The sequence below is a fragment of the Oncorhynchus masou genome, chromosome 27 (assembly GCF_036934945.1).
Source record: "Oncorhynchus masou masou isolate Uvic2021 chromosome 27, UVic_Omas_1.1, whole genome shotgun sequence".
Taxonomy (NCBI): Eukaryota; Metazoa; Chordata; class Actinopteri; order Salmoniformes; family Salmonidae; genus Oncorhynchus; species Oncorhynchus masou.
This window is the reverse complement of record NC_088238.1, coordinates 40,760,802-40,832,290: the sequence shown is the minus strand read 5'-3', so window position 1 is coordinate 40,832,290 and position 71,489 is coordinate 40,760,802. Positions and strand designations below refer to the sequence as shown.

At 42.9% G+C, this 71,489-nt stretch overlaps 4 protein-coding genes across 4 annotated transcripts; all 4 read left to right on the top strand.

Moving 5' to 3' along the window:
* The first annotated feature begins 4,827 nt into the window (after positions 1-4,827).
* Positions 4,828-19,608, top strand: LOC135516159 (E3 ubiquitin-protein ligase TRIM39-like). Its single transcript, XM_064940243.1, has 9 exons — positions 4,828-4,885; positions 6,394-7,265; positions 10,667-10,762; positions 14,467-14,588; positions 14,710-14,821; positions 15,556-15,703; positions 15,852-15,878; positions 16,198-16,373; positions 16,509-19,608. The coding sequence occupies exons 2-9, from the start codon at positions 6,396-6,398 to the stop codon at positions 16,887-16,889; spliced, it is 1,932 nt and encodes a 643-aa protein (XP_064796315.1). The 5' UTR covers positions 4,828-4,885; positions 6,394-6,395; the 3' UTR covers positions 16,890-19,608.
* An 8,244-nt stretch (positions 19,609-27,852) lies between these two features.
* Positions 27,853-29,813, top strand: LOC135516161 (uncharacterized). The gene is made up of 2 exons (XM_064940245.1): positions 27,853-28,339; positions 29,008-29,813. Exons 1-2 carry the CDS (start codon positions 28,044-28,046, stop codon positions 29,750-29,752), a joined length of 1,041 nt encoding a protein of 346 aa, XP_064796317.1. The 5' UTR covers positions 27,853-28,043; the 3' UTR covers positions 29,753-29,813.
* A 4,985-nt stretch (positions 29,814-34,798) lies between these two features.
* Positions 34,799-43,323, top strand: LOC135516162 (E3 ubiquitin-protein ligase TRIM47-like). The gene is made up of 6 exons (XM_064940247.1): positions 34,799-35,161; positions 35,433-35,547; positions 36,489-36,648; positions 36,851-37,223; positions 41,762-42,001; positions 42,126-43,323. Exons 3-6 carry the CDS (start codon positions 36,491-36,493, stop codon positions 42,246-42,248), a joined length of 894 nt encoding a protein of 297 aa, XP_064796319.1. The 5' UTR covers positions 34,799-35,161; positions 35,433-35,547; positions 36,489-36,490; the 3' UTR covers positions 42,249-43,323.
* On the top strand, positions 43,054-51,551 carry LOC135516160 (E3 ubiquitin-protein ligase TRIM39-like). Its single transcript, XM_064940244.1, has 9 exons — positions 43,054-43,140; positions 44,764-44,991; positions 46,565-46,776; positions 46,941-47,100; positions 47,241-47,336; positions 47,880-48,113; positions 48,629-48,776; positions 50,245-50,271; positions 50,475-51,551. The coding sequence occupies exons 2-9, from the start codon at positions 44,782-44,784 to the stop codon at positions 51,011-51,013; spliced, it is 1,626 nt and encodes a 541-aa protein (XP_064796316.1). The 5' UTR covers positions 43,054-43,140; positions 44,764-44,781; the 3' UTR covers positions 51,014-51,551.
* Positions 51,552-71,489: the final 19,938 nt, after the last annotated feature.

The window sequence follows — 71,489 nt, the reverse complement described above, 5'->3', positions numbered from 1 at the left end:
ACCATCCTGCAGGGGACCAGCTACCACCGGCCTGAAGAGAGACACATGAAACGAGGGTTCAATACGATAATACGAAGGAAGTAGTAATCAATAACAAACCTCGTTTATCCTCCTCAGAACTTTGAATGGCCCCACACACTGCGGACACAGCTTCCGGCAGGGCAGGCGGAGGGTCAGGTTTCGGGTCGAGAGCCAGGCCCTGTTCCCCGGTCAGCGCTCCTCTTCTGCCGTCCACTCGCCTGTCTTAGTGATTCCTGGGTGGCCCTCCAGGTCTCCTGAGAGCGCTTCACCCACTCCTCCACCGCAGGAGCCTCGGTCTGGCTTTGATGCCACGGTGCCAGGAACGGCTGGTAGTCCAACACGCACTGAAACGGTGACATGTTGGTAGAGGAGTGGCGGAGAGAGTTCTGGGCCATTTCAACCCATGGGACGTATCTCGGCCACTCCCCTGGCCGGTCATGGCAATACGACCGCAGAAACCTACCCACCTCCTGGTTCACTCTCTCCACCTGCCCATTACTCTCTGGGTGATACCCCGAGGTCAGGCTGACCGAGACCCCCAAACGTTCCATAAATGCCTTCCACACTCGGGATGTGAACTGGGGACCCCGATCAGAAATGATGTCCTCGGGCACCCCGTAGTGCCGGAAGACGTGGGTGAACAGAGCCTCCGCAGTCTGTAGGGCCGTAGGGAGACCGGGCAACGGGATAAGACGGCAGGACTTAGAGAACCGATTCACAACGACCAGGATCGTCATGTTTCCCTGAGACGGGGGAAGATCAGTGAGGAAGTCCACCGATAGATGGGACCACGGCCATTGTGGAACGGGGAGGGGTTGTAACTTCCCTCTTGGCAAGTGCCTAGGAGCTTTGCTCTGGGCACACACCGAACAGGAGGAGACATAGAACCGCACGTCCTTAACTAAGGTGGGCCACCAGTACTTCCCCCTAAGACCCCGCACTGTCCACGAAATCCCCGGGCGACCTGACGAGGGTAGACTATGAGCCCACCGAATCAATTGATCATGGACAGCAAGCGGCACGTACCTACGACCCTCCGGGCACTGTGGAGGCGCAGGTTCCCCCCTTAGCGCCCGCTCTATGTCCGCGTCCACCTCCCATACTACCGGTGCCACCAGCCTAGCCGCCGGAATGATGGGAGTAGGATCAATGGACCGATCCTCTGTGTCGTAGAAACGGGACAGCGAGTCTGCCTTAGTGTTAAAGGAACCTGGTCTATACGAAATCGTGAATCTGAATCTGGTGAAAAACATGGCCCACCTTGCCTGACGAGGATTCAGTCTCCTAGCAGCTTGGATATACTCCAGGTTACGGTCGTCAGTCCAGATGAGGAAAGGGTGCTTAGCCCCTTCGAGCCAGTGTCTCCACACCTTCAGGGCTTTAACCACAGCCCTGTCCTCCACATCATAGTTTTGCTCCGCTGGCCCGAGCTTCTTCGAAAAAAAAAAAGCACAGGGGCGGAGCTTCGGTGATGTACCCGAACACTGTGAGAGCACGGCTCCAACCACGGCCTCTGATGTGTCCACCTCCACTATGAACACCAAAGAGGGATCTGGATGCACCCACACTGGAGAGTCGGTGAACAGCGCCTTCGAACGGAGGAAAGCTCTGTCCGCCTCTGCCGACCAGTGCAACCGCACCTCCCCCCCCTTCAGCAGTGAGGTAATGGGAGCCGCCACCTGACCAAAACCCCGGATAAACCTTCGGTAGTAATTGGCAAACCCGAAGAACCGCTGCACCTCCTTTACCGTGGTCGGAGTCGGCCAATTGCGCATGGCCTTGACGTGGTCACACTCCATCACCACCCCCGAGGTGGAAATGCGATAACCCAGGAAGGAAACGGCTTGTTTGGAAAACTCACATTTCTCCGCCTTAACGTACAGGTCATGCTCCAGCAGTCGCCCAAGAACCTTGCGCACCAGAGACACATGCGTGGCGCGTGTGGCGGAGTAGATCAAGATATCATCAATATACACCACCACACCCTGTCTGTGCAGGTCCCTGAGAATCTCGTCGACAAAGGATTGAAAGATGGTTGGAGCATTCCTTAACCCAGACGGCATGGCGAGGTACTTGTAATGGCCAGATTTGGTACTAAACACGGTTTTCCACTCATCTCCCCCCTGAATACGCACCAGATTATACACTCTCCTGAGGTCCAGTTTTGTGAAGAACCGCTCTCCGTGAAATGATTCCACCGCCGTAGCGATGAGAGGTAGTGGGTAACTAAAACCCACCGTAATGGAATTGAGACCTCAGTCAATGCACGGACGCAAACCTCCCTCCTTTTTCTTCACAAAAAAGAAACTCGAGGAGATGGGTGACATGGAGGGCTGAATATAACCCTGTCCCAGAGCTTCCGTGACATATGTCTCCACAGCCAACGTCTCCTCCCGGGACAATGGGTACAGGTGACTCCTGGGCAGTGCAGCGTTTACCTGGAGGTTTATCACGCAATCCCCCTGTCGATGGGGTGGTAATTGGGTCGCCTTCTTTTTACAGAAGGCGATAGCCAAATCGGCATACTCAGCGGGAATGTGCACGTGGAAACCAGGTCTGGACTCTCCACCGTCGTTGCACTGATGGAAACTCCTACACACCTGCCTGAACACTCCTCAGACCACCCCTGGTGAGCTCCATGTCTCCACGAAATCCTAGGATTGTGACTAGCCAGCCAGGGAACCCCCACGCAGGTGAATCGATAAGGAACAGACTAATCCGCTCCTTATGATCCCCCAGCGTAATCATCTCCAGTGGAACCGTGGCCTTCCTGACCAGCCCTGACCCTAATGGTCGACTATCTAAGGAGTGCACGGGGAAGGGGGGATCTGTCTGTACTAACGGAATCCTCAACCTCTGGGCGAGTCCGCAATCTATAAAGTTCCCAGCTGCGCCTTAATCGACTAGCTCCTTATGCTGGAGAGAAGGAGAAAACTTGGGGAAACAAATTAATAAAAACATGTGACCAACAGGAAGCTCTGGGTGAATGTGGTGCTGACTCACATGGGGTGACCGAGAAGTGTTCTGCCTGCCCTCTCGACTCCCAGATGGACTCCTCCAGCACCGACCGGAAGTGTGCCCTCTCCGGCTACAACTGGTGCAGGAGGAGCCTCCTCCTCCGGTCTCCCTAGTTGCATCCCCCCCTAGCTCCATAAGTATGGGAGCGGGAGGTCCAGGAGGTGGAACAGACAGGACCCTTTCAGAACGTCCGCGAGCAGCCAGCAGATTGTCTAGCCGGATCGACATGTCTATGTCTATGAGCTCGTCCAGGGTGAGCGTAGTGTCCCGACAAGCCAGCTCCTTGCGGACGTCCTCTCTCAGGCTACACCTGTAATGTTCGATTAGGGCCCTGTCGTTCCACCCCGCCCCAGCAGCCATGGTCCGGTACTCCAGCGCGAAGTCCTGCGCGCTCCTCATCCCCTGCCTGAGATGGAACAATCTCTCACCCGCTGCTCGGCCCTCCGGAGGGTGATCGAACACTGCCCGGAAGCGGCAGGTGAACTCCGGGTAGTGGCCCCTCACCGAGTCGTGCCCGTTCCAGACGGCATTGGCCCACTCCAGGGCTCTACCCGTCAAGCAAGAGACGAGGACACTCACGCTCTCCTCGTGCAAGGGAGCCGGACGAACGGTGGCCAGGTAAAGCTCGAGCTGGAGCAGGAATCCCTGGCACCCCGCCGCCGCTCCATCGTACTCCCTTGGAGACGCAATACGCAGGGCGCTGGTACCGGATACCGCTGGAGGAGGTTGTAGCATTGCGGGGGGGGAGGGGGGGGGAGTAGGGAGACCACTCCTCTCCATTCAGTCCATCTCCATCATCTGATCCATCACTGATCCGATGTGATGGAGGATGGACGTGTGATGAAGGACACGCTCTTCCATTGTGGGGAGAGGGGTGGTCGCTGCTCCTGCTGACTCCATCGTAGATGGGTGCGGGCTTCTGTAACACTTGAAGAGTGATGGGTGTGGAGTCAGGCTCAGAGAGCAGAGGATTCAGGAAACCTCTTTATTCTCCGTACAGTAACAGAAGGCAAACAAGTGACGCTGAACACAGTCGTAAAACACTCCAACAATGTACTAACTGGTACATACACTGTACAGCGGTAATCCCAACAAAAAACAGGAACACTCCTTGACAAAACAGCAAACTAGCCCTTACGAACACAGGCGGGCTAATTGAGCTTAAATAACCTCAACCCAAAAAAACCAACAAGGAACAGGTGAAACCAATGAGACTAACCAAAACAAAACATGGAAAAAGGGATCGGTAGCAGCTAGTAGACCAAGCGCCACCCGAACTGGAAGGGGAGCCACCTTCGGTGATATTCGTGACACGGTACTTCTATAAATTCACCGATAATACATTATTCTTACTTTTGTACCTCAATCAGCAACTTCTAAATAAAGATGTTCTATCAATAAATAAATGACCCCTGACATGATATCCATCTGAAGTTCTAGGAACTGAAATAACTAAAGCAAATTCAGAGTAGACTTGGAGGTATGTAACTTACACCTAAAGTGAGAGACCTAGTTATACGACATTGTGGGTATTGTCTGGGTTTGTTCATTATGGTGTTGAGTGTGTGAAAAATATACACAAACATTAATAAGATCTAGGGTTATAAGCAAAGACAGAACAACGACCCCAGGGTCAGATTTAGGGATAATGCTGTTCTCCTTCGAGCAGAGCGGTCCATGCCGTGAAAGTGTAAATTGGTAACTGGGATAAGGAGGGGAGGGAGAGGGAGAGGGGCATATTTTAGGGCCGAGTAGCTGGGGGCTAGTGGCAGCAGTGTCATGTGTCAGTGTTCGGCCAGAGCGGTCACTCTGCACAGTGGCTTTCTGCAACAGCTGCTTCTCTCTGGTGAGTGTCCGCATTTCTTCTCTCTCTCTTTGCATGTTTTCTCTCTACCTTTTAACTGCGTCGGTAAAAATACACGCAAGGTATGCTTTATGCAATAATCGTTTTTCGATATGAAAGAGATGAATAACATTTACATTGTGAGGCTTCAACAAAAGCTTGATCTGAACGTTCTCTTTTTTTGTTCTAAGTTGTTGAAATATCTTGATTTCGTACTGCAGGCGGGATAGAGGAAGAATATAAAAACAAATTATTTGGAAATGGAATTATGTGAGGATTGAATGGATTGAGAAGATACAGAACGTCCGTTCTTGGTTATGTCCCAATAATCTCTCCTTTCTCCTGAAGTGTGCACTTGTTCACTATTTTGGGGTGCTCCTGAGTGGCACAGAGGTCTAAGGCACTGCATCTCAGTGCTAGAGGCGTCACTACAGAAAATCCCGGTTCGAATCCAGGCTGTATCACAACGGCCGTGATTAGGAGTCCCATAGGGCAGCGGACAATTGGCGCAGTGTCGTCTGGGTTTGGCCAGTGTTGGCCGTCATTGTAAATAAGATTTTGTTCTTAACTGACTTGCCTAGTTAAATAAAAAATAAATCAAATGTAAACTCATTGTATTGATATACCCACCTTTTTCTTTCAAATCCATGAAGGGAAGTGAACAAGTGCACACTTCAGGAGAGATTATTGGGACACTTGTTGTTTATGAGAAAGAAAGCAGAGCAGGAGAGCGACTAGACCGATATTTTTGGAAAGATGCTAATCTTTTACATCTATGAATAGCCAACCTTCTGTCGGTGGCCACGGTGGGTGTCCCAAATGGTAGCCTATTCCCTACATGGTGCACTACCTTTGACCAGGACCATAGGGGACCTGCTCAAAAGTAGTGCACTCCATAGGGCAAAGGGTTCAATTTGGAAAGCAGCCCATGTGTTCATAAATGCTCACTGCTCAAAAAGCTATGTGCACGCGCGGCCCGCGGGTGCACATAGCTTTAACTTGCTGACAGCCCGCTTTCTAAACCAAACACTTCTTGCTTAGTATATTTAGCATAGGGGATAATTTAAGCAAAGAATGCCCACATGCTTTTCAATAGCTCTCACTTGGCTCGTGATCGAAGTGGCCAGGACTTCAACTGGATGTGTTTAGGGTTGTAATATGACCCTTGAGAAGCAATAGAGGCTAATATCTAAGTTTGAATCTGCTGTTAGGGATCCAGAAATACATTTTGGAGGCCATACAAGTCAACATCCAATTAACATCCAAAGAGAAGCAGGAACATTATAACACATCCACATCCACATTACAACACATCCACACTAAAATAAACCTGATCTGATATAATGCTTTATGGCCTGGATCTCACAGGTCCGATATGACAGGTCAGACAACGATCCCAATGTGAAGTGCTACCGAACACTGTAATATAAGGTGTTTCCGAAACACTGCAATGTAAAGTGTTACAGAACACTGTAATGTTAAGTATGACCGTGCACGGTCTTCTCTGCCAGTAATGGCTTACCTTGCAGGAAATCATGGAAATCTGACAGAGGAGCAGGTCCACTGCTCCATCTGTCTGGACGTGTTCACCAACCCTGTCTCCATCCCCTGTGGACACAACTTCTGCCGCTGCTGCATCCTAGACTACTGGAAGACCACCGCCCTGTTCCAATGCCCCATGTGCAAGAAGACCTTCTTCAAGCGGCCCGACATTAGCATCAACACCGTCCTGAGGGAGATCGCTGAGCAATTTAAGGACATCAGGGTGAGCAACGCCGAGCGTCTCCAACGGCAGGAACTGAAAGAGGAACGAGATTTGCAGAAGAAGATGGAAGAGCAGAAACAGAAGGAGGAGGAGCAGAAAAAGACGGAGCGGGAAACGAAGAAGAAAGAGCAACAGGAACTGGTTCAAAAGCAGCAGAAGCTTCTCCAGGAGCTGAGACTGAAGCAGGAGATGCAAAAGCTACAGCTGCCACAGCTGCAACGAACGATGAGCCAGGAACCAGAGAAACCAATAGAAGAGAAGCCAGAGGGAGAGCCAGAGGAACCTCCAGCCGATGCTCCTCCTTCCCCACCCCACAGCCTATGGGGCGAGGTGTCTTGTGATGTCTGCATGGGCGACCGGATGAAGGCCGTCAAGTCCTGCCTGGTGTGTCTGACCTCATACTGCGAGGAACACATCAAGAACCACAACACACGCTTCACCAAACACAAGCTGATCGAACCCGTGACTAACCTGGAAGAGAGGATGTGTCCCAAGCACGAGAGGCTTCTGGAGCTGTTCTGTAAGAAAGACCATATCTGTGTGTGTGTGCTGTGTACGGAGACGGACCACAGAGCTCACTTTACTGTACCTGTAGAGAGGGAGTGGACTGATAAGAAGGTGAGAATAATTTGTAGAGGCTATTACAGTATAAAGGCTACAGTGTATGTTACATTTATATATATGTCATTCATCCAGGTTGGTTTTGATGCGATTAATCAAGTGTAAAGTACACTACCATTCAAACATTTTAGAACACCTACTCATTCAAGGGTTTTTATTTTTACAATGTTCTACATTGCAGAATAATAGTGAAGACATCAAAACTATGAAATAACACATATGGAATCCTGTTGTTACCAAAGAAGTGTTAAACAAATCAACATATATTTTATATTTGAGATTCTTAAAATAGCCACCCTTTGCCTTGATGACAGCTTTTCACACTCTTGGAATTCTCTCAACCAGCTTCATGAAGTAGTCACCTGGAATGCATTTCACTTAACAGGTTTTCCTTCTTAAAAGTTAATTTGTGGAAGTGTTTCAGCCAACCAGTTGTGTTGTGACATGGTAGGGGGGTATAAAGAAGATATCCATATTTGGTAAAAGACCAAGTCCATAGTATGGCAAGAACAGCTCAAATAAGCAATGAGAAATGACAGTCTATCATTACTTTAAGACATGAAGGTCAGTCAATACGGAACATTTCAAGAACTTTGAAAGTTTCTTCAAGTACAGTCGCAAAATCCATCAAGCGCTATGATGAAACTGGTTCTCATGAGGACCGCCACAGGAATAGAACACCCAGAGTTACCTCTGCTGCCAAGGATAAGTTCATTAGAGTTACCAGCCTCAGAAATTGCAGCCCAAGTAACAGACACATCTCAACATCAACTGTTCAGAGGAGACTGTGTGAATCAGTCCTTCATTGTAAAATTGCTGCAAAGAAACCACTACTAAAGGAGAGCATTTTGAAGAAGAGACTTTCTTGGGCCAAGAAACATGAGCAATGGACATTAGACCGAGGGAAATTTGTCCTTTGGTCTAATGAGTCCAAATTTGAGATTTTTGGTTCCAACTGCCATGTCTTTGTGAGACGCGGTGTGGGTGAACGGATGAACTTGGCATGTATATTTCCCACCGTAAAGCATGGAGGAGGAGGTGTTATGGTGTGGGGGTGCTTTGCTGGTGACACTGTCTGTGATTTATTTAGAATTCAAGGCACACTTCACCAGCATGGCTACCACAGCATTCTGCAGCGATACGCCATCGCACCTGGTTTGCGCTTAGTGGGACTATCATTTGTTTTTCAACAGGACAATGGCCCAACACACCTCCAAGCTGTGTAAGGGCTATTTTACCAAGAAGGAGAGTGATGGAGTGCTGCCTCAGATGACCTGGCCTCCACAATCCCCCGACCTCAACCCAAATGAGATGGTTTGGGATGAGTCGGACCGCAGAGTGAAGGAAAAGCAGCCAACAAGTGCTCAGTATATGTGGGAATTCCTTCAAGACTGTTGGAAAAGCATTCCAGGTGAAGCTGGTGGAGAGAGTGCCAAGAATGTGCAAAGCTGTCATCAAGGCAAATGGTGGCTATTTGAAGAATCTCAAATATAAAATATATGTTGATTTGTTTAACACTTTTTTGGTTACTACATGATTCCATATGTGTTATTTCATAGTTGTGATGTCTTCACTATTATTCTACAATGTAGAAAATAGTAAAAATAAAGAAAACCCCTTGGATGAGTAGGTGTTCTAAAACTTCTGACCGGTAGTGTATATTTCGAGAATCCATTGTCAATTGGTTTATCATTTTCAAAGACATACAGTAACTATTGTGCTGTTCAGGCTTGATGCAGCGATCAGAAGCTAAATGCAGCTATATAAAAATCCTAGTCACATTTTGGCCACACGATTTGGAGACATTTATGGTCAGCTCCTAATAAAACTGACACAATGATTGCCATTGAAGCTGTAAAAGTACATTTTAGAAGAGGTCAACTGTATTTGGTACACAAATCCACCAATAACACACTACAGTTTGTGAGGCCCAGCTCTAGATGTTGTTGAAAGTAGGCTGCCTAGCCTGAATTTCGGCCTGTTTCCTTGTCAGTCATTGTCAACATGTTGTATAAACAAATCTGGGACCAGGCTATAGACTGCCAAATGTAAGATTAATTATCTCTCACCCACAGTGCATACAGAGTATTCACACCCTTTGTCTTCTTCCACAATTTGTTGTGTTACAGCCTGAATTCAATAGATTTTTTTTCTCACCCATTGACACACAATACCCCATAATGATGAAGGGAAAACATGTATTTTGACAGTTTTGCAAATGTATTAAAAACGAAATACGGAAACAGCTAATTTACATAAGTATTCAACCTTTAAGTTAATAAATGTTAGAATCACCTCTAGCAGCAATTACAGCTGAGTCTTTCTGGGTAAGTCTTAAATATTTTTAAAGTCTTGCCATACACTTTCAAGATTATTTAAGTCAAAACTGTAACTAGGCCACTCAAGAACATTCAATGTTGTCTTGGTAAGCAACTCAAGTGTAGATTAGACCTTGTGTTTTAGGTTATTGTCCTGCTGAAAGTTGAATTTGTCTCAGTGTCTGTTGGAAAGCAGACTGAAATAGGTTAACCACTAGGATTTTGCCTGTGCTTAGCTCTATTCCATTTCTTTTTATCCTAAAAAACTCCCTAGTCCTTGCCGATGACAAGCATACCCATAGCATGATGCAGCCACCACCGTGCTTGAAAATGTGATGTGATTTGTTGGATTTTCCACTTTTATTGCAATTTCTCTGTTTTCTCCTATCCCAGTCATTAAACTCTGTCACTGTTTTAAAGTCACCATTGGCCTCATGGTGAAATCCCTGAGTGGTTTCCTTCCTTTCTGGCAACTGAGTTAGAAAGGACGCCTGTATCTTTGTATTGACTGGGTGTATTGATACACCATCCAACGTATAATTAATAAATTCAACATGCTCGAATTGATATTTAATATCTCCTTTTTTAAATTTGTGCCCATCTACCAATAGGTCCCCTTCTTTGCAAGTCATTGGAAAACCTCTACGGTCTTTGTGGTTTAATCTCTCTTTGAAATTCACTGCTCAACTGTGGGACCTTACAGATAATTGTATGTGTGGGGTACAGAGATGTGGTAGTCATTCAAAAATCATGTTAAACACTATTATTGTACAGAGTGAGTCCGTGCAACTTATTATGTGACTTGGTAAGCACATTTTTACTCCTGAATTTATTTAGGCTTGCCATAACAAAGGGGTTGAATACTTATTGACTCAAAACATTTCAGCTTTTCATTTTGTATTCATTTAGTAAAACATAATACAATCATAATTCCACTCAGACATTATGGGGGTATTGTGTGTAAGCCAATGACACAACATCTCAATTGAATCCATTTTAAATTCAGGTTGTAACAAACAAAAAGGTGGGGAAAGTAAAGGGGTGTGAATACCTCCTGAAGGCACTGAATGCTCTCCACAGGCTCAGCTGAAGAAGACAGAGATAGATGTACAGCAGATGATCCAGGAAAGACTGAAGAAGGTGGAGGAGATCAAGCACTCAGCGGAGCTGAATAAGGTGAGCTATTGAATGCTTCCGAAATGGTGCCCTATTCCCTACATAGTTCACTACATCGGGAATAGGGTGCCATTCCGGATGCAATATTTATTTGTCCCAGTGGTAAAATACATGCTAATTTGTCATGTTGACAGTTGGGACTTACACTGCGCAACACTTTTGATCATATAGTCAACATCTGATGGAACTGACAAAATAAACTGCTGGATTCTAGAAAATAATTTTGCTTTGAACATTAACCCAATGTGGGGGACCAGAATACATGGCTTCTGGATGGATTTGATCTTTGCTGGATATATTTGATCTTTGCTTCGAAGCACTTGCAAACTTTATTGAGATGTAGGAAAACAAAATCTGAACGGTTTCTAGTCAGGCAACCTAATTGTTGCCTTGTGGGAGGAGTTATGGGTCTTCCATGGGTCTTATTAGCCATAAAAGGCAAAAGAGTGTGCATCCTAAATGGCATATTATTCCCTATGTAGTGCACTACTTTTGACCAGGTTGCATAGGGCTCTGATTAGGGCTGTTGTGGTGACCATATTACCGCCACACCGGCAGTCATGAGTCATGACCTCAGTAAATATACACTTGACCGTTGTCACGGGATAATCTACTCTTATGCACTCTGGCCATGCTTTGATAGTACCCAACTTGTTAACTTCTTGCGTTGAGCAATCCCGGATCCGGGATCCTATTTATAGCCTCAAGCTCATTAGCATAACGCAACGTTAACTATTCATGAAAATCGCAAATGAAATGAAATAAATATATTTGCTCTCAAGCTTAGACTTTTGTTAACAACACTGTCATCTCAGATTTTCAAAATATGCTTTTCAACCATAGCTAAACAAGCATTTGTGTAAGAGTATTGATAGCTAGCATAGCTATATAAGCCTAGAATTCAGCCAGCAACATTTTCACAAAAACAAGAAAACCATTCAAATAAAATAATATACCTTTGAAGAACTTCAGATGTTTTCAATGAGGAGACTCTCAGTTAGATAGCAATGTTCAGTTTTTCAAAAAATATTATTTGTGTAGGACAAATCGCTCCATTTTGTTCACGTTTGGCTATGAAAAAAACCTGTATCCAGTTATAGCCTCAAGCTCATTAGCATAACGTAACGTTAACTATTTATGAAAATCGCAAATGAAATGAAATGAATGTGCTAGCTCTCAAGCTTAGCCTTTTCTTAACACTGTCATCTCAGATTTTCAAAATATGCTTTTGAACCATAGCAAAACAAGCATTTGTGAGTATTGATAGCTAGCGTAGCATTTAGCGTCACATTTAGCGTAGCATTTAGCGGGCAACATTTGCACAAAAACAAGAAAAGGATTAAAATAAAATCATTTACCTTTGAAGAACTTCGGATGTTTTCAATGAGGAGACTCTCAGTTACATAGCAAATGTTCAGTTTTTCCTGAAAGATTCTTTGTGTAGGAGAAATCGCTCCATTTTGTACATCACGTTTGGGTACCAAATAAAACGAAAATTCAGTCTTCAAAACGGCGAACTGTTTTGCAAATTAACTCCATAATATCGACTGAAACACGGCAAACGCTGTTTAGAATCAATCCTCAAGGTGTTTTTCACATATCTCTTCATTGATATATCGTTCGTGGATGTCTACTTTCTCCTCTGAATCGCTTGGAAAAAGACGAGCAGCTGAAGATGACGCAACAATTTCGACGGAGGACACCAGGCGGACACCTGGCAAATGTAGTCTCTTATGGTCAATCTTCCAATGATATGCCTACAAATACGTCACAATGCTGCAGACACCTTGGGGAAACGATAGATCGGGTAGGCTCATTCCTTGCGCGTCCACAGCCATATAAGGAGACAATGAAAAACAGAGCCTCAAAAATCCTGCTCATTTCCTGTTTGAAGTTTCATCTTGGTTTCGCCTGTAGCATCAGTTCTGGGGCACTCACAGACAATATCTTTGCAGTTTTGGAAACATCCGAGTGTTTTCTTTCCAAAGCTGTCAATTATATGCATAGTCGAGCATCTTTTTGTGACAAAATATTGAACTTAAAACTGGCACGTTTTTTTATCCAATAATGAAATAGCGCCCCCATAGATGTAAGAGGTTAACGACCATCAGGTTGCTAATGGCTTGGTACTCAGGGCTCTATAATCCCTTTAACCACTCTGAAATTCACATCAAACACTTATCATCAAACTAGTAGGTCTATCATACTTTTAAAACTCATCTTACTGTGATGATCCATTTGAGGAAAGTAGTTCAACAGCAGGTTGAAACAGTAAAACATGTTTGTTGTGAATTACTTGTTACTTTTATTTTGTGCTTTTTACTTATCTATTTTTTTACTTATCACTTATTTTTTTAAACTGCATTGTTGGTTAAGGGCTTGTAAGTAGGCATTTCACTGTAAGGTCTACACCTGATTGTATTCGGCGCATGTGACAAATAACATTTGATTTGTTGTTTCAAAGCCTGACACGATGAAATTGACAGGGCTTTCTAAGGATGTCGATTAATTCAAAACACGCATATGAATAGGCTTATGAGCCCAAGCCCCCCCCCCCCCCGCAAAACAAAAAAATATTTAAAAAACCTGAATTGAAATTATTACGCATGGCAGAAAAGCCGAAAACAAAACTATCCTTTCTATTTTATTAAGCTAAAGTTCAATTATATTCTTCTTACGATAAAATCCTATAAAATAAAATAACGTAGTTCAGTTGGCAGAGCATGTAAGTGACAGGGTTTTGGGTTTGATTCCCACGAGGGACCAGTACGAAAAAAGTATTACAATGTATGCACTCACTACCTATAAGTCGCTCTGGATAAGAGCATCTGCTGAATGACTCAAATGTAAATGTAAACAAGGAGCCTAGACAGATAACGTAGGCCAATTCATACTGTGTTCTTCTGAAATGCATTTTCTCCATATCATAATGTTTGTTCAGGCCTGACTCAATTAAATCACGTATCTATTGTGATGGTGTGTATTCAATTCATTTATTAGCCATATTTAACGGTAGATATTCCAAAGGCGTGCATCCGCTGCTTGCGTGCGTGAAGGCCTGGGGATGCGTGCTTAAGTTAATTAACGGTCAATTATCGTGAGACCAGTAGTTTGTTGCGTGCCAATAACCCGCCTTCATGACCGCCATAGCCCCAGGCCTCTGATCAAAAGTAGTGCTCTGTATAGGGAATAGGGTTCCATTTGGGACGCGATTTGGACCTCTTGGCAGTGTTATTGCTCATGTGTCTACCACAGTACATTAGACAGAATATTGTCGTATACAGCTGCTGCTCAATAAATTATATAATCTTCTACCCTCTAGGGGTGTGTCCCAATACAGTATAATAATAACATTGATGATACCCAGTTACCAACAAGTAAGAAATATGCCAAAATGTGTAATTACACTGTACTAAAATGGTTATTAGCATATTATTCAATGTGACCATCTCCTGTACTATGAATTCTGGAAAATGTCCAGGGAAAATGACACCCAAAAAGGTAATACTATTGTTTTTGTTTTGTTGACAAGCAGAGGTGAGGAGCATTACATATGCTGTTGTTCTATCGTGCGTGCAGCGATGTCCGAGAGAGAGAGAAAAAAAATGTTTTTGTCGTTTGCTGTTGTAATATCGCAAACGGACGTGTCAGTTTCACCATTAAAGACACCAGCTTTAAGTCATGACGATCTCTTTCCCTTTTAGTCCAGTGCCCAGAGGGAGATCGAGGACAGCATGCAGGTGTTCCAGGAGCTGATTCGGTCCATCCAGAGGACCCAGGCTGAGCTGGTGCTGGCTATAGAGGAAAAGCAGAGAGAGACAGAGAGGTGTGTAGAGGAAGTACTACAGTACCCATCATGCTCTGTGCCTTGTATCCGGTTTTATCTTACAAAAAAGGTTCCTGGAGCTAACATTATGGTGTCTGACCTCTGTGTTAATGCGTACAAGGTGGTCCCAGGGCCTGATAGGGGAGCTGGAACAGGAGATCAATAAACTACAGAGGAGGAATACAGACCTGGAGCACCTCTCACGCACAGAGGACCACATCCACTTCCTACAGGTGGGAGGGGTTGCCGATTTCATTAATAATACATAGCAGAATATGCACACATTGTAGTCGAGAAATATAGATCACAAATTTGGTTCGGTCTTGTCATAATTTTCTTTGTCCCAAATTTTTATCACAAAATAAGAAATATTGCACACATATGCTCTGATAGTAGAAAACATTAGCAACACCTGCTCTTTCCATGACATAGACTGACCAGGTGAATCCAAGTGAAAGCTATGGACCCTTATTGATGTCACTTGTGAAATTCACTTCGATCAGTGTAGATGAAGGGTAGAAGACAGGTTAAAGAAGGATTTTTAAGCGTTGAGGAAATTGAGACAAGGATTGTGTACGCGTGCCTTTCAGAGGGTGAATGGGAAAGACAAAATACTTAAGTGCCTTTGAACGGGATATGGTAGCAGGTGCCAGGTGCACCGGTTTTTGTCAAGAACTGCAACGCTGCTGGGTTTTTCACACCCAACAGTTTTCCGTGTGTATCAAGAATGGTCCACCACCAAAAGGACATCCAGCCAACTTGACACAACTGTGGGAAGCATTGGCGTCAACATGGCCCAGAATCCCAATGGAACATTTTCAACGTCCATGCCCTGCACTGAGGCTGTTCTGAGGGTAAAAGGGGGTGCAACTCAATATTATAAGGTGCTCTTAATGTTTTGTACACTCAGTGTACATCGTATAGATTGACTAAATTGACCCATTGTTTTTCCTATCTCTCGCTGTAGAGTTTCCCAGCCCTGTGTACCCCTCCAGCCACTAAGGACTGGTCTGGGACCAGTGTACACACTGAGGTGTGTGTTGGGATCATCAGGAGAGCTGTGTCCAAATTGGAAGAGACGCTGAGTGAGGAAATTGACAAACTGGTGGACTCTGGTAGGTTCTTCAATAAAGGACCGATGTGTGTGATTTCTTTCACTTATTACCCTATTTCCAAACCTCTTGTTCTCTGCAAATTGTTGAGCAAGAAGTGATGTGTTTTGTTTTTAAATCATTGAATTGTGATTTGTGTCCATTTTCACAGAGCTGAAGAAGATTCTTAAGTACACAGGTCGGCATTCAAATCAAAATCAAATCAAATCACAGTTTATTGGTCCCGTACACAGCTTAGCAGATGTTAATGCTTGTGTTACTAGCTCCTAACAGTGCAGTAAAAATGTCAAACAAGTACACAAACAATAATCAAAACTAGAAACAAGAAATCCCAAATGTCAGGATGAAGTCAGTTAACAACCCAATTAACACTATATCAGTAATCCAAAATCAATCTATGTTTATATACACCAAAAAGATATGCTAACAATGATATGTACAGCAGTAGATATATTACATGTTCACATCCTCCATAATTTCACACTCGCTGTTTCCAGTGGACCTGACCCTCGACCCAGACTCAGCCAACCCGTGGCTCCAGCTCTCGGAAGACCGCCGTCAAGTTAGGCACCTGGGAACTTGGCAGGACCTCCCGGACATCCCAGAGCGTTTTGACACTGTGGTCATTGTCCTGGGTCGCGAGGGCTTCACGGCGGGACGCCACTACTGGGAGGTTTGTTGATTATGATTATGTTTTTTTTTGTTGTCTCTTTGCCTAGCTTTCAAAAACAAAACAACATACAAAGCAAGGTCTATCGCTCCGTCTGTCCATTTATCCACCTTTCCATCCATCCATCCATCTATCTAGGTCCAGGTGGGGGACAAGGATGACTGGTACCTAGGTGTGGCCAAGGCATCAGTCAACAGGAAGGGGCGTATCGCCGTCAGCTCCTCCCAGGGCTACTGGGCGCTGGCCATGAAGAAAGACCAGGGATATAGGGCCTCCACGACCCCGCCGTTACCTCTAACCCTTGACCCCAAGCCGAAGAGGGTTGGGGTGTATGTGGATTGCGAAGAGGGCCAGGTTTCGTTTTACGACGTGAAGGAGAGGAGTCATATCTATACATTCATGGAGGACAGCTTTAAGGATAAGTTGTTTCCGTTCTTTTATCTGTACTGTTGTGATAAACAGTCGGATGCCATGGTGATCTGTCCGATCAATGAAAAGAGTCTGATCAAGCAATGCTGAGAAATACTCTGACAACAACTCTGAAAGACTACAATTCTGTCTGCAGAAAATACTGTGACATATGATCTTGGTAGGGAAACTGTAAAACAATTATACATTGACACTTAGTGGTGGCTTAAAGTACCTTGGGGGTGAGTGCCCGACGTCAATATTCTTGACCGTATTGATATTTGTTATGGTGATAACAAGCGGATTTATTTTGTTGTCCAGCCCCCCTAGTCCCCTGGTCAGTTGAACCCTGTTGAGAAAGATTGCAACTCTGGCAACAACTCTGAAAGACTACAATTCTGTATGCAGAAAATAGGGGAGAGTGGTGTATGTTTAACCATTGTTTACATTCAGCATTACTACGCCAAGGGAAATATAGTATTCTTTCTAACAAAGATGTCTACATATATTTCACAATGTGGTTTATCCCTGAAAATAATTAGAATTAATGTAAACATAACGGTTTTGAAAACATAGCCTTTCCAAATAAAAAAAGTGGTTTACTCAACTTACCCTGGGTATGGGGTAAGTTGAGCATAGGGACAGGGTAAGTCGAGCATAGGGACAGGGTAAGTCGAGCATAGGGACAGGGTAAGTTGAGCATAGGGACAGGGTAAGTCGAGCATAGGGACAGGGTAAGTCGAGCATAGGGACAGGGTAAGTCGAGCATAGGGACAGGGTAAGTCGAGCATAGGGACAGGGTAAGTCGAGCATAGGGACAGGGTAAGTCGAGCATAGGGACAGGGTAAGTCGAGCATAGGGACAGGGTAAGTTGAGCATAGGGACAGGGTAAGTTGAGCATAGGGACAGGGTAAGTCGAGCATAGGGACAGGGTAAGTTGAGCATAGGGACAGGGTAAGTCGAGCATAGGGACAGGGTAAGTTGAGCATAGGGACAGGGTAAGTTGAGCATAGGGACAGGGTAAGTCAAGCATAGGGACAGGGTAAGTTGAGCATAGGGACAGGGTAAGTTGAGCATAGGGACAGGGTAAGTCGAGCAGCCTTGGGGTAAGTGGGTGTTGGTGTCCTGTGACAGTGGTTGATGGTGCTGTTAGGTCAAAGTTTAATTCATGGAATGGGTATACTGTATATGTTAAATATATGTCTACATTCAGATATAGAACACTCTGTTCAATATCCCATACCCTTCTATTTCTTGACCAGTTGTCTGGGACAGGGATGTAGTTTTGATGTGCCAATTTGTCGGCTAGTTCTCTGCATTTGAGGCTACAAAGCCCATGAAACTGGTCCAAAAGATTATTGATAAGTTTAGCAAAGCTCAAACTCTATGTCATCAGATAAGACCATACAGAATGTGCATCTGCTACTCCTATCATAGCCTCTCTTTCACACAGCTACATGTTCATTTTGTTTTTCGGTCATTGTCTATTTTTTCATCCCTTGCTGCTGCTTGAGATGGACTTCTTCCCTTCTCTCACTTCCTTGGCTGCTCGCTCAAGAACCTCTTTGTGGCTGGAACCCTGCTTGTTTTACGTTTGTGTACACGGGACATGATGTCTGCTCTGTAACAATAGAAATGCACTCTTGAGTTCATATTTTCAGACACATTGCAAAAATACTATGCATGCTATGCATTAAACTGACAAAATGTAATCATTTGTATGGGGTATGGTGACCATTGGCTCCACTAACCCCAAGGCAAACAAGAATGCACATTTGTGAAAGGTTTAGGACCTCATATTCATCAGATCCCAACTGATGTGTAAAACAATCATAAAACTATCTACTTTGCTTTAGATACAAGCGTCATGAAACTTATAAACAAAAAATGCATTTGCTTTGTGAAAAGCCGTTATTTGGACCCAACTTGCTTGCCACTTTTTTCATGTGGTTTCTTCCTTCACAGACTCCATGAAATGATGACCTCTTCCTAAATATTTGGTCACTGGATTAATTTGATGCCTGCTTTCCTAGAAACAAGGGGTGGCTCAACAAACCTTTTTACTCAACTTTCCCCACTCTCCCCTACCTCAAAGCTGCAATATGTAACCTTTTGAAATTGGAATTTCAAATTCACATAGAAATGTGAGTTATAGATCTGTCTCTCATTGAAAGAAAGTCTAAAAAGCAGTAGATCTGTTCTGCGTGTGCCTTTTCTATGCTTCCCATTCTTACGTTTAGTTTTTGCATCTTTTACTTTCGGTTTTGCAGACCAGCTTCAAACAGCTGAAAATGCAATATTTTCAGTTATTATATGGTACAATGATTCACTACACTATACATTAATTGTTTTGTTACATAAACTGAAATCAGGTGAACTATTCGAAATTCTAGCATATTGCACCTTTAACATATAATCCTAATAGACTGGTAGGTAGGATGATAGTGTTGTTTTTTGTTTGTGTTTTTTTTTAATGGCATATATCCTGTTGATTAAAGTCTAGATTAAACATCAAAATGAATATGAATATAACAGACATGGGTTTAAAATACTTGAAAATAATTTCAAATTCTTTATCTGTGCCTATTTCAGCTTGCCTGACTTAAAAAACCAATAGATAAGTCTCAAAACTGCAAATCCTGTCCATCTGGCACCCCTGGCAGATTCAAGCAAACGCTCAAAGTATTTGAACCCAGGTCTAAAATGTAACATGCCTTAATTAATTGTATCTATGTTGAGGACAGTATTGTTTACTGACTTGCACTTTAGCATTGCATGCCTATTCACATATTCAATGTACACTGTAAAAATAGGACAAGGATTTTCAACAATAAATGTGTTTGTCTTTGGTCCATGTCTTTGTGAGATTTAGAAAGGTTTAAAAACACTAAACCTGAAAAACATAGGTTTCACCTGTGAATGCATTGTGTGAGAGTTTTAAGTTTCACCATCAGCGAAATGATGACACTTCCCATAGGAAAGCCACATTCACGATGAGATCTCCTTTAGATCTTATGTCAATCTCCTAGACAAAAAAAAAAGAGCACTGGTCAATACAACAGTGAGATGTTGTGCGTTTTCTCATACCTCTCAATTGTCACTCGTGAGAAGTAGACATGGATCTGTCTCACGGTGATCACTGTAAGAGTTCTCTGAACTCTCTCACAAGTATCTCTTCTCTCAGTCTCAGCTACTGGATAAAGGAGAGTAGTTCAAGATCTTAAATGAGTCTCAACGTGATACTAACAATTAGATGCTCAAACATGTCTTACATTTATCCCATACAGATCTCAGTGGTATTTATACATTGTCATCTTGGACCTATCTCACTACGAACTATATAACGAGAATAATTATTAACAGGTCTGATCAAATCATCGCAAATGTCATCTCCGACATATCTCTACATGACCTCAAAGCCGTGCTGAAGTGTAAAATAATCTTAAAAGTGGAGCAGATATGATTGATTTCCATTAATTCATCACTCAATGTACAATGTATACTGTTCCAACACAAGTCATTTGTTGAGTATACCAAGTCCTTCTCAAGTGTGTTTGGGAAATGAGCTGCAAGCACAATACCGGACACAGATGTAATGTCAGGGAAAACAATTCAACATGCTCAAGGGCAATTACAACTGTGTTGACAGGGGTTTCCAATAGCGGCACAACATGAAAGCAGGTACCATGTGTTACGGTGTCTTGCAGCAAAGAAAGACCTGCACTTCCAAATCCGCTAATAAGTGCCCATTTGTAAGCTGATTCCTCAGAGGTCAAGAAGAATTCAATCTGTCCATACCTTATTTGTGCTACTTTAGAAGGGAAAAAAACGGTCAAATTGTTAGTTCTTTTTCCTTTCCCATAATGCCTTGATGTGAGACGAGTTCTCTTATTAACTTGTGCCCTGTGAAATGCTCTCACTGAATGCGATGAATTAATATGGCGACCAGCATGTTTTTCTTATTGTGGAGAGGTGCCTTGCCTCCAGTTGAAGTTCACTTGATGCTCCAATTATGTTTGTTCTCGACTTATCGCTGTTTTCGTCACAAAGAATATGGTCTTCCGTGCGTGAAAGTCAGATATGGCATTAGCTGGCTGTATGATTTGCGAAATAGCAGGGATAGACTGCACAGACCATTTGCATGGGTATATTTTGAGTACCATGTATGAGCCTTAAAAAAATGTCATTTTTGTCTTCAGAATGGAAATATGAATGAGTCCATAATGGGCCAAGGGCTCTGACGGTGTCTGCCAGGTGCACAAGAAGGTGAATATTTTCCGTTTGTTAACGCTTACCATAGAGATGACTAATTTGAGGTCAAAAGTTCCATAGCATTTTCCCATGTGATGGTTGCAGGGACGAGGTGACAAGGGAAGGATGGAGGAAGTCATTCTGAGAATAGGTAAGTAATTCATATCATGTCACCTATCAAACTTTATTTTGTGAAGTTCAATTGTAATTCATTTTGAAAAACTTCTCCAACCCCATTTCCGTTGTGGTTTTTTGTTGTTGACATTTGGAAGAGTGATTGGGCCTTGAACACATAATAATGAATGACCTGTATGTGCTATTGTCTCCTCTCAGACCCAGACCAGATCCGAGAGCTGCACGCTCTCATTGACATCGTTGGAAAGAAACACTGTGAGCAACAAAGAAACACTGTGAGCTACAAAGAAACCCTGTGAACTACAAAGAAACACTGTGAGCTACAAAGAAACACTGTGAAGTACAAAGAAACACTGTGAGCTACAAAGAAACACTGTGAGCTACAAAGAAACACTGTGAGCTACAAAGAAACACTGTGAGCTACAAAGAAACACTGTGAGCTACAGGAGAGAAGGCCATCGGTGCCGTCCGGCGAGCAAGAGTTGTCCCCTGACAGTGGCATGTTCCTCTCACCGTTCCGCCTTGCTGCCATCCATCAGGCATCTAGGCAACATTGCTTGCAATCGTTTGATTTGCTTTTTGAACAATTTTTTCCTCAGTGGAAGAATGTTAATTCAATTGCCTTTGGACGCCATGGCAAAGAGTCCTCGACCGGAAGGTCAGCGGAATTCCAAGTAAGAATTTTCTGAGTAAGTATTTTCTCAAAGCTAGGTTACTTAAAAACTGCCTACCTCAAATTAGGATTGATTCTTGATGAAAAGGATTTACGTATGTTATTTGCTCATTCATCACTGCTGTTACGGATACCAGTATCCTGTGTGTGTATCCTGTGTGTGTCTTCTCTCCTTCTCCCCTCACAGGTGAAAATCATCACTCCCCAATCAGTCAACAATCAATCATCAATCAGAAGACACACCTCCTCCTGTTTCCTACCCTATCACAGTTCCTTTCCCTTGTTTTAAAAACCCTGTCAGTTGTTTGCTCTAGAGCTCAATCTCTCTTGTAAATTCATTGTCTGTAGGTCTGTGTGTCACTCTCTCGGTGTGTATTAACCTGTCTTTTGTTTGAGCACCTCCATAGCACTTTTGTCATCACCTGTGAGTATTGTTTTGGTTATGGTGTTTGTTTGATTGCTGGTGGGAAAAGGGGAAACCAAGACAAGTTGCCCATGGGCATACACTACCCGTAGGTAGACTTTGTTAAATACACTAGTTAGAACTGGGCGGACCACCCACTGTATTTTTGGTTAGTTAGTTAGCTGTTGTTAAAGTAGGCTAGTCTAGCTTAGGGGTGTTTTTGAATACTTAATGTTTCTTTCCTTGGGTCCAGCTCAGCCCCTTTTCCTGCTCCCCCATTACTGTGTGTTTTTCAAATAAACCTTGAGTTTGACGGTAGATTTCAGTTGTCCTGGTTATTTCGTTCTCACTTTTACTTTGTCACAATTATAATTTGCATGAGTTATGTTACGGGTCTCAATACCATCCCCCTAGACTGTCGGGCCAAAAGGGATTCGTAACAACTGTAATCAAGTCAACTCGAGTTTCTGAAAACAGTTTCTTAAATACCTCTAAAACAAACCAAAATCCCCGATTTTTTTTTTTTGTTTGTTTTTTTTTTTTTTTGTTCTTTTGAGACGTTTGTGTTTCGCATACTGTGAGTCCTTGAGTAGAATTGTAATGTGATATTTGTCATTTGTCAAAATATTCATAAAATGTTTTATATAACTTATTCCAGCCTACGTCTTGCTACCTTGGATGGTTGGACCGGAATCAAAGAAAGGCCTTCATCAACAAGTGCAGGACAGAGTAGTGACTCAAATATTTTTGTTTGTGTAAAGTTCATATTTGCTGTTTTTTATTTTACCTTTATTTAACTAGGCAAGTCAGTTAAGAACAAATTCTTATTTTCAATGACGGTGGGTTAACTACCTGTTCAGGGGCAGAACAACAGATTTGTACCTTGTCAGCTCAGGGATGTGAACTTGCAACCTTCCGGTTACAAGTCCAATGCTCTAACCACTAGGCTACCCTGCCGCCCCGCCATAAGGTTCATTTAAGAACCTACTGCTATGTGCTTGGCGTTACATGAAGGTTAGACTTTTTGTTGACTACATCTGGTGGGTGACAACTGCCTATTTTTGGGTTTTAATGCTTCAAATCAGGTACAAGAGCATATGCTGTATATTTACATTCTTACTTCTACTGGAACCCAATTTGTGCTGGGAATGAAAAGTTAGATTTTTTTTTAAATAAGCACTTGAATACTGTACATTTGAACTACATCAGTTTTCCTTGTTTTTAACAGCTAATCATAATTAATACTGCAAATTAATGCTAACAAATTCAATCCTCAATTGTCTCATCTCATTAATCAAGCTCATGTACAGCTTCTATAGTGAATTTAAGAGAAATAAATGAGACAGAGGAGACGTTGCACATACAATGTCGATCTCCTTTATGGCTCATACTTAGATATTTCTGAAAAGATACCACAGACAAATCCTTAGCCTAATAAATGCCTCAAACTTGTCTCAGGAACTCATCATTATTGCTCCAACAAAATAACAGGGGCAAGAAGGAGCTCAACGGTATACAATGACGAGACCTCCCCTGCTGATCATACTTCCCCAACACCGCTAAATGTGTCCTATACCTGTCTCATAGTCTCTAACTTCATCTCAGTATTTCTCCTAAGGGGCCTTTAGGAGCAATAGCCCAGACACAGTCACAGAATGACTCAAAATTGAGCCAAATACATTTAAACTTAGTTTTTCACAATTCCTGATATTTAAACATTGTGAAAATTCCCTTAGGTCAGTTAAGATCACTTTATTTTACGAATGTGAAATAATGGTAGAGAGAATTATTTCAGGTTTTATTTCTTTCATCACATTCCCAGTGGGTCAGACGTTCACATACTGAAACGGCTTTCATTATGTGAAGGAGAGTCGGACCAGAATGCGGCGTGGCTATTGAGATTCATGTTTAATAAAACAAAGAAAACACGAATCAATACAAAAACAAGCGTACCGTGAAAACCGAAACAGCCTAAACTGGTGCAAACTAACACAGGAACAATCACCCACAAAACCCAACGCCAAACAGGCTACCTAAATATGGTTCCCAATCAGAGACAATGACTCACACCTGCCTCTGATTGAGAACCATATCAGGCCAAACATAGAACTAGACATGAAACAGAATGCCCACTCATATCACACCCTGACCAAACAAAACATAGAAACATACAAAGCAAACTATGGTCAGGGTGTGACACATACACTCAATTAGTGTTTTGGGTAGCCTTCCACAACCTTCCCACAATATGGTGGGTGAATTTTGGCCCATTCCTCCTGATAGAGCTGGTGTAATCGAGTCAGGTTTGTAGGTCTCCTTGCTCGCACACGCTTTTTCAGTTCTGCCCACAATTGTTCTATGGGATTGAGGTCAGGGTGTTGTGATGGCCACTCCAATACCTTGACTTTGTTGTCCTTAAGCCACTTTACCACAACTTTGGAAGTATGCTTGGGGTCATTGTCAATTTGGAAGACCCATTTGCGACCAAGCTTTAACTTCCTGACTGATGTGTTAAGATGTTGCTTCAATATATCCACATCATTTTCGTACCTCATGATGCCATCTATTTTTTGAAGTGCACCAGTCCCTCCTGCAGCAAAGCACCCCCACAACATGATGATGCCAACCCCATGCTTCACGGTTGGGATGGTGTTCTTCGGCATGCAAGCATCCCGCTTTATCCTCCAAACATAACGATGATCATTATGGCCAAACAGTTCTATTTTTGTTTTATCAGACCAGAGGACATTTTACCAAAAACTACAATCTTTATCACCATGTGCAGTTGCAAACCGTAGTCTGGCTTTTTAATGGCGTTTTGGAGCAGTAGCTTCTTCCTTGCTGAGCGGCCTTTCAGGCAATGTCGAGATAGGACACGTTTTACTGTGGATATGGATACTTCTGTACCTGTTTCCTCCAGCATCTTCACAAGGTCCTTTGCTATTGTTTTGGGATTGATTTGCACTTTTCGCACCAAAGTACGTTCATCTCTAGGAGACAGAACGCATCTCCTTCCTGAGCGGTAGGACAGCTGCGTGGTCCCATGGTGTTTATACTTGCATACTATTGTTTGTACAGATGAACGTGGTACCTTCAGGCATTTGGAAATTGCTCCCAAGGATGAACCAGACTTGTGGAGGTCTACAATTTTATTATGAGGTCTTGGCTGATTTCTTTTGATTTTCCCATGATGTCAAGCAAAGAGGCAGTGAGTTTGAAGGTAGGCCTTGAAATACATCCACAGGTACACCTTCAATTGACTCAAATTATGTCAATTAGACTATCAGAAGCTTCTAAAGCCATGACATCATTTTCTGGAATTTTCCAAATTGTTTAAAGGCACATTCAATTTAGCATATGTAAACTTCTGACTCACAGTGAAATAATCTGTCTGTAACCAACCTAAGTGTACGTAAACTTCTGACTTCAACTGTATGTTCTGGTGATGATTTCCATCTGAATTAAAAAATGTGAGCCCAGACAATTCTTGCTAATGAAAACATAAAACACAGGTATACCTACATTTTTCAGCTTACTTTTTACTTGTTTTCTGTTGTATGTTGCTTTGATAAAGTTGAAGAAATGGATGTTTTTATGTTGAGGTTTCGGTTAATTGGTTAGAGGTGTTGGGTTAAACTCATACAGTAAGTCATTATCAAAAGGGTGGAGACCAGTCGTATTATTGATGATACAGGGACAAGTCTTTGCTTGCCGTCTAGTTCAACTTTACCTACTTAAAATGTTATACATATGTTTTTACATATTTGACATGGGTATTTTACACTATTTGGGTTGTAGTAATTTCTTATCAACCTCATCAATACTGTGCTAAAGGTATATGGATGATTCAAGATCCAAAATAATGTAATAATAGCATAATCCCCCCCCCCCCATAGAGATTTCATCATTGAATGTTGACAGATGCCTTCTGCCAGAAGAGCAGTTCCAGTGCTATATCTGCCTGAATGTATTCACTGATCCAGTTACCAGTCCTTATGGCCACACCTTCTGCAAAGCCTTTATTGGTGGACACTGGAGTGACAGTGAAATATGCCAATGTCCAAAATGTAAGAAACAGTTCTATGTGAAACCTGAGGTCTCCACAAACACTGTTAAATGGCTGGTCATGTTTGTACTACAAGGAAGCTCAAGGCCCCTAAGTCCTGCCTGGCGTGTCTGCCCTCTTACAGTGAGATTCACCTGGAGCCTCATCAGAGAGTGGTGACTCTGAAGAGACACAAGCTGGTGGACCCTGTGGAGAAGCTGGAGGACAGGATGTGTAAGAAGCATCAGAGACTCCTGGAGCTGTTCTGTAGGAGTGACCAGAACTGTGTGTATGTTTTGTGTACTGAGACAGGCCACAAGTGTCACAATACTGTGCCCATTGAGGAGGGAGTCAAACAAAAAGGTAAGAAATGTATTAGATTTATTCAATCATTATTTTCTAGATCTCTCCTTAATTAAAGAAAAACTGAAGGCAATAAACAACTTATCTGGTAGAAAACGGCATACGTAGCATCGATATTCATCAAACATTCTAGTATTAAAATTGACTACAAAGTGTAAATAGGATGATTTTGGTAACAAAGTCAATCTCATCCAAAACGGAGATTTGTAAAATGATTAGGAATAAATGATATGTCACAGAATGAAGGGGACCATAAGTTTTCCTTAGGTTGAGTTTATTTCAATCCTGCCCACAGCTGGGAGCACCGCTGCACCCGACCTGATCAAAATAAATAAATGCCAATAGCTCCAAAATGTCAATTACTTAAAAACCCGACAACAAAAAGATATCAAAATATTGTCCCATTTACATTGTGTAATTTATTGTCCGTTTCTAACTAGCCCCAGAGACAGGCTATCCATAGTCAAACCAACTTTGCCATGGTTGCACAGCGGCCGGCAGAAACGAAAAAAGTTGGCTAGCTAGTCTAGCCTACTTCCAGATACAAAACATGGTTAGACTTGTTCAAGTTATTTAGAAGGATGAGTGACTGTAACTGTGTAGTGTATTGGTAGAGTGAAAGTACAAGTGCTTCCCACATCGAAGAATGCCTCCAAGACACAAATCTCGTTCTCATTCGCATTTCCTAATGAGAATTTAAACTAAGGATAAAGCAAGCAATTCAGCCTTCCTTTAACAGTTGTCTTCGTGCAATATTTACATGCATTTCCCACAGGCTGCGCATAGGTCCACGAAGGCAGAGGCGCAAAAGATTATCCAGGAAAGACACGAATAAAGTAAAGCAAAATATCCCAGACTGTGTCTGACAACCCAAAAAGTTTTGACTACAACTCAGCGGTCTTGGGAGAGAAGGGCTTCCACTCTCGACGCCGTTGCTGGGAGGTGGGAAGTTGGAGTTTCCAAGAAGAGTTGGAGTTTACAAAAAGACTGTCAACAGGAAGAAGGCGGTCAAAAATACTTACGCTTTGAACACACCGACTGTGATTTGCGTTTCGATACACCAGAAGTACATTCATTTCCAATGGAACGCTGCATTTGCCTTGCAGCGTTGCAGAGGCAGTTGCAGTGTGTTCTGTGTCAAATTGTATGCGTAGACTTGACAGAAAGTAGAAAAATATGAATGTTGATTTTTTTTGAACACATATTCAGTAAAAATGTGGGATTACATAAAACAGTTTGATTGCATCATTTCTTTATTTTTTTTAAATTGATTTATTTGCCAAGTATACTATTTATTCGATGACATCCACAAATTAATTGTGAGAGCCTATAATATAATTTCCCTCCAAAATGCAATTATAAATAGTCAATATAGCAGAGTAGGCTCTTTCAACAATGAGACCAACGTTGAGGAAGGTGGTCTTGATCGCGCTGTTGGGCCGGGACCAGCCCCGCCGAAAGCGCAGGTCTGTGTGGGTCCAGAGATGGTTAAAGTCCCGAAAGCAAGCAGGGGAGTTCCACCGTCTAATTCAAGAGCTTCGACTGTTTGTAGAGGAATTCCGAAGTTACTTTCGTCTGGACGGAAGCCAGTTCGATCACCTGCTCCAGATGGTTGGAGCCAGGATCACCCGGATGGATACCAACTACCGGGAGTCCATCAGCCCAGTTGAACGCCTGGCGATTTGTCTCCGGTAAGCTACATCTTTAAAGCCTTTGATACCAAAATTGATTGATATTTGATACATTGTTTTTATGTGCTAGCTAAAGGGCTCTAGTTAATAGTCCATATTTGACATCAGATGTACTTTTACAGAATGTTCATTGGGACTATAACTTTTCCCTAAATTGGTTTATAATCCTTTTTAATTATGCAATGTTACCAAATGAAAAGAACGTTGGCTTCTGCCCTGATGAAGGTAGGCTAGTCTTCTCCAGGACCCATACATTCTTATTGTACTCATACACTCTTAAGAGAAAAAGGTTCCAAGTGTCCTTCTGCTTTCCCCATAGGATAACCATTTTTGGTTCCAGGTATACTACATGGAACCCAATAGGGTTCTACTTGGAACCAAAAGGAGTACTACCTGGATCCTAAAAGGGATCTCCTATGGGGACAGCCAGAGAAAGTAGACAGTACCATTCTTTCTAAGAGTAGAGTTGGCCTGGAATACAGTTTATTGATATAGTCATAGACTGAATTGTACTGTTTCAAGGCATTGTTAATGATGGTTGATGAGTATTACAATATAATTAGTAAAGCATAATAAACAGTAATGAGGTAGCAATATGAGTAGATATAATATGTGGGTGGAATTCAAGTTATACACAATATTGATCATTATTTTCAATTATATTTTAGATTCTTGGCGACAGGGGACTCCTACAGGACCATAGGATTCAGCTTCCGAGTTGGACGGTCCACGGTGGCAGGCATTGTCCCCTCTGTGGCACAAGCCATTTGGGACTGTCTGGTTGGTGAAAACATGCCTGTCCCCAAGGAGGAAGACTGGAGGACCATCACTGCCGAGAACCTGGAGAGGTGGAATTTCCCCAACTGTCTTGGCTCCATTGACAGGAAACATGTAGTAATCCAGGCTCCACTGTGCTCAGGTTCACAATTCTGCAACTACAAGGGTATATATTCAGTTGTACTCTTGGCTGTAGTAGATGCCATCTACTGCTTCCGTGTTGTCGATGTTGGTGCTTACGGCAAGGGAAGTGATGGCGGGACCCTCCGGGACTCTGCCTTCAGCCAGGCACTTCAGGATGGCACCCTGGATATTCCACCACCTGCATCACTCCCTGGGGCTGAAGACCTGGGACCTGTTCACCACGTCTTCGTCGGCGATGAGGCCTTCCCTTTAAGACCCAACCTCATGAGGCCCTACGCTGGACGCCAGCTGCCATTGCCAAAGCCTGTAAGGATCTTTAACAAACGACTGTCCAGGGCAAGGTTAGTTGTTGAATGCGCCTTTGGGATTCTGGCAGCCCTGATGGAGAATGTATCGGAGAGTGCTTGGCCTCAGCCCCTCAAATGTCGATGTCTGCGTGAAGGCCACATATTCTCCACAACTACCTGCGGAGGTAATTTAAGAGCCCCTTAACACAAAGGTTATTTTAAGAACCATCCACCGTTGTCCATAAAATTGCATTTTTTCCCCCAGATTACTTTATGTATCATTGTCTTTCTTCATTTGGAAGTTATATTTAAGTGAAATTTGGGAGTAAAGACCACACCTTAACCCCTTCCCTCTCCCATTAACGTCAGTATTATACACACCTGGCATGGTACACCAGGTGAGCGGGAGCACTAATTAAGGTTATACGACATACAGTTAATATGATAACAAAGGGAAAGGGTAACCTAGGGTCCATACAAATAGTACAGTTTTTTACCACCATGTTCACTGGCCTGACAAAATACAGGTGGGGAAAAAACTAATTAGGAAGAGAATGTGCTTTTACTTTCATCTTGTCTTAGACCAGCAAAGGTGTAGGGAAGAAATAAGCAGATTAAGTCTAAACTAGATATTAATAAACAATTGAAACAACTGACTATGAAAACATTATAATTGAATAAGTATTCAAGTACAGGAAAGAACATGACAGGTATGTGTGTTGTAAAAATGTTTAAAAAAGTACAACTATTGAAAGAGGTGTGTGTGCGTGTAAAAAATAAAAAATAAATGAATGTGTAATCTGTTTTTATTTTTATTTTTTTATTTCACCTTTATTTAACCAGGTAGGCTAGTTGAGAACAAGTTCTCATTTACAACTGCGACCTGGCCAAGATAAAGCATAGCAGTGTGAACAGACAAAACAGAGTTACACATGAAGTAAACAATTAACAAGTCAATAACACAGTAGAGAAAAAAAGGGGAGTCTATATACAATGTGTGCAAAAGGCATGAGGAGGTAGGCGAATAATTACAATATTGCAGATTAACACTGGATTGATAAATGGTCATGTACAGGTAGAGATATTGGTGTGCAAAAGAGCAGAAAAGTAAATAAATAAAAACTGTGGGGATGAGGTAGGTGAAAATGGGTGGGCTATTTACCAATAGATTATGTACAGCTGCAGCGATCGGTTAGCTGCTCAGATAGCTGATGTTTGAAGTTGGTGAGGGAGATAAAGGTCTCCAACTTCAGCGATTTTTGCAATTTGTTCCAGTCACAGGCAGCAGAGTACTGGAACGAAAGGCGGCCGAATGAGGTGTTGGCTTTAGGGATGATCAGTGAGATACACCTGCTGGAGTGCGTGCTACGGATGGGTGTTGCCATCGTGACCAGTGAACTGAGATAAGGCGGAGCTTTACCTAGCATGGCCTTGTAGACGACCTGGAGCCAGTGGGTCTTGCGACGAATATGTAGCGAGGGCCAGCCGACTAGAGCATACAAGTCGCAGTGGTGGGTAGTATAAGGTGCTTTAGTGACAAAACGGATGGCACTGTGATAAACTGCATCCAGTTTGCTGAGAAGAGTGTTGGAAGCAATTTTGTAGATGACATCGCCAAAGTCGAGGATCGGTAGGATAGTCAGTTTTACTAGGGTAAGCTTGGCAGCGTGAGTGAAGGAGGCTTTGTTACGGAATAGAAAGCCGACTCTTGATTTGATTTTCGATTGGAGATGTTTGATATGGGTCTGGAAGGAGAGTTTGCAGTCTAGCCAGACACCTAGGTACTTATAGGTGTCCACATATTCAAGGTCGGAACCATCCAGTGTGGTGATGCTAGTCGGGCAAGCGGGTGCAGGCAGCGATCGGTTGAAAAGCATGCATTTGGTTTTACTAGCGTTTAAGAGCAGTTGGAGGCCACGGAAGGAGTGTTGTATGGCATTGAAGCTCGTTTGGAGGTTAGATAGCAGAGTGTCCAATGACGGGCCGAAAGTATATAGAATGGTGTCGTCTGCGTAGAGGTGGATCAGGGAATCGCCCGCAGCAAGAGCAACATCATTGATATATACAGAGAAAAGAGTCGGCCCGAGAATTGAACCCTGTGGCACCCCCATAGAGACTGCCAGAGGACCGGACAGCATGCCCTCCGATTTGACACACTGAACTCTGTCTGCAAAGTAATTGGTGAACCAGGCAAGGCAGTCATCCGAAAAACTGAGGCTACTGAGTCTGCCGATAAGAGAACAGCAAGAGCATGTATTTTTGGCACAACTGCAGACCGATACAGGGACTACTCATAAAGCCTAGAAGTAGTAGGGAAACTTCAGACATGGCCACAAAGACAGAGAGGGCAGGGTACTGGAGATCTGAGGTACGAACAGGTGTGTTTGTGTATCTGTCTATGAAATAAGGAAATAATATGTAGCCATAACACAGCTAAACAAATGGCCCCTGGACGTCACGGACCAGTCGATGGAACATAACTTCACAAAAGGTTTCAACACACATTTACATTAGTTCATTTAAGCTATCCATTTAGAAACAAATTACTTTATGAATTGACTGAATTTAAACAGAACTGACGTGTGTGAAAAGGGAGGTACTCCTCTCCTCTTCCTGTCCTTCCTGTCCAGAGACTCCATTTCTGAAAGGGAAGAGAAAAACAACACATACAACTTAACATAATATGACACAATAAAAGGTGAGAATTCACCTTGTATAGTGTAGGTTCATGATTTACATCCAGTGGAACAGCCATCCTTTACAATAGTGCATCTAAATCATTTAAGGGGGGGAGAAGGATTACTTATCCTATCCTAGGTATTCCTTGAAGAGGTGGGGTTTCAGGTGTCTCCGGAAGGTGGTGATTGACTCTGCTGTCCTGGCGTCGTGAGGGAGTTTGTTCCACCATTGGGGGCCAGAGCAGCGAACAGTTTTGACTGGGCTGAGCGGGAACTGTACTTCCTCAGTGGTAGGGAGGCGAGCAGGCCAGAGGTGGATGAACGCAGTGCCCTTGTTTGGGTGTAGGGCCTGATCAGAGCCTGGAGGTACTGCAGTGCCGTTCCCCTCACAGCTCCGTAGGCAAGCACCATGGTCTTGTAGCGGATGCGAGCTTCAACTGGAAGCCAGTGGAGAGAGCGGAGGAGCGGGGTGACGTGAGAGAACTTGGGAAGGTTGAACACCACTGGTTTGGATGAGTTGTGGTTTTAATGGCACAAAATAAGCCCATTGACAGCTTTAGTCTCGTAATCCAGACGGGAGATGACAAGTGCCTGGAAGGACCTGCGCCGCTTCCTGTGTGATGAGGTCAGAAATCTGCGGATGCAGAGCATGAAACAGGAACGGGCCATCCTGATGTTGGTTGAGAACAAAGGGTGTTGTCCAGGATCACGCCAAGGTTTAAACTGGGAGGAGAACAATGGAGTTGTCAACCGTGATGGGAGATCAAAACAAGCAGTCCTTCCCCGGGAGGAAGACAGCTCCTCTCCGATGTTCAGCTGGTGGTGATCCGTCATCCCATTTCTGACAAAGATGGAACCTGGAGAAAAAAAGAACATACAAGCTTAACATAAATGACACAAGAGACCATGTGAGATTTATGACAGAGCCAAGTGACTTGGTGTATAGTGTAGGTAGTGGACACCATAGATATAGGAACAGTGTGTTAAAGTTGGTAATACTTGCTGTTTACTCATGGAATTTGTATTTCAGATCAATATGACAGGCAGATATTTTGACAGCAAACTGTTTTAGGAGATTTTCTTACCCAGAAACAACAGCTATACATTTGCCTCATATTAATACTTTGATCTGAAATACCAATTAACCTACATGACTATACTGTAAAAATGACCTACTTTACTTCACTGTCGCACACTTATGACACTACCTGTGATGTGGAGAAAAATGTACCATTGAACTCAGCTTCGAAAAGCAGCTGATACATTTTAACCTTGACTGCTGCTTTTTTACTGAGGCAGCCTCTTCAGTGTTGGCACAAGGCTCATGGCAAAGAGGGTCTCTCCATTCTCCTTCCTGTGAGCATCAGGTTGGGCTGCATCCCTCTCGACGGCTTGGTGGAGAGCCTCTGCTGAAATGAGTTGAGTGGATCTGGGGGCTGGTACCTCCGATGACGCCTGGTGTGACGTTGTTCCTCTTCGTTTCGCTCTCTGTTTCTCTCCACGGCCACATCCTGTTCAACGAGGTCCTCAGTGGTCACTTCCGTGAGGTTCATAACAATCTCAGGTGGTCCTAGAACCAGAGGTGCTTCCTCCATTTCATCGTCTTCCATGGCTGCACCGGTGGTGGTCATACTCGTGGATGATGTTGTAGAGGGTCTCACTCCACCGGTGGAGGTCACATTTGTAGGTGACGTTGAGGGTCTTGATGCACCGGTGGCAACGACACTTGTGGATGACGTAGTAGAGGGTCTGGCTGTAAAATTGCCACTCGTTGCCATAGGCACAATAAATGGATCCAGAAAAGAAAGAATGTGGCAGAAGCACCAAGGCTGCTGACCTAGACCTCTTCTTCTCTTTCTCTGCCCTTCTCTCTCTCGGATACCTGTCCCTGTGTCCTCTCCACTTCCTCCTACAGTCTTCTTCTACATAGACATGAACATGATAAGCCAAACCATTACCTAGCATAACTATAGTTATTAGATAGCTATCATGGACATGTCACCTACTGTACACATAGACACACACCAGGTTATCTGACCAAATTATCAGGGGTACAGTAGTAGCTACCATTTTTATTACTATTTATACAGCATACACACTCATACTCTTTCAAATATGATTATTTGGTAAAGTTATCAGGGATAGTAACTAGCATAATTTATTTGACTACTTCTTTCACACATACACCTCATTGGCTTGGTTAGATAGCTAACGCTAACTAGCCACATCTAGCACCAGCTCACTACTAAACTGACCTGGCAATCCTACTATCGTGGACACTTGTCTCCAATCAGCATTTTTTTTTGTGTTTATGTCCCTGTAGCTGTCGGCAGTTGTGTCAAAAAATACATGGTTTTGAGGATACTGCGAAAATGACTCTCTCCTCCATGTGTCCAATCGCATGCGACCATTTGCAAAAGGTACCCGCATCCGTATAGTTGCGTAGGGGCGCAAAATGTTATGCAGCAGTGATGCAATGACGTAGACGGGGGGTGTTCGAAGCGTCCGAGAAGAGTCGGTGTGTGTGTGTGGATTACGAGAAAGGACAGGTGTCTTTTTTTATGACGTGCTGGTAAAGTCACACATCTACTTATTCTTTGGCTTTTTCTCCGCCGGGAATCTTTACCCTTATGTTTAACTCTCCAGCATGAAAAATAAGTCTGAGTCGTTGGTCATTTTCATATATTGGATAAAGAAGTACAAATACAGGTTGAGAGCTCTATCCAGTAGCGCGAAGTGAAGATACAGACACCGCGAAAGGTGTTAACACAAAATTAAAGGACGTGGCACACTTTACTATTTTCCTCTGATGTATTGAAATCCGGAGGTGTATGTAGATTCTGTTACCTCATAACCTAACGTCGCAGACGTAAAAGAAACGCATGAAACTACATCCCGTACAAAAAGCCCGGAAAATGTAGTTGTTGGTGACAGAGGTTCGTTTCCTGATGACAAGCAATGATAAAAGTTAGAAAGGAATTACAAGTTGTCACTGCTGAGATCACGTGTGTGTGAAATTATGCCTTATTTTAAAAATATATATTTTTTTTATGTTGTGTATGTAAGATTTGCAAGAGTGTAAAGTACAACTGATTAGAGTGAACGAGGAAGGAACAACTCCACTTTAGGGAATGTTTATAAGAATATGTTTCTAAGGATGCTGCAATACAGCTCGTTCAGAGTCCACATGGATTTCCCCTTTACCAGCAGTGACAAGGCGTATCCTCCCCTTGTGAGAGTACTAGTTCATAGCACATACACATTTGTGCCACTATAAGCCTAGGACCTGACTTGACAATTCGTCATCCTTGGCACAGAGCTGGTAAGTAAAATGAGTTTTGGATCATTTATATTATTAGATGAACATCACTAGTATTAATAAATGAAAGTACTTTTCATTTGATGTTTTTCTACACTGTGGTGCCATGCTGTATGTGCCTGTAGAAGGAGTTAGAGCCAGAGGTGGGGGAACAGTTGCTAAAAGTAAGCTGTCATCTAACATGTGTATGTGGTCATTTGCTTCTGTTGTGGTTGATGGATGCTGTGCCTTTTTTGAAGCCTAGTTCAGGACTAAAATACACATTCTGTGGAGATTCTCCATTAAAAGTGCTTCTTAGTCCAGGACTAGTTTTAATCTGTGTTTGGGGAAACCTGCCCAATAAGTGTTCCTATTAAAGTAATCCAAAGAGCCTCAGCGGTTCTGTGGTATGTTTTGTTTGTATGAATGGCTATGGACAGTTTCCTGTCCAATGGCCTCTAGTCACTAATGGGTTAACTATCTCTGTTCCAAGTCACAGAGGAAGCAGCATTATCACTAATGTTCAGATTACACTGAGGATTTATAAAGTGTTACACAACGCACAGTTCCGGGAAGACTTTTTCTTTATATGGGGTTGCATGCATCCTAAACGGCACCCTATTCCCTTTATTGTGCACTACATTTGAACAGGGCCCATAGGGAATAGGGTGACATTTGGGACTCAGCCATGGCGTTTTATAACCATGACTATGATGACATTGTGATCTTGCATTCCTGTGTATGAGTGTGTCAATTCCCAGATGCCGCCTTCCTTTAGTTATCTGTACAATAACTATAACAAATGTAGCCAATATCCTACAACTGATATGCTTCCAAACAACGCTCATTTTTTCAGGATGTTTCTTCTTCTCTATACCCATGTACCAAACCATTTCCTGATTTCACTCCAAAAAACCCAAGTTCCTCCACGGGAAGATTTTCAATTTACTCTGTTCTATTCTCAGGGATGTCTGCACTGCCTCAATGCTGCATCTGTCTCGATGACTTCACCAATCCAGTCTCTATCCCCTGTGGCCATCGCTTCTGCCTGGGCTGTATCGGGGAGTACTGGAGACTCCATGGTGCCTGCCAGTGTCCTCTCTGTATGACATGTTTCCCCATAAGGTAAAAAGCCACGCATTGACACACACACAAAACAGTAGGAGAGGCGCTGACTGAATAGTACATTAAATACACTATATAATAAAAAGAAAGTTGCGCACTTAATATAATGCTCAACTCCAAATAGTTGAATGTGTATAAAATGGGTACATAGCTATAGAGTGTGTGCAACTTTTACACACTTTTATACCACTTCCCCTATCAGGCCACAGCTAAAAACGAAGCCAACCCTACATAATGTTGCACCGCGGGAGGAAAACCAAGCCGCACTCAGAGCAGGTGAGGTGCCCTGCGATATCTGTCCAGAAAAGCAGTGTAGAGCAGTGAAGTCATGTCTGGTGTGCCTGGCCTCGTACTGTGAGATGCACCTGGAGCCTCACTACAGGGACTCGGCTCTAGGGCGCCATCCACTGGTCACTGTGTGGAAGAACCTGGATGAGCCTGTCTGTAGACTCCACGGGAGGCAGTTGGCCAGGTTTTGTCGGAGCGATCAGACCTGCATCTGTGCTGTGTGTGTCCAGACTGATCACAGGGGTCATCGGGTGGTCACCATCGCCATGGAAGCAACAAAAAGGAAGGCAAGACAAATACATTAATATGTTGTTTTTTGTGTGGAAAATTATAGTTAGCATGTTGAGATTTCACATTGCATTCATTCAACAGTTTATGTACCAAGTCTGTTGCGTAGAGTAGGCCAGAAGGCTCAACTGAAAAACCTTAACTCAAACTTAAGCCTATATTAAACTTAAACTCTACCATATAAAACGCTGGCGGAGCTGTAAAAGCACTTCTGTGCAAGTGTGCTTGTTTACATAGTGATTCTGAAAGAAAACCGTACTGCCACAAACAAGTATACATTATGGGGACAGCTAACCAGTGCTCAATGAACAGCTTAATGAGAAAGGCCCCCCCCCCCTTGAACTGAAAGAGAGGCTCATTTTGTAGGGGAAGCCCCTCCCATCAGAACACACCGAACTCATGAATTCATTAAAGCCATGACAAACATCAAAGCCTACATTTTCCACTCAGCTAAACATATCAAGAAATATTGTCATTGAACCTTTGGAATTGGTTTATCATAATACAATATAATCACAACATAACACATTTACATAACCCTATAGCTACTGACATGGTATCTTTCAATACACCCATTCACATGAACCGGAGCTGGGCACTACAAACCCAGCCTGATTGCCGTAGTTCGGGTCTTGGGAGTCATTTTTACTGGGTCTTAGTTATTGTGATAGTACTACAATGGAAGGCTCAAAGCCTGTTGGCTAATGGGCAGGAGTTCAAGCAGTTCATTGTAGACATGCCTGCTAAGCCTGATGTGATTTGTGTGCAGGAAACATGGCTCAAACCGACTGTGGAGTTTATCGTACAGGGATATGTAGTGGTTCGTAGGGGAGGGGCACCTTCATAGAGCAAGGACTCCCTTACAGGATGCTAGGCAAAGGTATTGAACAGGAATATGTGGTGGTTGAGATGAGGGGTGCTAATGGTAGTGAACTACTATAAGATTTAAAGGGAGGGGGAGGGGGGGGGGTGGCCAAGTGATGGAGAATCTGGTGTGCCTGAATGATTGCTGAGGGACCAGGATGGAGCCAGAGGGGAAAAGTCTGTCTTGGACCTCACTCTGGTATCTAGTTCCATGGCTGGAATCTGTGAGTGTGGGGTATGGGGAGGAGTTGACAGTAGGGAGTGATCATTACCCCATAGTATGCACAGTAGGCCGGAGGAAGCAGGTGGTGTCAGTGGACGGAGTCGGGAGGTTGGTTGTTTGGAAGGACAAAGTGGGATCAGTTTCAGGAGTTGAGTGAGGAGGTGATGGCTCGGGTAGATATGAGAGGGGATGTGGATAGTATGAATAACTGGGTGAGAACAGCTTTAGTGGGGACAGCTACTGACGCTATACCTAAGAGTTCAGGGAGGATGAGGAGGGAAGCAGTCCCAATGTGGGGCATTGGTGAGGAGCAGGAACAGGGCATTTGGAGTACGGAAAAGGACGCATAACTTCCACCATCTGATTCAGTATAAGCAAGCCCAGGCTCTGGTGAGGAGAACTGTCTGTCAGGCCAAGAGGTCACGTTGGTTCTGTGACACCATTGGAAGGGCGACGGATAGATGTGGAGGTGGGGGGTTGTGGGGGATGATTGAGAGGATGAGTGGGGTCAAAAGGGAGTAGGATTATCCCATGTTGACGAGTGGGGAAGGATGTGGCAGTAACAGATGAGGAGAAGGCAGAGATGATTTGTCACAGGAGGGGTAGTGGGGAGGAAGAGAACGAGAGAGGAGCATCCTGGAGTGCTGGATAGGAGAAAGGATGCAAATGATGCGTTGAATGCACCATTTGACATGGCTGAGATGGAAAGGACAATGGGTACGGCTGGGTTAACTCCACCTGGGAAAGATGAGGTGCACTATGTTATATTGGCCCGTAGTGATGAGGCACTGGATAAGGTATTGGTGTTGTACAACAGAGGGTGGGAGGAGGGGAGACTACCAGCCAGCTGGAAGGAGGCAGTAGTGGTACCAATCCGGAAGCCAGGGAAGGACCCAACAAGGCCAACAACCTATCGGCCAATAGCTTTAAAATCACATGTATGTAAGATTATGGAACGTCTGATTACGGAGAGTCTAACTTACTTCCTGGAGAGCAGGGGGCTAGTATCACCACATCAGAGTGGGTACAGGAAGGGTAGGGAAACTATGGACCCAGTGCTCTGCTTAGAAGCGGAAGTCAGGAATGCTCAGGTGAACATGGAGACTGTTGTCGCTGTCTTTTTTTATGTGGAGCAAGCATATGATATGATGTGGAAGGAGGGGTTGTTAATCAACCTTGATCTTATGTGGTTAGGAGGAAGAACGTACAACTGGATAAAGGATTTCCTGTTTGGAAGGTCTATCCAGATGAGGTTGGGGAAGTCTCTATCAAATCAATGTTTATTTGTCGCGTGCACCGAATACAACAGGTGTAGACCTTACAGTGAAATGTTTACTTACAGGCTCTAACCAATAATGCAAAAAAAAGGTGTTAGGTGAACAATAGGTAAGTAAAGAAATAAAACAACAGTAAAAAGACAGGCTGTATACAGTAGCGAGGCTATAAAGGTAGCGAGGCTACATACAGACACTGGTTAGTCAGGCTGATTGAGGTAGTATGTAGATGTGGTTAAAGTGACTATGAATATATGATGAACAGAGAATAGCAGTAGCGTAAAGAGGGGTTGGCGGGTGGTGGGACACAATGCAGATAGCCCGGTTAGCCAATGTGCGGGAGCACTGGTTGGTCGGGCCAATTGAGGTGGTATGTACATATGTACAGGGGGCGGCAGGGTAGCCTAGTGGTTAGAGCGTAGGACTAGTAATCTGGAAGGTTGCAAGTTCAAACCCCCGAGCTGACAATGTACGAATCTGGCGTTCTGCCCCTGAACAGGCAGTTAACCCACTGTTCCTAGGCCGTCATTGAAAATAAGAATTTGTTCTTAACTGACTTGCCTAGATAAAAAAATATATAAAAAAACATGAATGTATAGTTAAAGTGATAAATGATCAACAGAGAGTAGCAGCAGCGTAAAAGAGGGGTTGGGGGCAGCTGCCTAGTGGATAACGGTACACCACAGGGGAGCATGAGTCCTCTGTTGTTCTCAATCATTATCAATGATGTTTACTCTCAGGTACGGCCAGATATTGGGAGGATGTGCAGATGATGGGGCCTTATGAAAGAGAGGAAGAAATGTTTCATACATAGGCAAGAAGGTACAGGAAGCAATTGATGAGGTAGAGCGGTGGGCATTAATGTTCTGTACCAGGAGGAAGGTGAGAGATGAGGTATGCTTGGTTATATGAGGAAAAACTTGGAGAGGGTGGTTTCTTTCAGGTTCCTTGGGGTATAGTTTGACACTAGACTGACCTGGGCAGAACACATTGAGAGAGTGGTAGGGAAATGTAAGAAGGTGGTGCTGTTTGATGGGGAAAGAGTGGGGGGCTGGGCGTTCCTCATTGAGGAATGTTGCATTGATCCGATCTGTAATAGACCTTGGCAGTATAGCGTATGGTTCGTCAGCCCGCACCTCATTGGAAAGGCCAGATGTCATACAGGGGCAAGGACTCAGAGTATGTAGTGGGACGTTTCAGACCTCCCCATTGGCTTCACTACAGGTGGAGATGGGGGATATGCCATTGCAGATTTGGAGACCACATCTGGCAATTGATTATTGGGTCAACCTACCGGGACAAGGGATTTTACAGGCATGCAGGGAACATAAGCGAAGACAGAACACGGTGCGGTGGGTGGGTAATGGCGACTTTTTTAGTCTAAAAGTAGCTTTTCCTATCAATCCTCCATGGCTACTCCCACCTCCGGTAGATGATTTAGAAGTGTTGGAGAAACTATAGGAAGGTGAGGAGGGTGTTGATCCGTCTGATTTGTTTAAGAGATGTCGGGATACTGTGTATCAGGATTTTGTGGCCATTTACACAGATTGATCAAAAGGTCAAAGGACAGGATGTACTGGGTCAGCATTTTTAGTAGTCCTTATTCCAGCATACCCGGAAGCTACAGAGACGGAGAGAGAAACCGAAACAAATAGAGCGGTGATCCAAAACATTGAGTACAAAAAACATCACTTAGATTAAACATGAAAGCTTGCCTGCGAATTCTTCATACCATACCCAGCTGTTACTGACGGGAGGTAAGAGTGATGTGTGCAATGTATGACCTGAGATCGCTAAATGAACTTGTGTCGACGCACGTTGCTAATGTAGCTGAAAACGGAGCAGGGATGGGGAGATGAGTGTGGGTGTGTTAGTTGACCAAATCCTGCCCGACTGCCAGTGACGAACTTCTCCGTCACAAAGTCATTAAATATTTTTTTTTGAAATGTACAGAACATACACCTAACATTCAGAGATACTGTATCTGTAAGAATCTGTACATGCATCCGTACATACAGTCTGTACTGTAAGCGATTCAGGGTTTTCAAACATTAGGCCAAAATGCAGATATGATTTAACTGAGTCCGCAGATATTTTTAAACGTTTTTTCCCAACTTAGAGAGTTGACTGATATTGTAAGTTCTTCTGATTTTGAAGTCCACTGACTCATCCACAGGTTAAGCTAAAGAAGTCCATGATAAAGTTTCAGCAGATGATCCAGGAGAGACTGAAGAAGATGGAGGACCTCCAACAATCAGCGGAGCTCGTTGAAGTGACTGAGGAGAAACAGAAAGCAGCAGAGAGGCGGGCTGAGGGGCTCGTCAAAGAGATGGAGCAGGAAATCACCGAGCTACAGAGGAGAAGCACTGCGCTGGAGCAGCTCTCACACACCGAGGACCACCTCACCCTTCTACAAGTCAGTGTCCCCATTTCCTGTCTTTATAAATCAAATGTTAACATTTTTGGCCAACATATATATATACACAAACGAGCCCAACAACAAGTTGTTACTCTTTTTGACGGGTTTCCCCCCTCTACAGAGATTTCCATCACTGTCCACTCCTCTACACAACAAGGACTGGTCCCACATCATCAAGTCCCTGATCCAAGAACTACAGGGGAAACTAGAAATATCCTCAAGAGATAGTAGAAAACTACATTGAGCCTCCTCCTAAAATAAGACATGTCTTTTTACTCAGGAACATTTTATGATTGTTTAACATCGTTCAGCCTTTTTGTCTGTCCTCGAGTGATTTTTACAATGAGAAATATCGGGAACTATTTATTCATTGTAACCTTGACTTAGCATTTTACCAAAGGAAATGTGACTTTAATATGTATCACCTATGCGTATGTCGAGATTATCATTGTGCCTATCCTATCCACAGCGTGCAGGCATGGTTGATTATGTATGTCTTGTTACAATTTGACCAGAGTAAATGTGAATGTGATTTTAATATATATATATATATTTATATATCATTTATCTTAGAATTTATTCAAAATGATTAGCACCGTGCCAGAGAATGTATGACCACCAATCAAGTATTATGCAGGGTTGTACGAATGTGATTGTGCATTTAGCAGAGTTTGTCATTGGATTAAGTAAATACTGTAGCCTATCGTTAGCCTAATGGAAAGGTGTTTGACTTTCAATTCTCAAGTAAAAGAAACTGCATGCGCATACCAGAGGAGACGGATGGAAGTAGCTATAGAAGGATGGGGTCATTGTAATGGCCGGAATGGAATCAATAGAATGGAGTCAAACGTGGTTTCCATATGGTTGTGTTTGATACCGTTCCACTTAATTCCATTGCAGGCATTACAATGAGCCCGTGCTCCTCCCACCAGGCTCCTCTGACACACACGCATAAACAGGTTTTCCACACACCCATTCATAGGCCAATTCTACTACCGTTGAATACATACCTCCTTCACGGAAAGGGAACTGGTCATTATTTTAGCTGAAATGAAACTCAAAGTAGAAAAGGAATGGGACAAAGTAAAGGATGCCCATATGAGCCCAGAGTAAAGGAAGTTCACATCATCTGAAAGGTACTGGCAATACTTTCTTTGTTGCATATATAACCGAGTGTATTACTTTTAAGTGTACATCATTCTACTGTCAGGAAATTAGTTATACATGTAATTTGTAATTGATTGTTTTTGGTTGATGTACAATGTAAGTATGATTGACACGTACAATGCTTATACATGTAATAAATGAGATGAAATAAGTTTCTGTACTATAGATATACTTATTGTACATTTTGACACATTACAATAATTACTACAATGTTTTTCTAATTTCTGTATCAAAACCAGTCAACAATTTCCCTTATTTAATAACTGTTTAAAATATAGTTAAAACATTTTTTTTTTAAAGTACACTTCTATCATATACTGCTATTATGTTTCCTGTTTGTGGTTGTTTTATTCTTTGTGTTCTGATTATTGTGATACGGAAGTTACTGTAGGTACACAAGTGCCTTCGGGCTTGTCTCATTACCTAGGTGCGCCAGTCAGACCATCTGTGGGCTTTCCCGCATGTCTGTGTGCTTACTGCTCACTCTCATTTGGCTAATTCATTTACCTCAGTAGACAATGTACTCTGGAGTTTACCGTACTCCGACCACCAGAGGGCAGTAATTCACTAATTCAGTGGTGCAACTACCTTCTAGAATCTCCAAAATTGTGACTTGTGGGTAGTTAAAAGTAAGACCAAGAAAGCACATAAACTCCTTCCTTTCATCAAAACTTGAGAGGCAGCATTGGAAAGAGATGACGTCGCTGATATGCTTTTAGTCTCTCAGTGAATGATGAATACTTACCCTGCTGAAAAAAACAGCATATACTCGACTAAATTTTGAGATGGTCCATGCTGTTCTGATGCTGTTCAAGCTGGTATGACCAGCATGTTCTATCTGCTTATGCTGGCCAACCAGCATCATCTAGCTGGTTAGGCTGGCCGACTAGCTAGTCAAGCTGGTATGCTGGTGACCAGTTTAGGCTGGTGATGCTGGTCCATGCGGGTCTATACTGGTCCAGCATGGTCTAACACGGAACCCAAACAGGCTGCGCACGCGTGCCATGGCGCCATCGTGCATACATGTATTTTGTCCCCCTACACCAAACGCGATCATGACACGCAGGTTTAAATATCAAAACAAACTCTCAACCAATTATATTAATTTGGGGACGGGCTGACCACATCGCTCGTGTCGCGTGCGCGAGCGTTGCAAAACGAATTTAGAAATCTATGTTATTCAATTATTGCACCCACGTTATTCCTCTCTCCTACAGCGTCCATCACAATTACATGCACATGGCCAATTATGCAAATTCGGCAATGACGTCATTTAGCAACTTTTAGGACAGCCAATAGCTACTTTCCTTACTGAGGAGTTGGCAACACTGCTTGCAGGCCTGTTGTCGACACTGTATTTGGGGAAAAATACATCATTAAGCACTTTGATGATGGTTACCAGCATCACCAGCATATGCTGGTCATCATTGCCCAAAACACAGTGAAGTCACCAGCATGATCAGCTGGTCAATGCTGGGGTTTTTTCAGCAGGGTATTAATGATAAATAATGAATCTCCAACAACACCTCTTTCAACTTTTTTATTTATCAAATTGCAGACGACAAACACTCTGAAATACTTGATATTGACAGGTTTAAAGAGCTCCAGACATGGCCTCCTCTTCCTTACACTCCGTCAACATGGACACCCCCATTCTGATCAAGCACTATCTCTACTGCTCTATTTGTCTGGACCTGTTTGAAAACCCCGTCACCACCCACTGTGGCCACAGCTTCTGCCAGTCCTGCCTGGGCCGCAACCTCCACTTGAATGACCTCACGTGCCCCCTCTGTAAGAAACATCTGAGGGGTAACCCGCAGGTGAAGTATTAGTCTTCCTCTTCTTCTTCACGATGCATTCATGGAGAAACTCACAAGTAATAAGGCAGTCCAGACATTTTAAGTGCTAGAAAAACTCAATATAACACATCCTGTCTCAGCCATTTTCCCCACTAGTTGGCAGTATTTACATCAACATAAATATGTCAAATGTGGTTGGGGTGGATGTCTGTTGTGTACTTATTTTTTTTATGTGGGTAATGTGTTGATAATGACACTTGTAACCTTCGTTGAGCTGAATATTGGGATGTCATGCAATGAAAAACCAAGTATATGGATTTTTTTTCAAATCACAAAAATGTGTCTGATTTATGCATACAGACATTGGATGGTGCTCTCATTGATCGTTTCACTGCGTATAAATATCTGGGCATCTAGATTTATGATAGGCTTTCCTTCAAAGAGCATGTAGATGAGTTAGTTAAGAACGGGCTTCTTTTAACGGAACATGTCATACCTTTCGTTCAATAGCAGTAAACAAATAGTTCAGTCGACATTCACTCCTGTCTTAGACTACGGCAATAACATCTAATATGAACTCAGCTGCCACTGTATTGAAGCCACTGGATGTAGTTTCTGCATTATACTTTATTACGGGTGCTACTTTCAGCACACATCACTGGCCAAGTTTGAAGTATCATAGATGCATTGCACACTTTTTTTGTTTATAAATCCCTCTTGCGTAAACGATCACCGTACCTCACTTCTCTGTTATCCTACAGAAATCAGACACGGTCTCGGGGATGGCTGAATAATTTTGCACGCCCAATTTTTCAGTTTTTGATTTGTTAAAAAAGTTTAAAATATCCAATAAATGTCGTTCCACTTCATGATTGTGTCCCACTTGTTGTTGATTCTTCACAAAAAAATACAGTTTTATATCTTTATGTTTGAAGCCTGAAATGTGGCAAAAGGTCGCAAAGTTCAAGGGGGCCGAATACTTTCGCAAGACACTGTAAATCTGCCTTAAGCTATTTTGCACCTTGCTTATGGAATGGTCTACAGCCCTCGAACTCAACTCTGGACCTCGAAGTCAGTTCCATTGCATTTTTTACATTGTTCCCCTCTAACCAGGGACTGATTTAGACCCGGGACACCAGGTGTGTGAGATTAATTATCAGGTAGAACAGGAAACCAGCGGTCATCCGGACCTCGTAGGGTAAGAGTTGAGTATGCCTGAGTCTACCGAGTTCGCTGAAATTGGAGGAATTGGTGCCTCTGAGGCAGTTCAGACGGCTGTCTGAGGACCTTTTTAAGGAAGAACGTGTTTCTTATGATTCTATGCTCGATCTTATGTTTCTATGACATTTTCGATTGTTTGTGGGTTTTTTTTTGCTTGCTTATATATTTTGTCGGTTAAGTATACGTTTTATAACTTTCTGTAAGTCATTGACGTAAATAACATAGTATTATCAGTCAACTCACCGGATAAAATAAGGAATAAAAAACTGGTTTGCTTTTCTTAATTGTCCCTGAGGTGATAAATAAAGTTGTATTAGATTGAATAATGAATGCATAAACAAAGCATAATAGCGCAATACAATGTTACCCACAGGTGAACATCATCCTCAGGTCCCTAATCCAAGAACTGAAGAAGGCCCAGGAAAGTAAGCCAGAGGAGTATTCTGGAGCCTTGGGCGAGGTGGCCTGTGATGTCTGCACTGAGAGGAAACTCAAAGCCCATAAGTCCTGCTTGCTGTGCCTGGCCTCATACTGCGAGACTCACCTGCAAACCCACACCTCTGCAGACAGGCTGAAGGGTCACAGGTTGACTTTGACTTTATTGATTCTTAATCACAATTCATACCATAAGAACTTGAAGAAACTCAGAATTTACATAATAGGAAATAACACCAGAAAACACACTTGGATACACTTGTTTTTTATTCTTACTTTTCTTGATTGGAAAGTGTAAACATGTGTATACATAGGTTGGTGGCCCCTGTGGATGACCTGGATGGGAGGGCCTGTCTGACCCATGGTCGACCCCTGGAGTTGTACAGCAGGGCGGAGGGGCGTTGTGTCTGTGCCCTCTGCATGGAGGAGGGTCACGAGGTCGTCTCCACAGAAACGGAGTGGGACAAGAAGAAGGTGAGGTCATAATTCCTAAGGGTTCAATGATGGCTATGTGTATAGTATTGGGTGAGTCTGAATTGCGTGATTACTACATTAATAATGATAAACTAATGTATGATTCCTTTTTCTTTCCATGTTTTTTTTTCATTTACAAGGGTGAGCTGGGCAGCAGCCTGGCTGAGATGCAGGAAAGGATCCTGGAGAGAGAGAGAAAGGCGGAGGAGATCAGGGAATCCATGGACCTCTGCAAGGTGAGTCCTGAGTGATTCAGAGTGAGGTACTACATGTCTACCTGCCAGCACAGAGCTGTGCTGTAACAGTGCTCTACAAGGGAGGGAGGGAGGGAGGGAGGGGGAGGGAGGGGGAGGGAGGGAGGGAGGGAGGGGGAGGGAGGGAGGGGGAGGGAGGGAGGGGGAGGGAGGGAGGGAGGGAGGGAGGACTGCATGCACAAATACATTAGGTATATGCCTGCAAGGGGAGTCCTGTGTGAGTCAGAGTGAGTTACTACAAGTCCACATGCAGATACAGAGGTGGAGCACTGTAGCAGTGAGACAGTTAAACATGAGACAGAGAGACCCGTTGTACACAGAGAGGGACAAGAGGTACAGAGTGTGAGACGTGCATACAGAAAGAGAGCTGGAGACATGAGACATACGGTACACGCACAGACAGTGAGACAAGCACAGAGAAAAGCCAAGTGAAAAGTGAGACTGACAGAGAGGCAAAAAAAGAGAGGGAATGAGAGAGACATTGAGGTGATACTGAGTTGTTGTCCACCACCTCTATCCCTTTAGGCCCAACTGGACAGGGAGAGGAGGGAGATAGACTCTGTGTTTGAAGTAGTGATGACCACTGTAGAGGAGACCCGGCGAGAGGCTCTCAGGCCCCTGGAGAAGAGGCAACAGGACATGGAGCGAGAGGCAGAAGAACTCACCCAAGAGTTGCAGAAAGAGATCAGACAGCTGAGAGACATCATCGGTCAGCTGGAGGACGTTGCTAACCTAGAGGATCACATTCACTTCCTGCAGGTGAGCGACTTTTCTTGAACGTTTAACCCTTTTGCTCTGTGAGCGGCATAGATCATCCACAAATGGTTCCTCCCGGCACTGTATCACTCTAGTTGACTGAACAGCCTACACGCTGCTCGCACTCACTCTGTATTGGGCTGAAGTGATTGAAAAGCCTGCAAGCTACTCACATTGTATTGGGGAAGATGACTGAACAGTCTACAAGCTGCTCACACTCTTTATTGCGCTATATGATTGAAGAGTTTGCAAGCTGCTCGCACTCTGTATGGGGCTAGGTGACCGAAAAGTCCGCAAGCTGTTCCTAAGTTGGTTGATGCATGTGTTTGTGTACCAGTATGTGTGAAATGCATGGATTGTACTGGACTGGGTGACTATTGTCTGTCAAATTGTTTTTCGAATTTGATTTATATAATTATACACTATAATGATACAATTAAATAAAACCGTTGAATCATCTTTCTCTGTGACTGTCTCTTTTTCCCTCTCTCTTTCCTCTCCGTCTGTCTCTCCACCAGACCTTCCCATCTCTGTCAGGGCTGGGTGACGGTAGAGACTGGACTGAGGTCTCACTTGATACTGAAGTCTCCTTTGGTACAGTGAGAAGCAGCCGTTCAGCCATGATGGAGAAAATTGAGCAGGAGCTTGAGAAGCTCTCCTCGATTGGTAAGATGAAAACAGTGTTGAAAACCATACATATACGGTGCATTCGGAAAGTTTTCACATCCCTTGACTATTTCCACATTTGGTTTACGTTACAGCCTTTTTCTAAAAATGGATTAAATAAATACATTTCCTCATCAATCTACACACAATACGCCATAATGACCAAACGAAAACAGGTTTTAGATTTTTTTAGCTAATTTATTTTTACCTTATTTACTTAAGTATTCAGACACTTTTCTATGAGACTTGAAATTGAGCTCAGGTGTATCCTGTTAGAATTGATCAGCCTTGAGATGTTTCTACAACTTGATTCGAGTCCACCTGTGGTAAATTCAATTGATTGTACATGATTTGGAAAGGCACACACCTGTCTATATAACATCACACAGTTGGCAGTGCATGTCAGAGCAAAAACCAAACCATGAGGTCAAAGGAATTGTCTGTAGAGCTCCGAGACAGGATTGTGTCGAGGCACAGATCTGGAGAAGGGTACCAAAAAATGCATTGAAGGTCCCCAAGAACACAGTGGCCTTCATCATTCTTAAAGGTTCTGGAACCACCAAGACTCTTCCTGGAGCTGACCGCCCAGCCAAACTGAGCAATCGAGGTGAAGGCCTTGGTCAGACAGGTGACCAAGAACCCAATGGTCACTCTGACAGAGCTCCAGAGTTCCTCTGTGGAAATGGGAGTACCTTCCAGAAGGATTACCATCTCTGTAGCACTCAACCAATCAGGCCTTTATGTTAGAGTGGCCAGACGGTAGCCAATCCTCAGTTAAAAGTACATTTCAGCCCGCTTGGAGTTTGCCAAAAGACACCTAAAGGAATTAGACCATGAGAAACAAGATTATCTGGTCTGATGACAACAAGATTGAACACTTTGGCCTGAATGCCAACCGTTACGTCTGGAGGAAACCTGGCACCATCCCTACGGTGAAGCATGGTGGTGGCAGTTTCATGCGGTGGGGATTTTTTTCAGCGGCAGAGACTGGGAGACTAGTCAGGATTGAGGGAAAGATGAATGGAGCAAAGTACAGAGAGATCCTTGATGAAAACCTGCTCTAGAGCACAGGACAACGACCCTAAGCACGCAACCAAGATAACGCAGGAGTGGCTTCGGGACAAGTCTCTGAATGTCATTGAGTGGCCATGCCAGTGCCCGGACTTGAACCCGATCGAACAATAAATGTGATATTTCTTTTTTTTGCAAAAAAAACAACAACAGAAACATGTTTTTGCTTTGTCATTATGGGGTATGGTCCCCCCATTGATTAGGGAAACAGCACTTGAATCCATTTTTGAAAAATGCTGTAATGTAACAAAATGTGGAAAAAGTCAAAGGGGTCTGAATACTTTTTTAATGCACTGTACATTTTAGACATATAATCTGCATACATTGCTGTATTCTTTGTTTAGCTTTGTCATACTACAATTGACCATGACAGGCCAAAAATGTGTTTCTTCCACAGAACTTGAGAGGATCCTGAAGTTTGCAGGTGTGTATTGTTACATTTCAGGGTAGTAATACATTAGTATATAAAGACTTCAATCTTCATTAGCATACATCGATCTCAACCACATTCACTTTGTAGTAGGCCACATTTTAACTTCATTCAGGCCAACTCATAGGCCTCGTACATGCCCAAATACTGTGCTGTATCTTGTCATAACAATAACGTCCATATCTGATATTACTCAGTTGATGTGACCCTGGACCCAGACACAGCCAACTTACAGCTGGTTCTCTCTGAGGACGGGAAAGAGGTGAGAGACGGAGGGAAGATACAGGACCTCCCTGACCGTCCGGATCGCTTTGATCACTTCGGCAGCGTGCTGGGGCACAACGTGTTAACGTCTGGGAGATCATACTGGGAGGTGGATGTTGGTAACAAGACGGGTTGGGATCTGGGAATTGCAAGAGGAGATGCCAACAGGAAGGGGCAACTCTCTGTGAATCCTACTAATGGTTACTGGGCAATAGTGCATTTTAATGGGGACCAATACGGAGCCTTGGGGGACCCTCCTTTTCTCTTGTCACTGATGGAGAAACCCCAGAAGGTGGGGGTGTTTGTGGATTATGAGGAAGGGTTGGTGTCTTTTTATGATGTGGAAGCTAAGGCTCATATATATTCTTTCACTGGGTATTCCTTCACTGGGGAAATGTATCCATATCTCAGCCCACATCTTCTGAATGGGAAGAAGAACTCAGATCCACTGGTCATCACAGAAATAGGCTGATCAATCATTGTTTGGCATTGAAGGTGAAAGACTTGTTTCAGGCTAGGATTAGGGCAACAGCCAGGTTTAGGGTTGGGTTAGGGTCAGATACAAATGTTGTACTTTATTACACATATAAATATTTTAATTAATAGTTTTGTACACAGTGCCTTCAGAAAATTCACACACTATTTCCACATTTTGTTGTGTTACAGCCCGGATTTAAAATGTATTAAATTGAAACGTTTTGTCACTTGCCTACACACAATACCGCATAATGTCAAAGTGGAATTATATTTTTAGAAACTTTTACAAATTAATAAAAAAGGAAAATCTGAAATGTCTTGAGTCAATAAGTATTCAACACTTTGTTATGGCAAGCCTAAATAAGTTCAAGAGTAAAGATTAGCTTGACAAGTCACATGGACTCACTCTTTGTGAAATAATAGTGTTTAACATTTTTTTTACGACTACCTCGTCTCTGTACCCCACACATACAATTACAGTGCCTTCAGAAAGTATTCATACCCCACGTTATTCCACATTTTGTCATGTTACAGCCAAATAAAATACAGAAATATGTCATTTACGTAAGTATTAGCACCCCTGAGTCCATACTTTGTAGAAGCACCTTTAGCAGTGATTACAAGTGTGAGTCTTTCTGAGGAAGTCTCTAAAAGATTTCCACACCTGGATTGTGCAACATATGACCATTTCTTTTTTGATGTCATAAATACACAAACAAGAAAACAGCGAGTTGCAAAAATAAATGGCTTCCAATCATTTCTTTAACCTAACTATAGAATTTCAAACTAATGCAGCCGCTCTACAGTTGTTCAAATGTACAGTATTATGCAACTAAGTAACAGTATTTTACTTTGTAAAGTTACTAGTTGCAGTGTTCTCATTTTTGTATAATGCAGGATGTACTGTAAAAGTACTACAAATAAGTTATCACAGAGAGTTCCCAGCCCATACAAGTACTGGGAAAGGGGAAGATGGCGTTCGATAATATGACACACATCAGTGTTATGATCTTCCCATAACTGTTTAGTGTTGGAAAACTCCCAGATGGTGTCAGTGCTTCCCCTCTAACATTAAGAAGGCACTTCCACAAGGTCAAATGGGATATGAGCAAGAAGAGGAGAATTAGCATCAGACTGAACAACTCCAGTTAAAGTTTGGGAATGTTTAGGAATAAGGAATTAGAGTAATTGAATAGGATCTCTTTGAGAGTACGCTTGAGTATTTTAAATGTCATTTCATGTAGGCCAGGTTTAGGGTCAATTGGAATTGGAAATGAAGGCAGTCAATTCAGAAAGTAAACTTCAATTAAATATTGAATTTTTTAAAAGGTCATCTACTTTCAATGACTTCTCAATAACTATACTGAACAAAAATATACACGCAACATGCAACAATTTCAAAGATTTTACAGATTTACAGTTAGTAGGAGAAAAACTGTCAATTTAAATACATTTGTTAGGCCCAAAACTATGGATTTCACATGACTGGGAATATAGATATGTATCTGTTGGTCACAGATACATTAAAAAAATGGGCCTCACAATGGGCCTCAAGATCTCATCACAGTATTTCAGTGCAGTCAAATTGCCATTGATAAAGTGCAATTGTGTTCATTGTCCATAGCTAATAACTGCCCACACCATAACCCTACCGTCCCCATGGGGCACAACAACAAACCGCTCGCCCTCACAACGCCATACACGTGGTATGCGGTTGTGAGGCAGGTTGGATGTACTGCCAAATTCCCTAAAACAATGTTGGAGGCGGTTTAAAGTAGAGAAATGAACATTAAACTCTGGCAACAGCTCTGGTCGACATTACTGCTATCAGCATGCCAATTGCACGCTCCCTCAAAACTTGAAACATCTGTGGCATTATGTTGTGTGACTGCACATTTTAGAGTGGCCTTTTATTGTCCCAGCACAAGGTGCACCTGTGTAATGATCATGCTGTTTAATCAGCTTCTTGATATGACATACCTGTCAGGTGGATGGATTATCTTGGCAAAGGAGTAATGCTCACTAACAGGGATGTAAACAAATTTGTGTACAACATTTGAGCTAAATAAGTTTTTGTGTGTATGGACAATTTCTTGGATCTTTTATTTCAGCTCATGAAACATGGGACCGACACTTTACACTTGGCGTTTATATTTTTGTTCAGTAGAAACAATTTATTTCAATAGTTTTCAATTTTTCTATTTTAAATTAACATGGGCCTCCGGAGTGGCGCAGTGGTCTAAGGCACTGCATCGCAGTGCTAGCTGTGCCACTGGAGATTCTGGGTTCAAGTCCAGGCTCTATCACAGCCGGCCGTGACCGGGAGACCCATGGGGCAGCAGATGATTGACCCAGCGTCTTCCGGGTTAGGGGAGGGTTTGGCCGGCAGGGATGTCCTTGTCCCATCGCGCACTAGCAACTCCTGTGGCGGGCGCAGTGCACGCTAACATGGTTGCCAAGTGTACGTTGTTTCCTCTGACACATTGGTGTGGCTGGCTTCCAGGTTAAGTGGGCAATGTGTCAAGAAGTAGTGGGCCTTGGTTGGGTTGGTTTGTGTTTTCGAGTACGCACTGCTCTCGACCTTCGCCTCTCCCGAGTACGTGGGGGAGTTGCAGTGATGAGACAAGACTATAACTACCAATTGGATACCATAAAAAAAGGGGTAAATAATTTAAGAAAAATACATTACAAGAAAAACAAAACAAATCATCACTTCCTGAATTAAGTGCCTTCAATTCAAATTGACCACAACCCTGATGAAGGTCTATCACCGTTTAACATGCTTTCATTTACTTGATTTATCTCTCTTACATAAATATTAAGACCTTTTACTTAGTACTTCTTTGAAGCACCTTTGGCAGCGATTACAGCCTTCAGTCTTCTTGGGTATGACGTTACAAGCTTGGCACACCTACAGTGGGGCAAAAAAGTATTTAGTCAGTCACCAATTGTGCAAGTTCTCCCACTTAAAAGATGAGAGAGGCCTGTAATTTTCATCATAGGTACACTTCAACTATGACAGACAAAATGAGAAAAAAATCCAGACTATCACATTGTAGGATTTTTAATGAATTTATTTGCAAATTATGTTGGAAAATAAGTAACACCTTCTTTGCCCGTTTTGAGGATAATACAGTGCCACCCTCGTGGCTCGCTAACAAAGACTGCTGCCCTCCCTCCTTGTCAGTGGCTGACGTGAGTAAAATATTTAAACATGTTAACCCTCGCAAGGCTGCTGGCCCAGACGGCATTCCTAGCCGCGTCCTCAGAACATGCTCAGACCTGCTGACTGGTGTGTTTACAGACTTATTTAATCGCTCCCTATCCCAGTCTGTTGTCCCCATATGCTTCAAGATGGTTACCATTGTTCCTGTACCCAAGAAGGCAAAGATAACTGAAGTAAATGACTACAACCCCGCAGCACTCACTTCTGTCAACATGAAGTGCTTTGAGAGGCTAGTCAAGGATCATATCACTGCCACCTTACCGGCGACCCTAGACCCACTTCAGTTTGCAAACTGCTCCAACAGGTCCACAGATAACTCAATCGCCATCGCACTGCACACTGCCCTATTCCATCTGGACAAAAATAATACCTATGTAAGAATGCTGTTCATTGACTACAGCACAGCATTTAACACCATAGTACCCTCCAAGCTCATTATCAAGCTGGAGGCCCTGGGTCTCAACCCCTCCCTGTGCAACTGGGACCTGGAATTCCTGACGGTCCGCCCCCAGGTGGTGAAGGTAGGAAACAACATCTCCACTTCACTGACCTTCAACACTGACGCCCCACAAGGGTATGTGCTCAGCCCTCTCCTGTACTCCCTGTTCACCTACAACTGCGTGGCCATGCATGCCTCCAACTCAATCATCAAATTTGCAGACGACACAACAGTAGTGGGCTTGATCACCAACAACGACAAGGTGAGGGCACTCGGTGTGTGGTGTCAGAAAAACAACCTCTCACTTCAACGTCAACAACAAAGGAGATGATCGTGGACTTCAGGAAACAGCAGAGGGAGCAACCCCCTATCCACATCGAAGGGTCAGCAGTGGAGAAGATCACAGTGGGAGTACACCTCACAGACAAACTGAAATTGTCCACCCACACAGACAATGTGGTGAAGAAGGCGCAACAGCGCCTCTTCAACCTCAGGAGGCTGAAGAAATTTGGCTTGTCACCTAACACCTTGACAAGCCTTTGCAGATGCACAATCGAGAGCATCCTGTCGGGCTGTATCACACCTTGGCACGGCAACTGCACAGCCCTCAACCTCAAGGCTCTCCAGAGGGTGTGCGGTCTGCACAATGCATCACTGGGGGCAAACTACCTGCCCTCCATGACACCCACAGCACCCAATGTCACAGAAAGTCTAAAAATATCATCAAGGATAACAACCACCCGAGCCACTGCCTGTTCACACCGCTATCATCCAGAAGGCGAGGTCAGTACAGGTGCATCAAAGCTGGGACCGAGAGATTGAGAAACAGCTTCTGTCACAAGGCCATCAGACTGCTAAACAGCAAACATTAACTCAGAGAAGCTGCTGCCCACATTGAGACCCAATCACTGGACACTTTAATAAATGGATCACTCGTCACTTTAAACAATGCCACTCTAAATAATGGCACTTTAATAATGTCTACATATCTTACATTACTCGTATCACATGTATATACTGCATTGAGACACAATCACTGGACACTTTAACAAATGGATCAATAGTCACTTTAAACAATGCCACTTTAAATAATGGCACTTAAATAATGTTTACATATCTTATGTTACTCATATTACATGTATATACTGTATTTTATACCATCTACTGCACCTTGCCTATGCCGCTTGGCCATCGCTCATCCATATACTTACATGTTCATATTCTCATTTACACCTTTAGATTTGTGTGTATTAGGTAGTTGTTGGGAATTGTTAGATTGTTTGTTAGATATTACTGCACTGTTGGAACTAGAAGCACAAGCATTTCGCTACACTCGCATTAACATCTGCTTACCATGTGTATGTGACCAGTAACATTTGATTTGATTTGGCATTCAGGTTAAATAGTTGACTCTTGGTTTCATCAGACCAGATAATCTTGTTTCTCATTGTCTGAGAGTCCTTTAGGTGTCTTTTGGCTAACTCCGTGCGGGCTGTCATGTGCCTTTTACTGAGGAGTGGTTCCGTCTGGCCAATCTACCATAAAGGCCAGATTGGTGGAGTGCAACAGAGATGGTTGTCCTTCTAGAAGGTTATCCTGTTTCCACAGAGGACCTCTGCAGCTCTGTCAGAGTGACCATAGGGTTCCTGGTCACCTCCCTGACCAAAGCACTTCTCCCCGATTCCTCAGGTTTTCCAGGCGGCCAGCTCAGAGTCTTGGTGGGTCCAAACTTTTTCCATTTAGAATGATGGAGGCCACCGTGTTCTTGGGGACCTTCAATGCTGCAGAGATTTTTTGGTGTCCTTACCCAGATCTGTGCCTACGGACAACTCCATCGATCTCATGGTTTTTTTTTTTTCTCTGACATGCACTGTCAACTGTGGGATGTTAAATAGACAGGTGTGTGCCTTTCCAAATCATGTTCAATCAATTGAATTTACCACAGACGGAGTCCAAGTTCTAGAAACATATCAATGATGATCAATGGAAAGAGGATGCACCTGAGCTCAATTTTGAGTCTCCTAGAAAAGTGTCTGAATACCTATTTAAATAACCAGGTATTTCTGTATTTTTAAAAAATGTCTAAAAGCCTGAAGGTCTACCGTAGCCTCAACAGCACTCTCTGGTGAAGCACCATGGTGTAGCCAGAGGACAGCTATTTGCTGTACTTCTCTGGGTACATTGAGTTCAATACAAAACCTAGGAGGCTCATGGTTCTCACCCCCTTCCAGGACTTCCTCCAACCTATCAGAGCTCTTGCAGCATGAACTGACATGTTGTCCACCCAATCAAAGGATCAGAGAATGAATGTAGTACTGAAAGCATAAGCTACAGCTAACTAGAACTGCAGTGCATAAAATAGTTGACTCAAAGAGATCAAAAGACAAAAGTTGAACAGTTTTGAACAAAATAATTTCTTAAAAAATGAAGGAGAAGCAGCAGAGAGAGATAGCGAGAAAGAGAGAGAGAGATTTCATTGTTTGCTGTACACTGTACTGCATGGATGTAGCGGGTTTACTAACGTGTTACTTCTAGTAGCTATGTTCTAGTAGCTATGCTGTTAACTCATATGGTGACAACGATTTAAGGCTGTTTGTAGCGGTTAGCGGTTATGGTATGAAAGTTTGGCTTGGAAAGGTTTTTTCACCTGGTCACAGACAGCTGTTTTGTTGTGCACTGAAGTCCACAAGCGAAGGGAAAAGGTGAGAGGAGGAGAGCACGTAGATGCAAGAAGGAATAATACAAAGAGCAAAGAGATGATGCTGTTTGTATGTGGCTGCTATGAAAGTGTACTGTGTGTGAGAGTGATCAGGAGTGTATTCATTCTGCTGAAAAAATATTCTTAAACAGAAGCAAACAGGCCAAAATGTAAATGAACCTACCAGAATTTTTCCAATAGAAACTCTTGTTTGCAACTGTTGGACTAATGATTACACCTAGATCAGCTAGATGCAGGCATGAGTGTGCTTGGCGGTGTTGAATGTGTAACTGTCGGTCAATTTAATTTCTCCAATTTGACTCTCGACCTGTGCACCTACATTATAAACATTCATTCGTTGACGAGGTTGTAGCAACTTCATGATTGGTGTAGGGAAAAATGTTGTATCATGTAGTAGACTAAACCTTTTGATATTACATTGAGCTGGGTGAGTGGAATATGAATAAAAGTCATCCAATATTATGTAATAGAAATAAGGCCGTCCTCCCTAATCTTGAACAGTACCAACCTCCACTGTTAGGTACAGTGCATTCGGAAAGTATTCAGACCCCTTGACTTTTCAACATTTTGTTAGGTTACAGCAGTCCTTCTCAAATAGTGGGGCGCGCCCCCCTGGGGGGGGCTCGGAGCGATGCCAGGGGGGGCACGTGTGACCCTGGGGAACATGCTTTTTTTTGCCGCAGGGAGTAGGTTTTTTTTGCACCGAACAAGAGCACACAGCACAGAGCAGGAGATATGAAGTGCAGATAACAAACCCTTAACAGACACCATGGAAAAATATTTAACAGGGCTGAAAAGAAAGGCGGAGAGTGACGGAGATAATGAGACAAACGTAAGTCTCCCGAAAGCTAAGACGAGGAAATATGACGAAGCGTATGTAGCGCTTGTCTTCACTGTGACTACGGTGGGAGACGAGGAAAGACCGGTATGTTTACTGTGTCTAAAAATGTTGGCAGCGGACAGCATGAAGCCAAATAAATGAAGGCGTCACTTAAAGACATTACACCCCAATCACGCTGATAAGCTGCTTGAGTTTTTTCAGCGAAAACGTGGCGAATATTGCCAACAATCGTCCCGCTTTGTGAATGCTACTTCAGTAAACCAGCGAGCACTGTTAGCATCCTATAAGGTGGCGTACCAAATTGCTCAGTGCAACAACCCCCATAGCAGAGGAGCTGATACTGCCTGCAGCATTAGACCTGGTCTCTGTCATGCTGGATGACGCAAGTGCTGCAAAAATAACAACTATCCCTCTGTCCAATGACACTGTCGCCAGACGTATAAATGACATTGCTCACGATCTTAAAGAACAGCTGGTAGATAAACTCAAAGACAAACGCATTGCCTTACAGTTCGACGAAGCAACTGACAGCAACAAAGACTGTTGGTTTATCTCTTATGTATGTTTTGACATGACAAACTCCCTGTGTGAGGATCTACTTTTTTTGTAAATATGTCAGAGACAGAGCCACAGCTGAAGAGCTATTCAAAATGCTGGACTGCTTCCTGGCTGAGAATGGGCTAAAGTGGGAGAACCGCATTGGTGTTTGCAGTGATGATGCACAGACCGTGGCATGAGAATGGGATGAGAAAAGGACTTTGGGCACTCACCTAATGCTGACTGGACACACTGTAATATATACACAGAGAAGCACTGGCATCAAGGCACCTTTCCTCTGAATTAAGTGAGGTTATGACTGACATTGTAGGTGTAGTCAATTTTATAAAGACCAGACCACTAAAAACAAGAGTCTTCTCTGCTATCTGTGGGAGCTGGGAGCTGAACATCAAGCTGTGCTGTTTCACTGTGAAGCAAGGTGGCTGTCACGAGGAAATGTCTTGTCCCGAGTTTTTGAGCCCAGAGAGCAGATAAGAATGTTTTCGGAGCAGAAGCACAAGTATGACCTCGCAGAAAAATGTAGTGATGAGAACTTCCTGGCAAAACTGGCCTACCGGAGTGACATATTTGGAAAGCTAAAGGAACTAAATCTACAGCTTCAAGGGAAAGATAAACACCTCCCTCAGGTCACAGACAAGATCAGTTCTTTCACTCGAAAGCTTGCAATGTGGGCAGGCGACTTGATGAAGGAAATACTGATTCATTCGAGAACCTGCATGCATTTGTTGACACTACTGACTATGATGCCACCTCAGTGATCCCATATATTAAGGAGCATATTTCATCACTGATGGGATTCTTTAAAAAGTACTTCCCTGAAAACAGTTCCCAATATGACTGGGTGAAAGATCCTTTCAATGCACCAGCTTCAATTGGTTTCAGCTCTGCAGAGGAGGACCAGTTCATTGATATGACGTCTGACTCCACATTGAGACTGAGGTTCACATCACAGACACTGAGTGAATTCTGGCTGAGTGTAGAGAGGCAGTATCCACTCTTAGGGCAGAGGGCCTTGGGCATTCTTCTTCCTTTTGCAACATCTTATCTTTGTGAGACTGGCTTCTCTGCTGTTGCTGCACTGAAGACCAAGTACAGGTCCCAGCTAAACACCACTGGAGCAGGAGCTGAGAGTTGCAGTATCATGCTTCAAATCCCGCTTCGAAAAGCTGTGCTCTGCAAAACATCCTCATTTTGATTTTAAAAAATCAGCACAAATTGTTTTATTCATTTTTGTTTTATAGGTCAAAGTGTTTCAAATATTGTGCTCCTGAGTTAATGTTGCTGATCAATTTGAATTTATTATTATTTATTGATTATATTTTATTTTATTTTTCAGTATCAAATGGTCAAAAAATGTTTACAGTTTAAATTGATTGAATTTGATTGACTTTTCTTTTATACATTTCAGGCAAATTGATGCACTTTAAGTATTTTCTGTTACAGACTAAAAAAACAATGTTAATAAAGTTATTCTTTGTTGTAAGTTGATCTATATTTCTTTCTTTTTTCTTTTCTTTGATGTTAATAAGGATACAATGTTATGCAGAGGTGTACTTATAACAATTTTATAGACAAATTACACTATTTACAGTTGGGGGGCGCGAAATGTTTACTTCTTCCTAGGGGGGGCGTAACAGTAAATAATTGAGAAGCACTGGGTTACAGCATTCTAAAATAGACTGAATTAAAGCATGTTATCATCAATCTACACATAATATTCCATAATAACAAAGCGAAAACAGGTTTTTAGAAATTGTAGCAAATGTATAATTTTAAAAAACAGCTACCTTATTGACATAAGTATTCAGACCATTTGCTTTGAGACTCGAAATTGAGCTTGGGTGAATCCTGTTTCCATTGATCATCCTTAAGATGTTTTTACAACTTGATTGAACATGTTTGCAGAAGGAACACACCTGTCTATATAAGGCCCGCAGTTGACCAAGCCATGAGGTCGAAGGAATTGTCCGTAGAGTTCCGAGACAGGATTGAATCAAGGCACAGATCTGAGGACGGTTACCAAAAATTCTCCAGCATTGAAGGTCCCCAAGAACACAGTGGCCTCCATCATTCTTAAAGGTTCTGGAACCACCAAGACTCTTTCTAGAGCTGGCCGCCCGGCCAAACTGAGCAATTGGGGGAAAAGGACCTTGGTCAGGGAGGTGACCAAGAACCCAATGGTTACTCTGGCAGAGCTCCAGAGTTCCTCTGTGGAGATGGGAGAATCTTCCAAATGGACAACCATCTCTGCACCACTCCACCAATCAGGCCTTTTTGGTAGAGTTGCCCAACGGAAGCCACTCCACGGTAAAAGGCACATGACAGCCCGGTTGGAGTTTGCCAAAAGGCACCTAAAGACTCTCAGAACCTGAGAAAAAAATATTATTCAGAGCCCTCAGGACCTCAGACTAGGTCTAAGGTTCTCCATTCAACAGGACGACAACCCTAATCACACAGCCAAGATAACGCAGGAGTGGCTTTGAGACAATTCCCTAAATGTCCTTGAGGACCAGCCAGAGCCCGGACTTGAACCCCATCCAACCGGACAGAGCTTGAGAGGATCTGCAGAGAAGAATGGGAGAAACTCCCCAACTACAGTTGTGCCAAGCTTGTAGCGTCAAACCCAAAAAGACTCAAGGCTGTAATCGCTGCCAAAAGTGCTTCAACAAAGTACTGAGTAAAGAGTCTGAATACTTATTTAAATGTGATGTTTAATTTAATTTATTTTGCAAATATGTCTAAAAACCTGTTTTGCTTTGTCATTATGGGGTAGTGTGTGTAGATTGATGAGAGGGGGAAAAGATTGAATCCTTTTTAGAATAAGGGTGTATAATGTAACAAAATGTGGAAAAAGTCGAGGGGTCTGAATAATTTCCGAATGACCTGTATATATTGTATCTACTGTTTTCTAGTCAGTGCCACTCTGACATTGCTCGTCCTAATATTTATATATTCTTAATTTCATTCTTCTTCTTTGATATTTGTGTGTATTGCTGTGAATTGTTAGATAATGCTACACTATTGGAGCTAGGAACACAAGCATTTCGCTATTGATTTGATATTGCAGACTTATTACTCTTATTGTACATTCAACCTTTTATTGTTCATAATGGCAAGCTTTGTGAAATCTCAACAAATATACAGGCTGTGTTGTAATGTGCTATAATGATTGGTACCTTGGTTTTTGTCTTTCTGTTTGTTTATCTTCACAATAATATAGCAGCTGGATTAATATTGTATAATCATATATTTTTTGGGGGGGAATGACATACAAGAAAATCAAACCATTCAGACCTATTCAATTATTAAATGTAGATTATGCTTAAAGATTGTGTATCTTCTCCTTAGCTTAGAAGGTACTTTTTGACCACATTTCTGGTGAATAAATAATGAAATCCATGAAGCAAGAAAATATCAGAATAAAAATGTTTTTTTTTGCTTTTTAATAAAGGTGATAGTCATTTGTCTTGGTCTCAAGCAAGCATACATAACATCAACACAACAATCACATCCGAAACCCAAGCCAATTTACAACATTTATTCTGGACAGATTGTGGATGATTTTTAGTTTAAAAATGAAATATATTATTCAGGTTTCATTCTAGCCATGTAGATATGAAACATATGCCTATATAAATATACAAATAGTGTGCTTCCTAATGTTCAGAACTAGTTTCAATGAGGTAAATGAATGATCGAGATGTGGTTTACCCTCTTAGGACAGAACATGGGCACAGTTGTGTCGTTGCCACACAATCTGTTCACATTCACACTGGTGTGCAACCCTGCTAATCATTAACCTTCTGAGATAAAAGGTATCTTTTGGATGCAAGAATACTTTTCCACAGTTAGTCCTCAGTGCCACATACAGTGCTAGCATCTGGGCAAATACACATCATGTACTGGTTCGTACAGATGGGAACACATAGGTCTTCTTCCAGGTCGAGTACATCGCAGACGTTGCATTCAATCAAACAATGTTTTTGTGCCACGTCATTGGCTGAGCAGACAGGTATACCATAATGATGTGGTTAATTGATTTGTTGAGCACCTATCCAGGCGTTGTGAGATCTGGCATGCTTCTTGCAATGTAGTTGGCAGTGGTGTAGTGGAGGGTGTACCCATATCACGTATTTCCAGTGGCCATTGCGCATACTCACTTCTTAATAATCCCCACAATGCGTATGAAAATAGTGCAGTGGAGGTACACGCCATATCAATTAATAAGGCTGATGGAACAGATCAAAACGTTTTGTTTAAAATGTTGATAAATTATTATTTCGTCACAATTTCAGCTCAGCAATGTGCACATAGCGGTAGGCTGTGTGAGAATGTTCTAAAATGCCATTTGCCGGAGGAAACACCATTCTAAAATTTTTATTTTACTAGGCAAGTCAGTAAAGAACAAATTCTTATTTTCAATGACGGCCTAGGAACAGTGGGTTAACTGCCTGTTCAGGGGCAGAATGACAGATTTGTACCTTGTCAGCTTGGGGATTTGAACTTGCAACCTTTCGGTTACTAGTCCAACGCTCTAACCACTAGGCTACCCTGCTGCCCCACCACACATGCGAGTGGTTTCATGGACAAAGATGAAAATATCCGTTAGTAATTTAGAGGGGAGATCTAAAGATGCAACAACTATCATATGTTGCTGATATGACTAGGATAATGCCTTTGGCTGCTAGACAATGAAAGAAAGTTGAAAGAAAACTAATAGGCTGGAACAGGAGAATGCATATGAAGTTTTTACAAGATAATTGCTTCCATGTTTCTATGGTGGGAGTTTGGCTATAGGCCACTTTCAAACAAGGTAAGACACCTCATAATATGAAGTATAATGTCCAGGTTTCAAACGATTAAACAACAGGAAAAATATACGACGCTGATGATAGGTCTAACCATCTTATGGTAGATGGAAGGCTTTCTACAAAAAACTTCTGAATTAAATGTTAACTAGCTACTGTACAAAGTATCCTATTGTCACGCACTGACCTTAGAGATCCTTATTGATTCTCTATGTTTGGTTAGGTCAGTGTGTGACTCGGGTGGGAAAGTCTATGTTTTCTATTTCTTTGTTTTTGGCTGCGTGTGGTTCCTAATCAGAGGCAGCTGTCTACCGTTGTCTCTGATTGGGGAGCATATATAAGTTGTCATTTTCCTTTTGGGTTTTGTGGGATCATGTTTTATGTTTAGTTTGCTTAGTGGTACAGAACTGTGTGCGTTTGTGTCTTTGTTATTTTGGTGTCTTTGTTATTTTGGTGTCTTTGTTATTTTGGTGTCATCAATAAAAAGACGATGTACGCCTACCACGCTGCACCTTGGTCCACTCTTCATTCTACAAACGAGAGCCGTTACACCAATGCCTACCAGTGGCCAATTGTTTTGCTTTACTCCAACTCAAACACCGCTAACCAAACAACAGTGCTAGGTGCCTGCGCACTTGAATTGCGCACAAAAAATCTAAATGTATTTTATTTTAACCAGAGCTCAAAAGTGGTCTCCGAATGTGGTTTAACCATTTTTGTGGAAACCTGAAAAAAATGTGGAAAAATCTGAATCATGTGAAAAAATGTCTGACTTAGTTGACAGCCTCATTTATCTGTTTCACTGGTAAGCCTACTATTAGACTATTTGCACAGTACCGCTTTGGTTGGCCTGACTGTGAAAGACCAATATAGGATTTATCATTTTAGGTCATTTGGAGTGTATGTCACTGTTTCTCATAGAATCTTTCACACAGGGTGCCTTTGGAAAATGTTTGGCAAAATTTGAGTATATCCAGGCAACACTACACCACTGGTAGTCAGCCTGGAATTTAGCCATAATGTTGACCCTGGGGAACTTCCAGGCTTGACAGTATCAGGACGTGCAGGAAAACATGCACTACATGACCAAATGTATGTGGACACCTGCTCGTCGAACATCTCATTCCAAAATCATGGCATTAATATGGAGTTGGTACCCCCTCTGCTGCTATAACAGCCTCCACTCTTCTGGGAAGGCTTTCCACTAGATGTTGGAACATTGCTGCAAGGCCTTGCTCCCATTCAGCGACAAGAGCATTAGTGAGGTCGGGTGCTGATGTTGGGCAATTAGGCCTGGGCTCCCAGTCGGCCAATTCATCCCAAATTCATCCCAAAGGTGTTCGATTGGTTTGAGGTCAGGATTCTGTGCAGGCCAATCAAGTTCGTCCACACCGATCTCGACAAATCATTGCTGTATGGACTTCGCTTTGTGCACGGGGGCATTGTTATGCTGAAACAGGAAAGGGCTAAGAAAGCGAGGTCCATACAGTAATGGTTTGTCGAGATCGGTGTGGACGAACTAGATTGGCCTGCACAGAATCCTGACCTCAAACCAATCGACACCTTTGGGATGAATTTGGGATGAATTGGCCAAACTTTTGCCACAAAATTGGAAGCACAGAATCATCTAGAATGTCATTGTATGTTGTAGTGTTAAGATTTCCATTCACTGGAACTAAGGAGCCTAGCCCGAACCATGAAAAACAGCCCCAGACCATTATTATTCCTCCTCTACCAAACTTTAATGTTGGCACTAGACATTCAGACAGGTAGCGTTCTCCTGGCATCCGCCAAACCGAGATTCGGCTGTCGGACTGCTAGAACGGTGAAGCGTGATTCATCATTCCAGAGAACATGTTTCCACTGCTCCAGGCTGCTTGGCCTTGGAAACCCATTTCATGCAGCTCCAGACGAACAGTTATTGTGCTGATGTTGCTCCCAGAGGCAGTATGGATCTCGGGTGTGTGTGACAGATGATTTTCACACGCTTCAGCAGTCGGCGGCCCCGTTCTGTGAGCTTGTGTGGCCTACCAATCCGCGTCCGAGCCGTTGTTGCTCCTAGACATTTCCAATTCATAATAACAGCACTTATAGTTGAGCGGCGCTACTCTAGCAGGGCAGAAATTTGACGAACTGATATGCTGGAAAGGTGGCATCCTATGAAGTTTCCAAGTTGAAGGTCACTTAGCTCTTCAGTAAGGCCATTCTACTGCCAATATTTGTCTATGGAGATTGTATGGCTGTGTGATCGATTTTCGATACCTGTCAGCACTGGGTGTGGCTGAAAGAGCCGAATCCACTAATTTGAAGGGGTGTCCACATACTTTTGTTTATATAGTGTAAGTGGAAAGCCTGTGGTACTTCTTACCAGAGAACCCCAGCCCAGTCACCATTTTATCTCCACTAGTGCTGACCAAACGTCTTTCACCATGGGGCTCCGGTGTGAAGTTTTTGTTTTGCTGTTGTTTCCTCTGTTCTCCCAGGGGGAAGTGACCTCGTTCGTAAAATGCAGTCAGTTCTTTCTGAACCATGTTCCTCCTACGGTTCTCAGTGATCCTACAAACAATAATCGCTACCAGCAAATATGCCAGTGTCTCCTGGACAATAATAATAAACTGCAATATTACTATGCCACACTCTACGACACCAACAATAAGATTCCTGTGTATTCTGCCTATGAGCTTCAACATGCAGACATTGAACGAAAGGACTATTGGTATGTCGAACCTCAGGTAGGCACAGAATTGTATTTACTGACATGTATAACATTTGTTTTCACACCTTAACAATTTTTTTACAGTTTACTTGAAGTGGGTTTACTGTACATAAGGCAGTATACCTTTATCAGTGTTTCAGTATTTTCCATAACAACCTTCAGTGCACATTCATTGAATATCATTCAAAAAGATTAGATTTGTATTTATCCATTTTACGATGTTCATTTTTATTTTTACGGCCACGGTACCCAACCCTCTGACACATAATAATGTAACAGGCACAGGTTGGCATTTATTGGGATGACTCATGCACTGGAGGCAGCTCTGCAGAATTGTCACTAGCTGGCATAAAAGTCATAAAATCTGATTTTAAACCTTACCCCAACCTTAACCCTAACCTTAACCACAATGCTAACCCTAATGCCTAACCCTAACCTTAAATTAAGACCAATAAACACATTTATGTTTTCATGAATTTGACAATATAGCCAATTCTGAGTTTGCAGCTGACCCATCTAGCGAAAATCGCTCAATTCTGCCTCCAGGGCAATATTCATGAAAATAAATGTCAACGTACTTAACAGGTTGGGAGCAGCACAGGGTTGGCAGAGGGTTAGCGATTAGTGACTATTGTACATCCTCTCTGATAACCTTTCAATTTGGTAGAATGCCACTGGGTAAACATTCCTTAGAATCATCATGAATTATTGTATTCAACTCTGTGATATCCGGGAGAAGGCGGATCTGAAGTAAACAGAGTACCTGGCCTAGAGCGAGTTCTGAAGCACTAGGTATACAGCATGTTCTCTGCCAAGATATGCCAAAAACATGTTTTTATGGTATATTGGGGGGTTGGGTACTGTGGTTATAAAAATTAAATACATACATAAAGATCTACTTGAAGGGACTATTCTTTTTTGAAAACTCCTTATGAATGATGTTGAATAAATGTGTTAGGAAGTTTGTTATGAATGATATTGCAATACTCATGAAGGTGTTAATGTCTTGAATGTACCCCCTTCAAGTAAAGTGTAACCTAAATGTCTATATATTAATGTCTATATATTTGTTAGGAAACATACTGTATGTTGTGCATTCACCAACAAGGTACAGAGACAGAACAATGGTATATATTTTGTATTTTAAGTTTTACGTGCATGTCAGGCAAATCGCTGTAAAATTTAAACTTCATGAATTTCCCTTTGCCAAAGGTATCTACAGACTGATAAGAAAATGTGTTGCCGGTAATCAATTACTTTTCTTGACTGTCACAGCTCGATGGTGGTAGTCACCTCTGCATGAGTGGACTGAACCAAATTCCATCCAACAATAGGGGTGATCACCAGGCCTTGAACCGAGACTACGAGGGATCTGGCTACGACAAGGGCCACCTCTACCCTGTCCATCACACCTCCACCCATTCCTCCATGTCAGCCACCTCCACCCTGACCAACGCCGCACCCCAAGACCCAGGTTTCAACCGGGGCCAGTGGAGGGTACATGAAGAGGACCTCGCTGAATTACTGAATAACGCCTGCTCCAAGGCCTATGTGGTCACAGGTGTAGTGCCTGGAGACACCCAGATAGGTGATGGTGTAAAAGTGGCTAAGTACTACTGGAGCGCATACTGTTGTATTAGTAAGAGTCACACTACAGAGTCTGCAGGGTATGTTGGTCCTGATAACAATGGCAGAGTGCAAACGCTGACTGTGAAAGATCTGGAGACTAGACTCAGTGGTCCTGGATATTATGGTTCACCTTTCTATGTGTTCCAAGGTAGATGCTAATGCTATATCAGCTAGCTAATGCTAATTTAATCTTGAACAACACTATAATTGTAACAATGTTACATTTTTACTGTTTTAACACATGCAAATTGTATTTTTGTTAAATAAAATACCAAATGTTCATCACAATAAGACAGCTGTACCTCCAATATGTGTGAATTAGTTGACTTAGATAATGACAAGGATGCTATTTGATGTAAATTAATATTTAATATAAATACTTGAGAAATATTCTGTAAATATCAGTAAATGATCATTAAACATTTTATTATCTATAACATCATGTGTACCGTTCAGTAGATTAAATTCCTTTATATGTCAATTGACATACTATCAAGTTTCAAGTTTTATTAGTCATATGGACAGGATACACGTGGTACTGTATACACCGTCCAATGAAATGCTTACCTGCAGGTTCCTTCTCGACAATGCAACAACTATAACAAATAATAAAAGATTAGAATATGAACATAAAGTAAATGGCTCAGTAGAATATAATAAATAGGTTAGCATAAGTATAATACAGGAAGGCACTATATTTAGTCCAATATATACACGTGTTTTGGGGAAGGGGGGGATTGGGGGGCAAGTGTTTAAACTGTGCACTTTTTAGCAATAATAATAAGAGTCTGGTAGCAGCAGTTGTGATGTGTGTGTGGACTGAATGTGTGTCATCCCAAAAGTTATACTTTTGAATCACCTGTCCATAGAACATTCTTCCAAGTCTTGATGATCCTCCAAGTGCTTCCGGGTGCTTTGTGTCAAACTTGAGTAAACTTTTTTGATGACATGGGTACCATTATGCCTGGCGAAAACCAAACACTGCATTCTACAATAAGAACCTCATACCAACGGTCAAGCATTGTGGTATTAGAGTGATGGTTTGGGGATGCTTTGCTTCCTCAGGACCTGGACAACTTGCCTTAATAGAAGGAACCATGAATTCTGTTCTGTATCACTGAATTCTATAGGAAAATGTCTGACTATCCGTATGTGAAGCATAGCTGGGTCATGCAGCAAGACAATGATCCAAAACACACAAGTCTACATGAAAATGGCTAAAAAAAAGCACCACATTTTGAGTTTTGGAATGGCCTAGTCTTTAAGGGTCAACGGGGAACAAAGTGAGGAATAGACAGATATACAGGGGGTAATCAACAAAGTAATGGATTCCAGGCGAGTCCAGTGTTTCACAGCTGCACGTAATGATGGTGACAGGTGTGCGTAATGAAGGGCAGCCTGGTGCCCTCGAGCAACAAAGAGGGGGAGCTGGAGCAGGCGTGACATAGTCAAAGTCCAGACCTAATCCCAATTGTGATGTTGTGGCAGGCGTTGAAAGGAGCAGTTCATGCTTGAAAGCCCGCATGAAATCTCTGCATGTGTGGTTCCCACTGTGAAGCATGGAAGAGGAGGTATGATGGTGTGGGGGTGCTTTGCTGGTGACACTGTCTGTGATCTATTTAGAATTCAAGGCACACTAAACCATCATTGCTACCAAATCATTCTGCAGTGATACGCCATCCCATCTGGTTTGCACTTAGTGGGACTATCATTTCTTTTTCAACAGGACAATTACCCAACACACCTCCAGGTGGTGTAAGGGCTATTTGACCAAGAAGGAATGTGATGGAGTGTTGCATCAGATGACCTGGCCTCCACAATCACCCGACCGTAACCCATTTGAGATGGTTTGGGATGAGTTGGACCGCAGAGTGAAGGAAAAGCAGCAAACAAGTGCTCAGCATATGTGGGAACTCCTTCAAGATTGTAGGTAAAGCATTCTAGGTGAAGCTGGTTGAGAGAATGCCAAGAGTGTGCAAAGCTGTCATCAAGGCAAAGGGTGGCTACTTTGAAGATTCTAAAATATAAAATACATTTTAATCTGTTTAACACTTATTTGGTCACTACATGATTCCATATGTGTTATTTCATAGTTTTGATGTCTCCCAGAGGCCATGATACTCTGTAGGAACGGCAGAGAGATCCGAGGCCATACTTAACCCAGGAGGCAGACGTTCAGGGGAAGGCTGCACCTCCTTTGGGCAGTGTGAATGGCAGAACGTGCTCCAACCCAGGATTGAACCCGTGGTCCACTCAATATCGGGATTTTGCTTCTAGAACCTAGAAAATACCAAAACAACAGGGATGTGAGAGGACTCAATGAGAAGAAGCTGCATTATTGACTCACTGTGATTGCCAGATATCCGCAGAGTCATGGGAACTCTGCTGTGCCTGACTCTGCCAATGGAATGACCGTCCAGTGCTCTGGCATCCATGGGAACGGAGAGGAGTTGAGTGGGAATACCTAGTTCTGATACCAGGGTAGCAAGCCATGAAACTCTCATCAGCCCCAGAGTCAACGAGCACCCGAAAAGATTTTGAATGATCTCCCCAGAGCAGAATAACAGCAAAAGGGGTACGGGTAATAGGAATTAGAGAATTCCCAGTCTGACTCACAAGTCTACTTGTACCTACTAATGATTTAGGTCTCCTCACTGCACAGGAAGCAATGAAATGCTAATCTAGCACCTCCCAGTCACATAGGCTTCGGATCCTCTCTGAAAAACAGTCTTCAGACCTCCTCTCACTCCTGCGTTCCCTTAGGAGTCCATCAATTCTGATATATTTTGTTTACATTCTTCATTGTAACCACAATGTCAATAATAATTGAACACACACAACATGAGCAGATTAACTTGGTCAAACAGTCAAAACATTTCTTTATTAAAGACAATCAGAAAGAATGTTGGTCCTTATTTATTTTGATCCAAAGCCATGAATGAGTGTGTCACTCAGCTTTATGCTGACAAACCCTCGATGGACTCTTTTATTCCGTTTCGTCTTTACATCAGCAAAGAAGGACTCACTTCATATAGAGGGGCTATCAGTCTTTCACACTGTGGTAAATAAAGCCAGTTTGTTATATATAATTATTTATTTCTGTTTTTAGAGGGAGAGAAACGAAAGCCCACAGTGCCTATTTAAAAAAAATCGTCAGTCCACATGTCAAGTGTAATTCCCCCATTATATTTTCCCAAGTTCTCTCTTAACTCCAGGATCATCAACAGTTTTTTTGTTGTTGCATGATGCAGGACTCTAGTGCCAGAGAGGAGAGGCTCTCAGATTGAAAACAGCTCAATTCATTTACGAATAGATAGTCAATTTGAGACACAGTTTAGACTACCGATAGATCAATGTTCTATCTCCCCCTTGTGATAGTGTGGTGCAATTACAGAATGCCACCATCTACCACTAATGGTGGCGGCATAAGCTCAAAACTTTTAAAGGAAGAACCATTGTACACAAACAACAAGTGTGCGGTTAAAATCTGCAAAAAAACACACATTTCATTCCACAGGGATGTGGGGTGAGACAG

Excerpts from the sequence above, each read along its gene's own strand:
- LOC135516159 (XM_064940243.1), top strand. The coding sequence starts at position 6,396 with ATGGCTTACCTTGCAGGAAATCATGGAAATCTGACAGAGGAGCAGGTC. Across the intron at positions 7,266-10,666 it reads GGGAGTGGACTGATAAGAAG|GCTCAGCTGAAGAAGACAGA; the intron begins GTGAGAATAATT and ends TGCTCTCCACAG. Across the intron at positions 15,704-15,851 it reads TGACAAACTGGTGGACTCTG|AGCTGAAGAAGATTCTTAAG; the intron begins GTAGGTTCTTCA and ends CCATTTTCACAG.
- LOC135516161 (XM_064940245.1), top strand. The coding sequence starts at position 28,044 with ATGAGACCAACGTTGAGGAAGGTGGTCTTGATCGCGCTGTTGGGCCGG. Across the intron at positions 28,340-29,007 it reads CGCCTGGCGATTTGTCTCCG|ATTCTTGGCGACAGGGGACT; the intron begins GTAAGCTACATC and ends ATTATATTTTAG.
- LOC135516162 (XM_064940247.1), top strand. The coding sequence starts at position 36,491 with ATGTCTGCACTGCCTCAATGCTGCATCTGTCTCGATGACTTCACCAAT. Across the intron at positions 36,649-36,850 it reads ATGACATGTTTCCCCATAAG|GCCACAGCTAAAAACGAAGC; the intron begins GTAAAAAGCCAC and ends TTCCCCTATCAG. Across the intron at positions 42,002-42,125 it reads ACCACCTCACCCTTCTACAA|AGATTTCCATCACTGTCCAC; the intron begins GTCAGTGTCCCC and ends CCCCCTCTACAG.
- LOC135516160 (XM_064940244.1), top strand. The coding sequence starts at position 44,782 with ATGGCCTCCTCTTCCTTACACTCCGTCAACATGGACACCCCCATTCTG. Across the intron at positions 47,101-47,240 it reads CGGAGTGGGACAAGAAGAAG|GGTGAGCTGGGCAGCAGCCT; the intron begins GTGAGGTCATAA and ends TTCATTTACAAG. Across the intron at positions 47,337-47,879 it reads AATCCATGGACCTCTGCAAG|GCCCAACTGGACAGGGAGAG; the intron begins GTGAGTCCTGAG and ends CTATCCCTTTAG.